Source organism: Pelodiscus sinensis, chromosome 8 (genome assembly GCF_052426305.1).
Source record: "Pelodiscus sinensis isolate ZL-2025 chromosome 8, ASM5242630v1, whole genome shotgun sequence".
In the NCBI taxonomy this organism is placed as follows: domain Eukaryota; kingdom Metazoa; phylum Chordata; order Testudines; family Trionychidae; genus Pelodiscus; species Pelodiscus sinensis.
In genome coordinates this window covers 38,683,867-38,744,814 of record NC_143059.1, presented here as the reverse complement: position 1 = coordinate 38,744,814, position 60,948 = coordinate 38,683,867, and the positions used below count along the sequence as shown (strand labels likewise).

At 43.4% G+C, this 60,948-nt stretch overlaps 2 protein-coding genes across 2 annotated transcripts; both read left to right on the top strand.

Moving 5' to 3' along the window:
- The first annotated feature begins 6,014 nt into the window (after positions 1-6,014).
- LOC102463073 (putative lysosomal acid lipase/cholesteryl ester hydrolase) lies at positions 6,015-38,112 on the top strand. The gene is made up of 10 exons (XM_075935105.2): positions 6,015-6,181; positions 11,795-11,906; positions 15,431-15,551; positions 18,702-18,900; positions 20,088-20,197; positions 20,693-20,829; positions 25,108-25,254; positions 29,423-29,494; positions 33,830-33,901; positions 35,467-38,112. The coding sequence occupies exons 2-10, from the start codon at positions 11,796-11,798 to the stop codon at positions 35,698-35,700; spliced, it is 1,203 nt and encodes a 400-aa protein (XP_075791220.2). The 5' UTR covers positions 6,015-6,181; position 11,795; the 3' UTR covers positions 35,701-38,112.
- Positions 38,113-50,658: 12,546 nt separating this feature from the next.
- CH25H (cholesterol 25-hydroxylase) lies at positions 50,659-52,320 on the top strand. Its single transcript, XM_006121446.5, has one exon. The coding sequence runs from the start codon at positions 50,691-50,693 to the stop codon at positions 51,516-51,518; it is 828 nt and encodes a 275-aa protein (XP_006121508.2). The 5' UTR covers positions 50,659-50,690; the 3' UTR covers positions 51,519-52,320.
- The last annotated feature ends 8,628 nt before the right edge of the window (positions 52,321-60,948 follow it).

Sequence of the window (60,948 nt, the reverse complement as noted above, 5' to 3'; positions counted from 1 at the left end):
CACTGTGTAGACGCTGTTATTTTTAAAGAAATCCCTTCTTTAGAAATAACTGTTAAGCCTCATTTTTGAGGAGTAAAGGAAAACAACTGAAGAGAGCTGGTAGGTAAGGTCCCATGGGAAGCAAGACTAAAAGGAAAAACAACTGAAGAGAGTTGGCAGTTTATTTAAAGAGGCATTATTAAGGGCCCAAAAGCAAACTATTCCACTATGTAGGAAAGATAGAAAGTATGGCAGGAGACCACCTTGTATCAACTGTGTGATCTTCTATGATCTAAAAATCAAAAAGGAGTCATATAAAAAATTGAAACTAGGTCAAATTACAAAGAATGAATATAAGCAAAAAACGCAAACATGCATGGGCAAGATTGGAAAGACAAAGGCACAAAGCTAGCTAAATTTAGCTAGAGGCATAAAGAGTAAGAAGAAGATGTTCTACAAGTATATTGTATATTAGGACCAAGAGGGAGACCAAGGACAGGGTAGGTCCATTGCTCTGTGAAGAGGAAGAAACAATAACAGAAAACTTAGAAATGGCAGCGGTGCTTAATGACTTCTTTGTTTTGGTTTTCACCAAGAAGATGGATGGTGACAGGATGCCTAACATAGTGAATGCCAGTGGAAATGGGGTAGGTTTAGAAGTTAAAATAAAAGAACAAGTTAAAAATGACTTAGAAAAGTTAAATGTCTACAAGTCACCAGGGCCTGATGAAATGCATCCTAGAATACTCAAGGAGCTGATAGAGGAGGTCTCTGAGCCTTTAGCTATCATATTTGAAAAATCTTGGAAGTCATGATTGATTCCAGAAGACTGGAAAAAGGCAAATATAGTGCCCATCTATAAAAAGAGAAATAAGAATAACTCAGGAAGCTACAGACTACTCAGTTTAACTTCTGTGCTGGGGAAGATAATGGAAGTTAAGGAATCCATCTGCAAACTTCTGGAAGATAATAAGGTGATAGGTAACAGCCAGCATGGATTTGTAAAGAACAAATCATGTCAACCAATATAATAGCTTTCTTTGATAGGATAACAAGTCTCGTGGATAAGGGAGAAGCAATATGGGCGTGGCATACTTGTACTTCAGTAAAGCATTTGATATGGTCTTGCATGACCTTCTTATCAATAAACTAGGAAAATACAACCTAGATGGGCTAGGGCTACTATAAGGTGGGTGCATAATTGGCTGGATAATCATTTTCAGAGAGTAGTTAACAGTTCACAATCATGTGGGAAGGGCATAACAAATGGAGTTCCACCGGGGTCTATTTTGGGTCGGGTTTTGTTCAATATCTTCATCAATGTTTTAGATGATGCAAGTGCTTTGGAGGATAGGATCATAATTCAAAATGATCTGGACAAACTCGAGAAATAGTCTGAGGTAAATAGGATGAAGTTTAATAAGGACAAATGCAAAGTACTCCACTTAGGAAGGAACAATCAGTTTCACACAAAGGCTTTGTCTGCACTGCAGGGTTTCTGTGCAAGAAGACTTTTGTGGAAGAGTTCTTGCGCAAAAACCTCTTGCACAAAAGCATGTCCAGACTTCAAAGTGCATTGCAAAAACGATATGCTTTTGTACAAGAGAGCGTCCACACTGCATGGACATTCTTGTGCAAGAAAGCTCTGATGGCCATTCAGAGAATGGCCATCAGAGCACCTGTGCTTTTGCCGATAGGGGTTTCTTGTGCAAAAACCCCTCCAGAGCGTCCACTCCTGCCTCTTTGTGCAAGAGCTTTAGTGCAAAAAGGAGTTATTCCTCATGGGGAGAGGAATAACTCTACCAGCAAAAGCCCTCAGTTCTGTTGATTTACTTGTACAAAAACACACTTGTGGTGTGGACGCTCCATTGTTTTTTGCACAAAAATGGTGGGTTTTGCACAAAAACTTTGTAGTGTAGACATAGCCATATAGAATAGGAAGTGATTGTTTACAAAGGAGTATTGCTGAAAGAGATCTTGGGATCATAATGGACAAGTTAAACACGAGTCCACAGTATGACACTTGCAAAAAAAGCAAACATGATTTTAGGATGCGCTAACAGGAGTGTTATGAGCAAGACACGAGAAGTCATTCTTCTGCTCTACTCTGCACAGACTATGCCTCAATTGGAATATTGTGTCAGGTTCTGGGCACCACATTTCAAGAAAGATGTGGAGAAATTGGAGACGGTCCAGAGAAGAGCAACAAAAATGATTAAAGGTCTAGAAAACATGACCTATGAGGGCAGACTGAAAGAACTAGGCTTGTTTAGTTTAGAAAAGAGAAGACTGAGAGAGGACATGATAGCGGTTTTCAAGTACCTAAAAGGGTGTTTGTTACAAGGAGGAGTGAGAAAAATTGTTCTCCTTGGCATCTGAGGACAGAACAAGAAGCAATGGGCTTAAACTGCAACAAGGGAGATTTAGGCTGGACGTTAGGAAAAACTTCCAGTCAGGCTGGTTAAACACTGGAATAAATTGCCTAGGGGAGTTGTGGAATCTCCATCACTGGAGATATTTAAGAGCAGGTTAGACAGACCCTGTCAGGGATGATCTAGACAGTTCCTGGTCCTGCTGTGAAGTCAGGGGACAGGACTCGATAACTTCGAGGTCCCTTCCAGTTCTGTGATTCTAAGGTATTTTGGAATATTTCTTCCAAAATTGCTTATTCCGAAATAAATGTGCAGTGTAGATGTAACCTAAGTGTGAAAGTCAGCAGGACTTAGGCAATGTCTACATTTGCACTTGATTGACACAACTTTTGTTGTTCATGGGTTTTTAACCCTCCTCTCCCCCAGGAATGACAAAGATGTGCCGAGGCAAGTACAGAATTGAACACTGCTTTTTTTGTCAGCAGGAGCACTCACGTTGGGGGTAGAAATATTTTGTCAGAAAATGTGCCGACAAACAGCATTCACACGCGCTTGCTTTAAGTGATAAGGCTGTATTGACACAGCTTTGTCACTAAAAACTTTGTAATGTAGACATAGCCACTTAGAAGTCCAAGGTTATGTCATGTTTGGAAAGGGGACTTAGCTGTCTATATCATTCTGCTCCTTGCAATGCTGAGCAGAGCAATGCCTAAATACCTTCAGAAAGCTGGGCCTTCCTGGTGCCTCAGTGAACTCCTCAAAGAAATTATCCCTACTGATATTGCAAACTACATTGGGTGCTGTGAGATTTGTAGTATTTAAAACACAAGGGGCCAGACTACTCCACCTATCCAAATAACCAGTATAGGTGGCACAGGAAATGTGATTTTTGTGTTCCCTCTATGCCTTTCCTAATGATTCACAATATCCGGATGCTGCAGAACTGCTTCCCTCCCACCCGATCTCTATTTCCAGAACCTAAGGCAGTGGTTCTCAAAATTTTTGGTCCATGGCCCATCTGGCTCAACACAACCTTTCCACAGACCACCAGCTGCTAATGGAAACTTGCTATTACTTATATAATTATGCCCGAGCCATTTTGCTAGTGCTGTAGCTGAAAGAACAGTTTAATTTAACTACTAAGAAAGGAAATATTAATTGAAATTATTAAACAGATTAAGCACTTTAACTTTCTCATGTTAGTTTACCAAACTTCATTTTAAATAAAGTAAAATATTACTTTATGTCCAACGTAAAATGTTTCAAAGTTTTCTTTAGTTATGGCAGGGGTGGGGAACCTTTTTTGGGTCAGGAGCTACTGACCCACAGAAAACTCAATCAGGGACCACAAAAGTGAGAAGCAAAAAACCAACAAAAACCCTCAAACCCTCACTGATGTGGCCCCCAACTGAGACACTTCAGTCCCCTGGTGTTCCAGCCCCATGTGCAGGGGGACAGGGAGGACTGAGATCAGGGCTTCTCATACACCAGATTAACTCCTCTGGGGTTCCTGGGTTAGTGGATTTTGTAGACACCCCCTGGGCTCTGGGGTGAGGCCAAAATGAGGGGTTCAGTGTCTGGGACAGGGATGCCAGTGGGTGGGACGAGGGTGCAGGATCTGGGTGGGAGGTAGGGTACAGAAGCAGGCTGAGGGGTAGGGACTCTGGCCGGGGGGGGGGGGGGAGGCAGAAACAGGCTGGGTGTAGGGTCTCTGGCTGGGGAGAAGGGGCAGGAGCGGGATGGGCGTGCAGGGTCTCTGTAGGTGTGCATGTAAGGGAAGTAGAGTGCAGGGCCTAGGCATGAGGGCAAGAGGAGACACTTATCTGCCTTCGTGCCCTGTGCTGCTTCCAGCCACCATGTAACATGGCCTTCCACTGCTCCCATTGGCCAGAATCTGGCCAAAGGGAGCAGCAGGAAAAACCTCCAGGCAGCCATCCGTGCACTGCTGTTCCCCAGCCGGGGGAGGGGAGCAACAGTGCATGGAGCCATTTCTTCCCTCCAGCCAGATTACATAGCGAGGCTCAGGGCTTTCTCTCCCACTCCTCCAGCAGGAAACCCACGCTGCTGCTCCAATCTTACCAGAGGGAGACATGAGGCTGGAGCACTAGTGTGGGCTTGAGCTTGAGCCGTGGACCACCTGCAAGGTATTCATGGACCACTAGTGATCTGTAGACCCCACTTTGAGAACCACTGACCTATGGCTTTGGACTTAACTATTTTTGAGTAATTTTGTATTGTTTGCAAATTTTTTTCATTATTTACCCTTTTCCAGATTTATATATGTAAACGTTTACAGCCTTTGTGCATCTATCTGTGAGTTCACCTGTGAGTCTGTTTGTTCAAGAATTCCTCCTAAATTGTAAGAACTAGGGCCACCAAATTTAGTAAGCAGCTTCCTTTTATCCTTAACATGGCCAGGGTTTAGCTGTGCCAGGAAAATGGGCTGTGCTGGGAATTTGATTGTTTTCCATAACATGAACAAGGAGAGGGCTGACAGGAGGGAGAATTCTGCTCTGTAATGACCACGGGGGCAGCGAGCATTGGGGACAGTTACACTGCAGAACCATGGGGGGCAAGGGGAAGATACCTGCTGGCCAGCACCCTGCTGTTCTCCAAGTAAGGTGCCACTGGGCATCTGAGTCCCCCCTCGTCTGCTACTGGCCTGCTTGACAGGTAGGGTTACCAGGTAGGTTTAAAAAAATACTGGACACACTTGATGGGGGTGAGGGGAAACCAGCTGGGAGGGGGGCAGGGGCAGCGTGGCTGGCCGCGGGAGATGTGGGGGACCGGGGGCGCCGCGGCTGGCTGGAGGAGATGGAGGGCGGGGGTCAGGGCAGTGCGGCTGGCTGGGCGAGATGGGGGGGGGCAGCGTGGCTGGCCTGGGGAGATGGGGGAGAGGAGGGGCAGCACAGCTGGCCCGGGGAGATGCGGGAGGGGCCGGGGGCAGTGTGGCTGGCCTGGGGAGATCAGGGAGACGAACAGAGGGCAGGAAGCAGGGGTGGCTGGGAGGGGGATGGGGGCATTGGAGCTGGTTGGGGGAAGTAGGAGGGGCGCGGCTGCCCAGGCACATGCAGATCCCGGGGCACTGTCAGTCCCGTGCACAGTCCAGAGACACGCGAGTGAGTCCAGCTGCGGCTCCAGGACGTGCTCAGGAGCAGGGACCCGGCTTCTCCTCCCCCAGGCCTCAGACGCAGCCAGAGCCCCCAGCGCCGATCGCGTCCGCCTCCCAGCTACTGCCCCAGCCCCCACCAGGCTTCGTCCAGCGCCCAGCCAGAGATGCAGGAAATGGGCAATGTCCGCTATTCTCTGGATGCTTTTACCGGACAGAGGGCCCCAAAACCGGACCCTGGCAACCCCGTGACAGCCCAGCGCCTGCCCCCAGGAGCAGCCCAACCCCGCCCCCCAGCGAGGAGCCGCGAGGAGCTGCGGGGATCCGGGCAGCCCAACTCCGACTGCCCCCGCCCCCCGAAGCTGCCCGCGGAGCCCCGGCCCGGTCACTCCCCAGCGGGAGCGCGCTGGTTCCAGCCTCCGAGTCCCGCAGCGACCCTTCGGGACAAGCCCCTTGTCAGCGCCGCCCCGCAGCTTCCAAGCCGCCGCCCTGCGCGCAAGGCCAGGCGGGCGCACGGGGGGGGGGGGGGGGGGGCTGGGATCGCTGCAGAAATCCCTCCCCCGCCAGCCCGCGCCGGGCGGGGCGACCCCTGCGCTGGAAGCGCCGATTGGCGCCGCGGCGTGGCCTGAGGGGGCGGGGCGGGTCTGGCTCCTTCCTCCTCGCTGCACGGAGAGCGGCGCCTGGCTCCTGAGCAGCAGCAGCGGCCTCCGCCTCCCCTCAGGTCAGTGCGGCCCCCCCGGCACGTCCCCCGCGCGCCGCCGGCCTCGGGCACCGCTCAGCCCCGCGGCGGCTGGGGCCCGGCCCTGAGCGGGGCCCGACGGAGCTTGCCCGCACCGTGGTCTGGGCGCGGGCGCTGCTCTGGAGCGGATTCCCCCGTGGGCACCAGAGCTCTTCCCTGCCGCCCTTTGCGTGCCTCGCCCTGGCTGTGCCCCGCTTCCCTAGCGCAGCGGCGGCTCCTCCTCCTCCTCCGGCCGCTGCGGTCCGCTAGTTGCTCCAAGTGCGACTGAATGTGAACAGCTGACCGCTTGCCTCCGCTTCGGTCACGGCACTGAGCTCTGCGCCCCTTCCCCTTTTCCCTAAAGCACGTACATGCTTCATCATAGGCATTTGTCCCCATTCTGTAGCTGGGGAAACTGAGGCACAGCATGGGGTGTGTGAAAGTGGGAGTTAATGATATAGCCCTAGGGTTGCCAGGTGTCCACTTCTGAACCAGACGGTCTGGTATGTTACCAGATTTGCCCAATACTCTGGGGTATGCTCATTTATCAGGGTTACCCTGATGGGACTGGGGGAAGGTTAACAATTCTATCAGTGTGCTTACTTGTGCTCTCATATGGAGCTGAATTCTCCCTGCTGCCAATTCCCCTTCCCACTGGAGCTCTCCTGCAGGAACTAGGTTCCTCAGGATGGGGTTCTTACCACCTTGGCAACACACACAGACACTCACACCCACTAATCAGAGCACGTCTGAGAGGACTGGGTACTCAGCACTCACAAGCTGACCCCCTCATATGTCCCTGGATTCAGCTGGCTGGGTTTCACAGCAATGCCACACTGCACCCTCATGTGCCTTTGGACTCCGTGGGCTGGATTAAACGGCACTTTAAGCTGCCATCCTCATGAACCTGGGGGCTTATGAGGATGGCAGCTTAAGCACCCCCATCCCCACTTTCACACCACAGTCATTCACTGGTAAACCACACGATGAGCAAACCCCACAGGATTTTGGGCACTACAGGGATCTTTTGCTTGGGTACAAGAAGTGTTGTTGCAGAGCGAATGGGGAAGCCAAAACAACACCCCTTAAGGAAGAGTGAGCAAAAGAGAAAGAAAGAAAGAGAAAGAAAGAGAAGCAACCAGCTTAACAATGAAAGTGATTTATTTCTGAGTAGTGAATAGATATAAAAAATTTACAATATTAAATCTAACAATTACAATATTAAATCTAAATTGAAACTGATTACAAATGTTAGGTAACCATATAACAGTTTACACAGGGCAGGGTCAGGAGGCTATGCTTAGAGAGATAGTTGAGAGAGAGAAAGAGAGAGAGACCTCACCACTCCACAGAGCTTGCACTGATTGGGGTTCCCAGATGAAGATGGTAGCCGGGGGTCCAGAGGGCAGGAGAAAAGCAGGACAGAGCCCCCAGCACGATCAGACAGGAGATGAAGAAGTCTCAATGGAACTGATGCAGTTTAAGTCCAGGTATCAGAACAGTTTTCTTGGGGCAAGAATAGGAGTTTTTATAGGGATAGTTCAAAGAGAAAGAGGAGAGACAATAGAGACTGATCACCCCTGGTTATGGGTAATGTTCCTTGAACGAACTCACAATGCAACTAGGCAGTTTCAGTATTTTAGATGTCAATAGGATCGTTACTAGAATTGGTCTGATAATGACTGATTTGGGTGTGAGCAGGCCTAGGTTCATTAGCATCTGGAGCAGGGATTTCCCATCAGGCAGTGCTTCTCTGCTTTCGGTGTCCCATAGTTCACTGCGGTTCCTGCCTTGGAAGAGCTGCTCTCTATTCTGTATGCTAATGAGATGTCCCTCTGTTCCATCTTTAATGCAAATGAGGCTGGGGTGTTTCCTTAATTATATCACCCTGGTCTGAAGCAGTTTAGGTGTGTCTTCCCCGGCCTTTTCATTGCTTTGTCTTTGATTCTAGCAGAGGCCTGAGGGAGGGGAATGGTTTTCCATGAATGTCACTCCCTGGCTCCCCAAGAGCACAAGGCTGATAGGTGACTATGTTCTGGTTTCCCCAGAATCACAGAGCTGGTGGGTAACAGGTATTTGAGCTTTCTGCCTGGGAAACAAATTGAGAAAATACCGGACATATAAATGTCTGGTATTTTCTAATTAGTGAGTTTTATTATTATCATGAGTATCAGTACGTAGTTGTGTACTGCCTGGCTGGTACACACACTCACACTGGGTGAGTGTGTCTACCAGCCAGGCAGTAGGCAACTACCCAGTGATGGTGGGGGGGAGGGGACTGGACTCGATGACCTCTCAAGGTTCCTTCCAGTCCTAGTATTCTATGAATGGCCACCCTTCTTTTTTAATAATAAAATTATCCAGTCATATCCTATGGTCTCTAAGCCTTTTAGACATTTACTTACTCCGAGCAGTGCTTACGACAGGTGGCCAATACTTTTTGAAGAGGGCCATTTCCTGAATTTTGGAAGTGGTCAGGGGCTGCCCCCGAAAGGGCGGGGCCACGGTTGGAAGGAGCAGGACTTTGGGCGGAAGAGGGTTGTTCCCTCTAAGTGTAGCCCACCCCAGGCGGGGGAGGAGACTTTGCATGCTCCCCATTTCCAGACCCTGATTGGCAGGGCTTGACAAATTCACTCACTTGCGGCGAGTAGATTTTACCATCTGGTAAGTGCAGGGGCGGACTGGCCCGGTGGGCCATTGTGAAGGGCTGGCCAAAGGGCTGGCCAAAGAGGGCTGCCAGGAAGGGGTAAGTGCGGCGATTCTTGCCACGGGGCTGCCTGTGTGCAGCTCCAGTGTGAGAAGGAGGGGTGCAAGCCAGAGGGCGGGATGCTGGCAGACGTCAGGACGCTGGTGTGATGTGGCCCCGCCGATTTTAAAGGGCCGTGGCAGCTTGGCTCTGGCTGCATGTCCCTGGGAGCTGGCTGCGGCGCGCGGCGCAGCCAGGCCCCACCTCACTCCGCCGGCTCTAGTCCTGTCACAGCCCCAGCCCCCTAGCTGGCAAGAGACTGCTCCCTGTCGACTGCCCGGCTTGCTGTGCCCGCCCCTTTGTCTCTGCGCTGCCCGTTTCCCATGCCGCCTCTGCTCCCCTGCACCCGAACCCTCTGCTCTCCCTCTTCCCTGTGACTCTCTGGCTCTGTGCCGACCTTGCACCCCGCCCCCCCAGCTCTGTGCTGCCTGTTTCCTGCAGTGCCCCTAGACCCCGATCCCTCTGCCCCTCCCGTTCCCTGCGTCCCATTCCCCATGCCTCCACCGCACCCTGCTCCCCCCGATCCCTGCACCCCTCTCGCTCTGAGCTGTCCCTGCACCCTGCTCCCCCAGTGGGTCGGGAGTGAGGGGTGCATGTCCATAGGGAGGTGCTTGACATGGCAAGGAAAAGGCTGCTGTGACCCAGCAGCGAGTGAAACGGATAGTTCACTTGAAGTGCCTTTGCCTTTATGGAAAAAAATGAATGAAAATACTATTTGCTATTTATAGGGCTAAAATGCCAGGACAAAAATGAAAAACAAACAAAAAAAAACCCATTGCAAAATGCAAACGTGTAAAAGACAACAAAAAAAAGCGGGGTGGGGGGAATGTTTTGCTTGGGGCAGCAAAAAACCTAGAGCTGGCCAGCGCCAGGTGCCCCAGAGAGGGTTGACCGAAGACAATGATTAAGCGATTTGTCTTGTGCCATCCGTCCCCAGCCTGTGACAAACAGGCCGGGGACACCATTTCTATCCCCTGGCTAATAGCCTTTTGTAGACCTAACCTCCATGAAATTATCTAGCTTCTCTTTAAACTCTGATCTAGTCCTAGCCTTCACAGCCTCCTCTGGCAAGGAGTTCCACAGATTGACTACACACTGTGTGAAGAAGAACTTTCTTTTATTAGTTTTAAACCTGCTACCCATTAACTTCATTTGGTGTCCTCTAGTTCTTCTATTGTGGGAACTAATAAATAACTTTTCTTTATTCGCCCTCTCCACATCACTTATGATTTTATATACCTCTATCATATCCCCCCTCAGTCTCCTCTTTTCTAAGCTGAAAAGTACCAGTTGCTTTAGCCTCTCTTCATATGGGGCCTGTTCCAAACCCCTAATCATTTTAGTTGCCCTTTTCTGAACCCTTTCCAAGGCAAAATATCTTTTTTGAGGTGAGGAGACCACGTCTGTACATAGTATTCAAGATGTGGGCGTACCATAGTTTTATACAGGGGCATTAAGATATTCTGTCTCTTATTTTCTATCTCTTTCTTAATAATTCCTAATATTCCATTTGCCTTTTTGACCGCCGCAGCACAGTGTGTGGACGTATTTGGAGAACTATCCACGATAACTCCAAGATCTCTTTCCTGATTTGTCATAGGCAAAATTAGCCCCCATCATACTATATGTATAGTTGGGGTTATTTTTTCCAACCTGCATTACTTTACACTTATCCACATTAAACTTCATTTGCCATTTTGTTGCCCCACTTAGTTTTGTGAGATCTTTTTGAAGTTCTTCACATTCTGTTTCTGTCTTGACTATCTTGAACTGTTTAATATCATCCGCAAACTTTACCACCTCACTGCTTTCCCCTTTCTCTAGATCATTTATGAATAAGTTAAATAGGATTGGTCCTAGGACTGACCCTTGGGGGACACCACTAGTTACCCCTCTCCATTCTGAAAATTTACCATTTATTCCTACCCTTTGTTTCCTGTCTTTTAACCAGTTCTCAATCCATGAAAGGACCTTTCCTCTTATTCCATGACAATGTAATTTACACAAGAGCCTTTGGTGAAGGACTTTGTCAAAGGCTTTCTGAAAATCTAAGTATACTGTATCTACTGGATCCCCCTTGTCTGCATGTTTGTTAACCCCTTCAAAGAACTTTAATAGATTAGTAAGACATGATTTCCCTTTACAGAAACCATGTTGACTTTTGCCCAACAAATTATCTTCTTCTATGTGCCTAACATTTTTATTCTTAACTATTGTTTCAACTAATTTGCCCGGTGCCGACATTAGACTTACCAGTCTGTAATTGCCAGGATCACCTCTAAAGCCCTTTTTAAATATTGGTGTCATGTTAGCTATCTAGTCATTAGGTACGGAAGCCAATTTAAAGGATAGAGTACAAACCACAGTTAACAGTTCTGCAATTTCCCATTTGAGTTCTTTTAGAACCCTTGGGTGAGTGCCGTCCGGTTCCACTTTTATGGCCAGTTTGCAAGAGAAAACTAGGATTTTCATAATTATTTTTAAGAGCAAATCTAGGGAGGCACATACACAGCTTAATACAGGTGGCCAAGTTTTCACCATTCTTTGTTTAAAATTGATGTGCTCTTGTAAGTGTTTTGTTTCTGGTCTGCTACATCATCATTGGTTTTTTGGAAGGAAAGGATATTAAATTTTACTTCAATTTTAAACCCATTTGAAATCTTCATGAAAAGAAATATTAGAGAAAAGTAGACTCTTTGTATATCCTCCCCCCTCCATCCCATCTATTTATTTTTCCTGTAGAAGAAGCCATATATAACAACCTCAGGATCTCACATTCTTTTACAGCATAAATCTTTCTCTTATACTGTGTAGTTTTAACCAAGCCTCATTTAATTGTGTAAGAAAATAAATAAATGTATTCTCTACAGAATGAAGATGTGTCTCTTTATAATTGTGGCATGTTTGATCCAAGGAATTGTAAGTTCAGAAACATTCATCAGAAGAATAAGAGATGTGGATCCTGAAGCAACTATGAATGTTGTAAGTTATGCATTGTAAAATTCATTCACTAGCTGCCATTTAAAAACATTGATGTTAATATCCTATACAATAACAGGTGATAGATATCATTCCCTTGTAGGACAGGAAATAGCTCTCTCAGATATTGTAGTCTCATTACTATGGGAAATGGCTGCCTTTTAAAAAATGATTACTTTAACTGTGAAATGGTGTTTTGCCTAGTAAATTTGAATTAATAATGCTCTTGTAGCAGGTTGGATGAAAGAATAGAGGGAAATTGTCTAACCTAGTTTCTTAAATTGCCTAACTTGTTTACACACCTGACAGTAAGCAGGAATCTTGTCAGTGACATTCTGTATCCATCTCCTTCCTTTCTTCCAAATAGAGGAAAAAGCTGTGGGTTAATTGTGTGCGTGTGTAAGAGATGCAGAGGAAATAGCATATAAATGTCTTTTATTTGCATTTTCTCTTCCTGTCCCTCAGTTTCTCTTTGTTTATTTCCCCCATCTATCTTTCTTTAACCTCCCCCTGCCACTAACTAGAACAGGGTTGGACCTAATTGGGCAGCTGCCCAGAGCACCTTTTTTCTTCTTCAGATGGGGTGACCAGTATTCAAGCTGTGGACATACCATGGATTTATATCTGGGTGGGCAGTACTTTTTGATGGGGGGAGGAGTCACTTCAAGAATTTGATAAGTGATCATGGACTGCACTCTTTCATGCTATTAATGGAAGAGCTGTGGAGTCTGGGATAGAAGTTGGGTGAAGATGGAGGCTCAAGGTAGGGAATTGGGGTGCAGGAGGGGGTGTGGGGTTTGCGAGGGAGTTTGGATGAAAAAAGAGGTTGTGACCCGGAACAGAGGATTGAGGTGTAGGAGAAGGTTGTTGTGACCTGGGGTAGGGGATAGGATGCAGGGTCGAGGAGGGGGTATGGGTGCAGGAGAGGATTCTGACCTGGAGGAGGGGATGTAGGAGGGGGTTGTGACCTGGGGCAGGAATGCAGGAAGGGGTGCAGAAGTTTGGATTGTGACTTATGGCAGGAGAGGGTTATGACCTATAGCAGGGGATTGAGGTGCAGGGTCTGGGGGGGGGGGAGATGGGTACAGGAGCAGGGGTGCTGAAATTTTGAGTTACATGTGGTAGGGATACAGGAGGGGGGACAGAGGACTGGGGGTAGTAAGAGAGAGTGTGCCAGAGGCAGGGTGCTTACCTAGATTGCTTCTGGCTGGCAATTCATCTGGTCCCCCTCCCGCAATGTCATTCAGAGTGTTCGGCTGTGGGGACCATTGTGAGCTGAGGAGAGCTACTTCACACACTGCACCTGCAAACATGGCCCAAGCAGCTCCCATTGGCTGGTTCCCAGCTAATGGGAGTTGTGAGATGTGTGTGGGGGAGGGGGATAGAGACAGCACGTGGCTTCTCTGAGTGGCGTGTAGGGCTGAGGCAGACAGAGAGCCTGTGTGAGGCTCATGATATGGCAGCTTGGTGGACTTAATCTGGCCCAAAAGCCATATTTTGCCTGTCCCTGATTTATATAGTGGCATTATGATAATATTATGTCGTCTTATCTGTATCTTTCCTTTATTATTATTTATTTGCTGCTGCTGCACATTGAGCAGTTGTTTTCAGAGAACTATCCATAATGACTCCAAGATCTTTGTTGAGTGGTAACTACGAATTTTATTAACATAATTTTGTATGTATAGTTAGGAATATATTTTCTATTGTGCATTACTTTGCATTGAATTTCATCTGCCATTTTCTTACCCAGTTACCCAGTTTTGTGAAATTTTGTAACTCTTAGTAGTTAGGTTCAAGCTATCTTGAGTAGTTTTGTATCATCTGCAAACTTTGCTACCCCTCTGTTTATGCCTTCACTCTAGTTAACATCTCTAGTTGTTAAAACAACTAAAAGTAAAACCACTTGTTGCTAGCAAGGTTTTAGTAAGTTTTTCCTGGCAATTGCTTTTCTCCCCATTGGTGTTGGCTCTTGTCACTTTTCCCTCTTTTTCTTATAATAGCCATGTCTGTACTCTCATTGAGTAAAGACTTTGTGTTAGTTACTGGTGATCTTATCAGCACATTTGCCCTTCCTCTCATTTTCCCCACCCTTTTTGTTACCTTGACTTGTGGCATCATGTCTGAAACATTTGGGGCCAAAGGGCATTTTTTTGCCATTCCCGTACAATGCCTTGCATGTTTTAAAAATGTTTATTGCCAACAAGATCATGCAATTGTACTGATAAGGCATTTGTATACCTTCATAGTTCTGCTAATTTTTTAAAGGTTTGAATTAACTCACTTGTGGGTGATAAACAGAAGTGAATGTTTAGAAAAGATCGTATTTAATAGCCCTATTTCATTGTAGGATATGTGGCATTAAAAGCCATCACCCAAGCAAGTGAACAGTGTGTAAAACTTTCCTATTCTTACTGTGATGATTACGTCATAATATAAATGACTTTATTGAAGCCAGTGTTACACAACATTTTGTGTCAAACCCTCTGTGTTGTGGGCATTTAGATTATTTATTTAAATGGGATTGAGTTCCATGTGTGATAAATAGGGATGAGGATCGTGATTCTAATATTTGAAAGGTTTTAAAAATCTCCCCCATTAGAAGAGAGATGTATCTCCCTGTCTGCCATGGAAGCTCAATTTTTGGTGATATCACTAGTCTGCTGTTGACAGATGTGCTGTTTCCACTTACATTAGGCATTGTCTGTCAGTTCTTCACTCTTTCACTTCAGTCTTTTCCTCCTTTACCCTGTTGTTTCTGAGCTTCTTTCCCCTGCCTCCTTTTTCAACACTCTAATTTCTCCTGGTTAGTGGCAGATGAGAGAACTGATGTGTCTTCTTTAGAGTGAAAACACAGACTACCAGCTTTAGCCTGAAATACATATTAGAACTTTAGAGCTCCCTCTTTGTAGAGGTTGATCATTGAGACAGATAAAGAGAGTTTTCTAAGGCAGTGTTTCTCAACCGTTTTTTATAAAGTACCCCTTTAAAAAAAGTATCCCCAGTACCTACAGTTTTCAGACACAATTTTTTTTCTTCTATTGTAACACATTTGTTTAAACAATTTAATTGTAGCTGGGTTGTGATTACTTTTTTGGGTGTAAAAAGTACAAAAATAATAGAGTTGTAAAACTTAAATAAAAAATTCAGTTTTCTCCAGTTGTGTTGACGTACCCCCCAGACTCCTCTCGAGTACCCCTAAGGGAGCTTGTACCACTGGTTGAGAAACACTGTTCTAAGACACCAAGATTTGTTAGGTGTCCAACTCCTATAGAAAGTCAATGGGAGTTGGGTGCCTAATTCTCATTTGTTTCTCTGAAACACAGGTAGTAGAAAATGCATCACTGCCAAGTAACAAACCTTTTTCCTACTTGTGTGTCTCTAACGCTTACCAGACATGGAAGTGTGGTGTCTCCATATATTGTCTGTGGAGGGACCTCCAAGCACTTTACAGACATTAATGAATTAAAAATGTCAACAGTTTCAACCAAAAGCTTCCCCCCCCCTCCCTTTTTTTTTTTTTGCAGAGTGAAATTATCATCTACAGAGGCTACCCTAGTGAGGAATATGAAGTGGTGACTGAAGATGGGTATATCCTTAGCATTAACAGAATTCCCCATGGGAAGAAAAACCATGGGAGTAATAAGGGTAAGATTTACTTCTGCTTGAAGAAAAAGAAGTCTTGGGGGGAAAAAATCACTTCAATTTAGAGAGGTGACTTTTATAATAATCCTGACTAGGAAAAAATGTTGGTAACCTATGTGGAAAACAATAATTAGAATATGGGTAGATTATGTGGGTGAAATATTCTCTCTCCCCCCCCCCCCCAATCAAAATTTTGAAGTAGTTTGTGTTTTATAGGCTCTAAAACAGACTCTTCCTTTTATGTTGAAATTTTACACTTACTGAAAACCTCATTTTTTTGATAAATGGTAATATTTTTTTCTTTTTAAAAAAAAAAAGTAAGAATGTGTTTAATTCTGTTTTGTTGCAAAATATTTCTATTTTTATATAAAGTTTGTTTTAAAAATTTGACCAACACTAAAGGTAGGGGCAGGTCTTGTTCCTCTACTGTTGAAAACAAACTAGAAAGATACTTCTCCTCCCTAAAAACAAACAAACAAAACACCCTACTGCTCTTTTGATTTCTGTATGGCAGGAGTGGGCACTAATTTTTGATGGGTGAGGGCATTCCAAGATTTTGGAAAATGGTTGAGGGCTGCACTCTTCCATGATCTGAATGGAGGAGATGTGGGGTCTAGGATGGAGGTTGGGTGTGGAAGGGAGCTTGAGGTAAGGGATTAGGATGCGGGAGGGAGTTTGCGTGAAGGAGGCAGTTGTAAGCTGGAGCACTGGACTGGGGTGCAGGAGTTTGGGTTAGGACCTACGGCAGGAGGGGGTTGGATCCTGGGGCAGAGTACTGGGGTGCAGGTTCTGAGAGGGTGTTTGGATGCTGGAAGGGGGCAGAGGGTTTGGGTTATGCAGGGTAAGGGAGCAGGAGTATGGGGGAAGAGGGTTGGAGGAGAGAGGGGCTAGGGTTCCAGACGCAGCCTCTGACCAGGGGATTTACCTGGGTGACTCCCAGTCAGCAACCTAGCAAGTTTCTGAGGCTGCCCTGCCCCCGCACAGGGTGCAATGGCCATGTGTGTATGTGAATAAGTAGGAGCCTGTGAAGAGTGGTGCTTCATGTACTGCCTGTTATTCAAATGGGCAGTTCCCATGTACCAGAAACTGGCCAATGGGATTGTGCTTGGGTAGGAACAGCTCATGAAGCCTCTCCCTCCTCCCCTGGCTCACAGCTGAGAAACTCAAACAGCGTGGCAGCTACTTTTCTGAGTGGTGGGTGGGTGAGGCGAGGTAAGCAAGGAGCCTGCCTGGGGCTCCCCCCGTGTCTGTGGGCCAGACCTGGTGGCTTGGTGGGCTGGCTCTGGCCCGCTGTATGGAAATGAGAATTAGACTAACACTTAATTTCAGTTTTTAACTAACTATTCTCCTTGTCTTTGTTTTAAACTATAAAGCAAAGTAATTAAAATAGCACCATATTGTGCATAGCTATTTACCATATATAAAATGCTGTAATAATAAAAAATATCTTGTTCCAAGACAAATGAGTGCAATTCAGCTTGAAATAACCAACTCCAAGATGGAGGGCCAAGTCGCTGTTGTTGCATGTTTCCTCAACAGAAGTTGTTTGACAGGGAAGGAGAGTGATTGCCATATACTAAACAGGAGGATGTCCACAGTATAAGAAGTGGCATGAAAGAAGGCATAACTTTAGGAGCGGGGAAATCAAAAGAGGAGACCAGGGAATTTTCAAAATAGAAGATTTGGAGAAGTGTAAAGGGTGAGAGAGTGTATAGGAGGGAATGAGGACAAAGGTACTGGCAAGGACTAAGCTCTGAAATGTTTTGAAAATAAGATTAAAATGTATGTGGAAGAAGAGAAACATTTGCAGGAAAAAGTCTTAGATCTGCTGTACTAATACACTTGTAAATCTGAACAACAAAGGATGAATTCAGCCAGGATATATGTTTACTGTCTCTTGTGGTAAATTCTGTCCCCTAAGGCATGCATGCATCTGTTTATTTCAAAGGGAATTGTACACTTATATTGTGTAGAGTTTAGAGTCTGAATCAATTGAACTTAAAAAGCTGAAGATGTGTGATGCATACATATGTATCTTATGGAGGGGTAAAATGCAAGTATCCTATAATGGCAGGTGTGAACACATACTATGCCAAAAGACACTTTTCTGCCAAAGGCAAAAAATCTGTCTGTCCTTAATGTTTGATTTGATCTCTCTTAATCATGTTTGCTCTAACGACTATTTCAAAGAGCATAGGGACAGACAGTTTGGTACGTGATGCAAGCTAGTCAGATTAGTTAGATTTCATATTTGTGCTTAAAAAATCTTGAGAAATCCACAAGAGAAGATAGGTGATGCATCTGTAGGTTTTTTAGTGAATCTTTCATCAGTAATAATAAGCAAATTGAGACAGGAAATATTATTCTTAGGAGTGTTGTGGTGGAGGAGGAAGCAATGTCAAAGTTAATGTTTTGTAAAACACTTTTAATTTTTAAAATCAAGGATTACTAGCAATATTTCTCTCTATAAGATTGCGGATTTTAAAGTTCATATTGACTTCAAGCTGTTACAGATCTGGTATAACTTCCCAAACAGTGTTTATTTACTGCTGTGTCAGAATTCATAGTACATATATTTCATAATGGTTTTTTTGCAATATCTGATTAATGTGAATAGAATTAATTGCAGTTGTGTATGACATGTTTATTATTGTCATAGTGTACAAAGTCTAATTCCTTAAGTCCACCTATGGGAATGCTTAGGGGAAGGGGAGCAAGGGCAGTGAAGAAAATCTAGCATACCTCTAGGATCTGTCCTCTTATCTTGCAGAAATTATAAACACTGGGTACAAATAGCTCTCTTCTAACTGTAGTTCCTGTTTTTCTTGGGTTTGCTTGATGCAAGCCTGCTTTTGTGTGTGTGTGAAATACTAGTTGCCTTTTGCTCTAGATAAGTACCTAATGTTTTAAAATCCATAGCTGCAATAAAATAACGCTTTTAAAAACCTGCTATTGTGGAAGATTACAGTGCATGAATTTAAGACTTTCTGAGTATCATAAAGACTGCTAATCATACAGCTCATAGGTTGATAACCTCTCAAATATAGATATGAAGGAAATATTGACTATTCAGTAGAATTTGTCAGGTATTCAGTGTTCAAAGGAGAATATGAATCTTTGAGTTTTAACTATGTAAAGTGCTTTATTTTTCAGGTCCCAAGCCTGTTGTTTTTCTGCAACATGGTTTACTTGCAGATGCTAGTAACTGGATCACCAATTTGGAATACAACAGCCTAGGCTTTATGCTGGCAGATGCTGGATATGATGTTTGGATGGGAAACAGCAGGGGGAATACTTGGTGCAGAAAGCATAAACGCTTTACAGAAAAGCAAGAGGAATTCTGGATTTTCAGGTAGCCGGATCTCATTTTTGAGGAGTGATGTTATTACGTGTCATATATGCTGTCACCAGAACCTCTCTTCTCCTTCCCCATCTCCTCTGTGATGCCATGCCTCCAGTACTAGCTCTGTGCTGATCACTGATTTTTTTTTGGGGGGGGGGGGGGTGGAGGGGGGTTGCTGACTATTCTGAGAGGCAGGAGGGTGCAGGTTGGTTTGGGTCTAACTAAAACAAAATTTGGAATTTTTGATGAATTGAAAAAGTAGGAAAAATATCCTTTTGGATTGAATGAAACATTTTGTTTACAGACATTTAAAAAATAAAATCAAAAGGAAATGAAGGACTTTTATTCACAGCTGAGGCAGTAGGGTTTTCCCTCCTTAGCCCGGTGGTCAGGGTATTCACTTGGAATATGGGAGACTCAGGTTTGAATTCCTGCTGTGGAGCAGGGGTTGAAACCCAGGGCTGCTTCCCCCTCCCTATGCCGCCAGGAGAGTGCTCTGACCACTGGGATATAGTCAATCTCTCTCCTGCTTGTCTGGCCCAATGGCTATATATGTGCTTTTATATAAACTGGGAAAGCATCAGGAGGCGAAATTGAGAGACCTGCCACAGTAGTTCATAATGGGGTGGTCGTGTAATCTCCTGGGATGTGAAGGAAGCTAATGGTTCCAGTTGCTGTTCCAAAGCAGAGGTTTGAAGCTGAGTCCCTCATGTCTTGGGACAATGCCCTAGCTGCTGAGATAAAGCCTGTGAAGGAGGATTCTCCCATTCCTCCTGAAGTTCCTTTGGTCATTTTTAAAAAATCAAATATGAAAAATTTTACCCTGCTTTATCTACTACCCCTCTTCAGTAATAGATTTAAACAAATGTGTGCCACAATAATTTTTTATCTTGGTTATATATGTGCTAATATGTTAACAATATGGGGAACTATCAATTTGCCATAATGACCTGACCGTACCTTCATTGAAATCAACGAGAAAATTCCCGTTGACTTCAGTGGTGCAGGATCAAGACCTAAGTTAATCTTGGTCAGAGTCTGGTTGTTCAGAAACATCCTTTGGAAGTTGAGTACATTGAAGATAGGTCAGCTGTGAATGAATATAAAGTTCCATTCATCAGTTCTACATTGTATACATTGATGCAGAAATTTTATAACTTTATTTATACAATTGCCTTTTTGTCTTTGTACTGTAGTTTTGATGAAATGGCTAAATATGACCTTCCTGCCACTATAAACTTCATTGTGAATAAAACTGGCCAGGAGAAAATCTGTTATGTTGGCCATTCACAGGGTACTACTATAGGTATGTGAAGAGATTTAAATACTTTGTTTTAAAAGATATAGATTATCACACTTTTGGTTAAATAATGATAAAATATAAATTTGAATACATTTTGTTTTGCATTCTCATTAGAGCTAAAATGTAGAGAATTTATTTTCACGTATTCATTTGAAATGAAAAGCTGTAAAAAAGTATGCTAAGCTAGTAGACTACATTATTCATTTCGTTTATATAAACAGATGTTTTAGAGAGTTTTAAAAATGTACATGGAAAAATATAATTAATCATTTCATAAAAAAAATCTAAGTGTTGCTCAGGTGAACCATTAATTAACCAAACCTGCATTTAAAGAATATAGGACTGATGCTAATTCAAATTCTTCTTTAAACACCTATATAAGTTCCAAATTCAGAACTTAAAACATGCTAAATTTTATAATGAAAACATGCTTAGCTAAAATTCTGATGTGAATTTCTGTCAAATGTTGTCTTATTAACCAGTCTAATTTTTTTATAGGTTTCATTGCATTTTCAACTATGCCAGAGCTGGCTAAAAAAATAAAAATGTTTTTTGCATTGGCACCTGTAGCTACAATCAAGTTCTCCACTAGCCCACTGACAAAACTTGGAGTGCTTCCAGAACTGTTGCTTAAAGTATGTATTTCAGTCAAGATATTTGTTTTAAACCCAAGTAAGATTATTTCTTTTCCATTTAAATTGGGCTTTAGTGGAGAATATAAATGAGATTGAATGCAGGCTTAATTCATATGAATGTGCTTCTCTTGCTGTGTAAACATTTGTACATAAGGTACACACATGCAACAAGAGTTCTAAGCCAAATTTTGATATTGTATCAGTTTATGTCCATAGTTGCTCTAATGGTTTTCATATTGATAACTGAGTAATTATAGCGAGGAGTTCTGTGGCACCTTATAGACTAACTGAAGCGTAGGAGCATAAGATTTCGTGGGCAAAGACCCACTTCGTCAAATGTATGTCATACATGCATCTGACGAAGTGGGTCTTTGCCCACGAAATCTTATGTTCCTACGCTTCAGTTAGTCTATAAGGTGCCACAGGACTCCTCGCCACTTTTGCAGATTCAGACTAACACGGCTACCCTTCTGACACTTGAGTAATTATGAGGAGAATTAGGCTCAGTCACTACAAAATGCATTTGATGCTGCCCAGTTGCACCTCATGTTCCCCACTGGAAAAAAGTGAATAAGAATGTGAAAAAAACATTTGTTTTTATGTTGCTGCATCATGTGCTATCTAAAAAACTTAAATGTTTATCTTTTTTGTACCATCCACAAGTGTCTAGAGAGCCTTAAAAATGGAAGATTTGAACCAAGAAGCTGAGAAATCTAAATACGTGACAGGAGAAGCTAGGGGGAATTTAGAACTTAAAATGTACCATATTAAATAGGGCTTGACCTGACCTGAAAAAATCAGTGTGATATTTACTCATTTGCACATGATTCTAGCGCTCGTGTTGCCAAAAAAGTCATGATTAACTTACAGGCTGGTCAATTTTAGCAGAATCATGCGGTATCCTTTCTGCCTTTATATAGAATATTTTTCATCTGTCATCAGTTTCTTTAGACTTATTTAGCAATCATATCTGTGTACTTCAGTCTTCATATAGATTTTTTTCCATTGGAAAAAAATGCTTTTTCAGACTTGAAATTCTAAATTCTTATTTTTCACACAAATTGTCAAACAAAGTGAGAGGAAACAAGTAGGATACAATGAAGATGTTTACTAGATGTTAAAAAGTGCTCTGTATGGGAGCAGTGCTGTTCATATCCTTCCATCTAGCTATCCTTTGGTAAGAGAAGGAAGGGGAGCTATGTGAGTTATGGGAGACTAGATTTTAAATGTTGGAAGTGTGTCTCTGATAGGTATAATGTACCTTTTCTAGCCACATGACATACCTTGAATAGATACTTTTATGCAGGACGGCAACTCCAGTCAGAGCTCAACAACTTTTCCCCTGGAGTACTGGCACCTCTTTTTGTACAAAAAAAGCACTGCTTTTATGTATCATAACTGCTGCTGGCTCCCCTCAGGCAGATAAAGATGAGATTGAATAACACCTGCCTGGCTGCCCCTCTTCTCATAGTGAGAATGGCTGCTTAGTTAGAATAATAGACAGTATCCCCCCAGTTAAGAAGTTTTTATTTATAGAAGAATGCACCTGTTTACATCATACTGTGAAACTTGATCCAGTCATGGTGACTTGCACAATAAGCTATTGTGGAACCACCCAGTTAACCACAAACTAGTGGATGTGTCATAGACTTTGTGCTGTGTCAGTGAGAGTAAAATGCACTATCCCTAGATCATATTCAAACTCTTGAACTGTTTAAAAATAATGTCTTGCAAGAGGAAGCTGCCACCACAATGCAAGCTTGGTTTTATTCAAATAGTTTGAATTGAGGAAGCTGCAGATATCAAACCTCTCAACCTAAACAAAAATCAGTTTAAAATATTTAGCTTTTAGCAGAAATCTGACATGCCCATGGATACAAAACTGATAAGATCAATTAAAAGTTGGAATTGTCATGGATTTTCTTTGGGTAACCATGAATATTGTATAGGGTTGTTGATTAATTGCAGTTAACTCATGGGATTAACTCAAAATTAACTGTGATATAAAAATTGCAGTTAATCAAAGTTTTAAATCATACTGTTAAACAATAGAATACCAATTAACATTTATTTGATGTTTTTTACATTTTTCATTTACAACACAGAATACAGTGTCTACAGCGCTCACATTATATTATTTTTATTACAAATATTTGAACTGTGAAAATGATAAATAGTATTTTTCAGTTGACCTCATACAGGTACTATAATGCAATCTCTGTATCGTGAAAGTGCTTCTTACAAATATAGATTGTTACATAACTGCACTCAAAACCAAAACACTATAAAACTTTAAAGCTTGTAAGTCATCCATTTCTGTTTCTTCAGCTAATTAAGAGAATTTTGTTTACATTTGCAGGAGATAATGCTGCCTGCTTATTTACAAAGTCACCTGAGAGTGAGAATAGGCCTTCCCTTAGCACTTTTATAGCTGGCCTTGCAAGGTGCCAGATATGCTAAACATTCATATGCCATTTGTACTTTAGCTACCGTCCCAGAGGACATCCTTTCATTCTGATAATGCTCATTTAAAAAAAAAAAAGTGTTTACATTTGTGACTCAACTTTTTGAGGGAGAATTGTATGGGTCCTGCTCTGTTTCACCCACTATTCTGCCTTACATCTGAAATCTTGGATGATGACCCTGCACATGTTCATTTTAAGAACACTTTCCCTGCAGATTTGAGAAAACACAAGAAAGGTGCCAAAATGAGATTTCTAAAGATAGCAGTAGCACTTGACCTAAAATTTTAGAATCTGAAGTGCCTTCCAAACTCTGAGGGACAAGATGTGGTACATGATTTCAGTACTCTTCAAAGATCATACTCTGATGCAGAAACTACAGAATCTGAACCAACAAAAAAGAAAAGCAACCTTCTGCAGCTGGCACCTGACTCAGATGATGAAAATAAACATGGTTGGCCTGCCCAACTTTGGTAGAACTTGTTAGCAGAGCTGATGCATGTCCTCTGGAATGGCTGAAGTGTGACGGGACATATGAATCTTCAGCACATCTGGAACTGGGATATTTTGCATTGCTGGCTACAACAAAGCCATACGAACACATGTTCATTTTCACATGGCATTGTAAACAAGAAGTGGGCAGCAATATGTCCTGCAAATGTAAAAAAAATCTTGTTTGTATGGACAAGAAGTCAGACTGAATGGTCTTGTAGGCCTAAAGTTTTACGTTTTTATTTTTGAATGCAGGGGATTTTTTTGTACATAGTTCTTTTGTAAGTTCAGCTTTCGTGATAAAGAGATTGCTCTATAGTACTTGTAATGGGAGAATTGAAAATACTATTTTGGTTTTTACAGTGCAACTGTTTGTAAAAAAAAAAATAAAGTGAGTACTGTATACTGTAATCTCTGGTGTAATTGAAATAAAAGCATTTGAAAAGGTAGAAAACATTCAAAATATTTAAATGGTATTTTGTTAGTGTTTAATCAGGAATTTTTAATAGCATGTTTAATAGCTATTTTTTTAATTGCTTGACAGCCCATAATATTTTTAACTTGATACCAAAGTTCCTGATTTATATATTTTATTTCAGATTAACGATCTAGGCCAGTAATTCTCAAAGTGTGTTCCATGGACCCGTAGTGGTCTGCAACAGTCTTTCAGGAGGGCCCTGGGCTCGGAGCTCCCCCCTCTGCAGTGGAGAAGCCTTTGCTGGCGCTCCAACCCCTCACCTCCCGTGCATGGTTGGAATGCTAGCACCGGCTTTCTGCTGGGGTGGGGTGGGGAGGAGTCCCAAACCTTACAGGCTGGATCTGGCCAGTCGGGGAGAGGAAGCAGCTCCGAGTACTGCTGCAGCCCCTCCTCCCTTCTCCCACCCCAGCTGGGAGAATGACAGTACAGGAAACCACTCCCCAGGAGGCTTCCCCCTTCGCTTCCACTAACCAGAATCGTGGTCAATGGCAGCAATGGGAGAATGGAGCCTGGGAGCAGTGGGAGGCATGGGAGGTAAGTGCCCTTCATGCCCAGATCCCACGCCCTCCCTCCTGGATAAACCTCCTCCCCACCCTCAGCCTGCTCCAGCACCCATTTTGTTATTTTGGGTGGTTGTCTGGCGATCTGCAAAAAGGCTTGTGTTGAGTGGCGTGGGCCGCAGGCCAAAAAGTTTGAGAACCACTGATCTAGGCGAAACACTAAAAGCATGTGAGCATTACATTATCCTTATTTTCTGAATTGAAGTAAACTATCTGAAGAAGGCTACTGTATGAGCAAAAGCAAATAGCCTTCTGTTTTTACATGTGTGGGCTTATTCTTTTGCAGGACATGTTTGGAAAGAAGCAATTCCTTCCTCAGAATTCATTGCTGAAGTGGCTTGCCATGCATGTTTGTACCCACAGATTACTCGATGACCTTTGTGGCAATTTCTTCTTTCTTATATGTGGCTTTGATGAGAAAAACTTAAACATGGTATGTTCTGTATACACTTAGCAATTAGCATCTTGTGAATTTTAAAGCATATAGACTACAATAGAAATGTAGTTGTATACATATGTGAGTTTAAAAAAGTTTAATTCCTTCTAGTTCAGGGGTGGGCAATAATTTTTGACTGGGGCCACTTCAGAAATTTTTGAAGTGGCCCCAGGCCACCCCTGAAGAGGCATGGCCTCAGGTGGGGTGGTGTTGGGGGGACCAGAACACGTGCATGCTACCCTGCCCACAGACTCTGATTGATCTATGGGTGGGGGTGCACGTGAAATCTTCACCCCTGTCTCCCACAGGAGAACTGGCAGCGCAATCAGGGCCCAGGGGTGGGAGGACCACATTAAGTCTTCTGAAAAGCAACTGCAAGATGATTCTAAGTGCCAAGCCCTTTGCAAGGTGGGAAGAGAATTTGCCCACTTCCCTTCCCCCCCCCCCCAGGTGGGGGAGCACAAAGTGGGTATGTCTAGACTACATAGCTCCGTTGACAAGCCATGTAGATGAGTTTACTAGACATAGGAAAATGAAGCAGCGATTTAAATAATCGCCACTTCATTTGCGTCAAAATGGCCCCTGCGCTGTGCCGATCAGCTGTTTGGCGGCACAGCGGGACAGTCTGGACGTGCCGCGGTTGACAAGGGAAGCCTTTGTCGATTGCTCCGATAAACCAAGGTATACCGGAGCGGTCGACAGAGGCTTCCCTTGTCAACCGTGGCACGTCCAGACTGCCCGCTGTGCTGCCAAACAGCCGATCGGCACAGCGCAGCGGCCATTTTGATGTAAATGAGGCGGCGATTATTTAAATCGCTGCTTCAGTTTCCTATGTCTGGTAAACTCATCTACATGGCTCCATCGACAGAGCCATGTAATCTAGGCATTCCCAGTATCTCGCTCCCTGCCCTCCAGGATGTGACAGGTTGACTCCAGTGTTCCTGCTAAGATTTTCCACCCATGAACGGAGTGAGTTTTGTCTAGTGCACCAGTATTGAGTCCACGTGCACTTGTTTGGATGTGCCACTGTGGCACCCAAGTTATTAATAAATATCTTATAAACCTTTACCTTTTCCCTCTGTTGCCAAGTCTCCTACCCTTCCCTTGCCCCATCTACTTCCTTGGTGCCTCATGCTCCCCACTCTTCACCCTCCTCTGCTGTCCTGGCTCCTGCTTTTTCACTCCCCTCAGTCCTTTGTGGACCTGCTCTCACCCCCCACCAGTTGACCCCTGCACCAGCCCCTCTCTTGTGTCCACTCCTCCTCTAGCCCCACTCTGATCATCTGTAGCTACCCCTCCCCATCTCCTCTCCTAACTCCTCCCTCTACCCACTTGCCCTGCCTCTGTCCTCTGGTGCCCGTCCCTTCCTTCCACGTGTCTGTCCTTCTGCTTCATCCCCATGATACCCCTCTCACCTGCACCTTCTTTTACCCCTGCACCTTCCTGGTTTCTCCCCCTTCCCTCACTACCCTTGCCCTCTTTCTCCCTGGTGCCCATCCCCTCACCACCCACTGCCCCAGTTCTCCTCATGGCCCCTCTGGAGCCTCACATATGACTTACTCCATCCACTGCCTTCCTCATGCCCATCCTTTCTTTCAACCTCTCGTCTCCTCGTACTCATGTCTCCCCTCTTCTCTTGCCCCCATTGTTCCTCCCCTTTCCTCTCCTAACATCACCCTGTCCCTTCCCTTCTCCCATCCCCACTGATACCTTTCCTCCACTCCTGCCCTTTTCCTCATTGTCTCCTCTTGGTCCCCTGGCATTTGTCTCTTCTCTACCCTGTCCCTTAGTGCCTGCCCCGGCCCACCTCCCCTCAGCACAAGCCCCTTCCTCTCCTCTCCCCCACTTCCTCCTGTTCTTTCCCTCACCTTCTGCCTCCAGCATGGAAAGCAGTTTGTGGGGGTTGGAGCTTTGGCTGAAGTACTATTTTTAGTACTGCAGTTCCGGCCCCAGAAGCCCCCGCAGCCCTGGCCCAGCTGCTCCAGCGACAGGACCGCGTGCCAGGACTGGAGCAGAAGCTGCCTGCGGTGCTATTTTTAGTACTGCGGTCTTGGTCCCCATGGGACCTCAGTACTAAAAATAGTACCGCGGGTCACCCTGGCCTCAGCTGGAATAAAGCGGCAACTGCATGAGGCTTGTTCCACCTGGGGCAGTCTTATAGGAAGATCCTCACCTCACACGCCATTGCTCTTAGCGGAGCAGAAGGGCAGCTGCCGTCTGCCAGGATTCCACCAAACCACTAGCTGCTGTCGCCACCACTCACCTTCTGTTCTAGCTGCTGCACGGCTCTTAAAATGACATGGGTGGACCTAACATTTTTAGCATGCAACCGCATAGGCGTGCAGCTTAGTGGGAACACTGGTTGACTCTAAGCACCACATGCTCCCCCATCCCTAAGCCCTGATTGGCCTGGGGGCGGGGGAGTGGCAGGACCTCTGTGGGCTGGATCAACCCATTTTGCAAGCCAGATCCAGCCTGCAGAGGCCCTTTTTCCCACCCCGTTCTAGTTCTTGAAAGATTGAATAAGTATCTTTTCTTCTTCTACATATGAGTCCAACTTCACAGACTCTAGTTGATGATACATGGAACTAAATTTTAAAAACGGATTGAAAATATTTTTGTACTCAGTGGGCAGAACATGAGCAAGATGAATAGTGATAAAGTCTCAGAAAGAAATAACCCAGCGTGAAATTTCTAGTCTCAGGGTTTGAGTTCCCAGAGCTGGGTTTTTGTTTAAACAACAAACACACAGAAACACCAAATAGCAGAACATCTCTCTGTTACTGTGGACATCTGTGACAGAAAATGATGTGGGATTCTATGCTTGACTCTTTTTAGAGTCTGTTTGTGGCGTTAACTCAGTAAGCTGGGTGCAGTAATCAGGACATAATTGTCTACTAAATCCTAGAATATGGAGCTTTGGGTTTAGGGAGAGAGGATTCAAATTCGATGGGCCATTCTGTTGGGTCAAGCCACCTAAAGGAGCAATGAAATAGGGACATTCTCATATGGGAAAGATTACAAAATATTCACAACAAAACTTTTATTGATGGGTTTTTGCTTTTCCATGCAACTTCACTAAAATATAGTGGAAAAACCTGCAAAATTATTTCTTCTTCCTAAAGGTTTGGACAAATCTTCCTGGTGAAACTTGGCCCAATTGACTTCTTATCATTAACTTCAGAAGGGCCAGAATTTCACCTGAAAATTTGAAGTTGGCATAATTTATATGAAATAGGAAAAAATGCTGATTTTTATAGGCAGAATTTTCCTCTCCCTGCACACAATATTCCATTGTTCTAGATATGGATGATATGTTAACCTGCCTGAGGATTCAGCTTTCAGAAGAAATTCAGGTTGTGGGTTTTTTTTTTAACTGAATGTACATGATGCTTATTTGGAGCAAAAGCCTACATAGCAAAAATAGCTGAATTATTGGTTAAAACTAGCATACTGTAGGGAGGCATTTTTAACCTAGAAATACTTGGCATACTTTTGTTAACAATAGGACTTTTGAACTTGTGCATTAATATAAAACTGATTCATGCATAACAATATCAAGTTTAAAGTCAGTTATGAAAAAAATCACAGTATTAAGGACACCATGGAATATTAAATCTGAAGCGTTTTTTCTAAATTTAGTTTACTTTTCAACATCTATGCTTTATTTTATTTTTGCATTTCATTCAGAAGGGAAACAAAGTTAGAGTAGCTAGTTTCACTTTTGCATCTAGTAGTTTTAATTAACTTGAGTAACATTGTTTTCTTGTTTTTTCTCAATATATTTGGAGAAAGCTTACGTCCCTTCCTCCTCCCCCCCTCCCCCACCCTTGGAAAAAACTCAGCGCAAAACACTGAAATATTCCTAGTCAGATTTAGTATGTTTTTTTTAAAGAAAAGGCAATGTTATAGTAAAATATGAACTTTAGTTTAAACTAAACTAAGTACACAGTGATAATTAATGTCAAATATTCTCCATGACTTAAGCATTTTACCTAGTTTGTTTATACTAGTCTACTCTGAAACTTTCTGAAAGGAACTTTTTATTTCTTAAACTTACTGTTTTGTTATGCAAAAAAAAAAAAAAAAAAAAAAAAAACCAGTAAAGAATGGAGCAGATACACATTAATAGATGAAAATTGTAATTACTATGTTGCTGTTTCAGAGCCGAGTAGACGTGTATTCAACACACTGCCCTGCTGGGACATCTGTACAAAATATGCTCCACTGGAGTCAGGTAGAACTTTTGAAATCTAAAGTGCCTGTTAACCTAATTTATGTTTATAAAATACTGCTGTCACTGAAATGGGGTGAAATGTCAAAACAATCTTATGTTAGCACAACTTGGATAAGACTTTGGGACTACTAGGGAGAAAGAACAACATATGTTAATCTCTACTATTTTAATTTTAAAAATACCCCTCCCTTAGATGCAGCATGTTTTTGCATAAGTGCAAAATAATAGGTGATCCAGATCAGTAGACAGTAATCCTGTCTGCATTTAAAACTAGCATGTCAGAGATAGTGTTGCTACAATAAACATTTGTTTCTCCTTCATTAACCTTGGTTTCTGACCATGAGCTCTAACTACATACTGTAGCAGAACCAATGGACAAATTGTGCATATTTAGGCTTTTTTTAACACTTTGCAATCTATATACTTTCAGTTCTTTTAAGTGGTTGTGGTGCTGTTGTATCTCAGTGCTAGAAAGCAAGTACCATATCCCTATGCTGAGGGAGAGAGATTTTTCATGGAATCCGCAGCTGCTGCTCTCTGCATAGGTGACTGAGATACAGTCTTAGAGTCAACCTGGTTGTCCACACAAAGCGCATGTTGGTCTAGAAATTTAAGTTGAGCTTCCATGGGTTAGATATGGGACATGGAATGAAGCGGAAAGAGGCTCATAAAGAAAGCTGGCTTTAAAAATTCATATTTCTTAGACAAGTTTTAAAAGAAAACTTCATTGTTTTGTTTATCAGAGCAGGGCTGCTGTACCTGTATTTATCAGCAAGGGCACTCCTTCTAGGTTTCCAGCTTCTTAGCTGGCCACCTCTCTTGGGCAGAAACCCACATCTTTCCCTTCAGAATAGGGTATTTCAATGCTGTAGCTCCCTGCTACACTGAGTTCCCCTGCAAGCCAGACTGCCTTAACAGGTCTGCATGTGTGCTTTGCTATCTCTCCAATGGCTTTGAACAGGTTAATTTCCCCAGCTATAAGTTACCACATAGCCCTGTATAAACAAACACATTTACTTTTAAGGTGAAAGCATTAGGTAAAACATACAGAAAACAACTAAAAGAACCTATACACTTGCTAATAATCTTAACAGAGATTATCTCTCCCCTCCCCCACATCCTAGAAGGGCTCTGTCCTTTAACATTTTAAAAGATTTGGGTCTCCACCCTTGGATCAGTTATGTCTATTTGATAGACTAGAAAGAATCATGGAATCGTAGAACACTAGAACTGGAAGGGACCTTGAGAGGCCATCAAGTCCAGTCTCCTGCCCTCGCAGCAGGACCAAGAGCCAGATAATCCCTGATAGATGCCTATCTAACCTGCTCTTAAATATCTCCAGTGATGGAGAGTCCATAACGCCTACCCCCCCAAGCAATTTATTCCAGGGTTTAATCACCCTGACAGTTAGGAAGTTTTTCCTAATGTCCAACCTAAACCTCCCTTGATGCAACTTAAGGATATAAGAAGACTTGGTATCAAGTCAGTCATTTTATCCCAGATTCCTTTCTTTGGCTACCTCTAAGACTGCATTGCTTTTCTGGGATACTAGAGGTATCCCAGAAAAGCAATGCTGTGTCCAAGGAATGCATCCGTTTTTTTCAAAACATTCTTTTAAAAAGCGGGCACACTCTTTGGCCATCCCTGTAAACCTTGTTCTACAAGACAGCAGGGATGTGTCGAAAGAGCATTTTTTTTCCTGACATTTGGCACCTTGTAGAAGCGCCAAATTTTGGAAAAGCCTCTTTCAAAAGTAAATCGGAAAAAGATACACAATTTGCGCATTGCAAATTGCATATCTTCTTCTGATTTAACACTTAAGTCTAGACGTAGCCTTTATCTGCTAGTCTCTGGAGAGCCTGGTTTGAACCAGTATATGCTAGTCTTTCTAGTAATATACAGTCTAATGTGCATGCAGAACCCCCAATGAATGAATGAATTCTTTGCTTCAGTCTTCACGGCTGAGGATGTTAGGGAGATTCCCAAACCTGAGCCGGCCTTTGTAGGTGACAAATCTGAAGAATTATCACAGATTGAAGTGTCATTAGAGGAGGTTTTGGAATTAATTGATAAACTTGAACAAGACACCAGGACCAGATGGTGTTTACCCAAGAGTTCTGAAAGAACTCAAATGTGAAATTGCGGAACAGTTAACTATGGTTTGTAACCTATCCTTTAAAACAGCTTCTGTACCCAATGACTGGAAGATAGCTAATGTAATAACAATATTTAAAAGGGGTCTAGAGGCGATCCTGGGAATTACAGACCAGTCAGTCTAACGTCGATACCGGGCAAATTAGTTGAAACAATAGTAAAGAATAAAATTTTCACACCTAGAAGAACATAATTTGTTGGGCAAAAGTCAACTTGCTTTCTGCAAAGGGAAATCATGAGTTCTTTGAAGCGGTCAACAAAATATGGACAAGGGGGATCCAGTACATATAATGTACTTAGATTTCCAAAAAGCCTTTGACAAGGTCCCTCACCAAAGGCTCTTACGTAAATTAAGTTGTCATGGGATAAAAGAGAAGACCTTTCATGGACTGAGAATTGGTTAAAAGACAGGAAACAAAGGATAAGAATAAATGGTAAATTTTCAGAATGGAGAGGGGTAACTAGTGGTATTCCCCAAGGGTCAATCCTATTCAACTTATTCATAAATGATCTGGAGAAAGGGGTAAACAGTGAGGTGGCAAAGTTTGCAGATGATACTAAACTGCTCAAGGTAGTTAAGACCAAAGCAGACTGTGAAGAACTTCAAAAAGATCTCACAAAATTAAGTGATTGGGCAACAAAATGGCAAATGAAATTGAATGTGGATAAATATGAACTAATGCACATTGGAAAAAATAACCCCAACTATACACACAATCTGATGGGGTCTAATTTAACTACAGCTAGTGAGGAAAGAGATCTTGGAGTCATTGTGGATAGTTCTCTGAAGAAGTCCATGCAGTGTGCAGCAACAGTCAAAAAAGCAAACAGGATGTTAGGAATCATTAAAAAAGGGATAGAGAATAAGATTTATATATTGCCCTTATATAAATCCATGGTATCCCCACATCTTGAATACTGTGTACAGATGTGGTCTCCTCATCTCAAAAAAGATGTACTGGCATTAGAAAAAGTTCAGAGAAGGGCAACTAAAATGATTAGGGGTTTGGAACAGGTCCCATCTGAGGAGAGATTAAAGAGACTAGGACTTTTTGTCTTGGAAAAGAGAAGACTAAGGGGGTGATATGATAGAGGTATGTAAAATCATGAGTGGTGTGGAGAAAGTGAATAAGGAAAAGCTATTTACTTGTTCCCATAATATAAGAAGTAGGGGCCATCAAGTGAGATTAATGGGTAGCAGGTTTAAAACTAATAAGCGAAAGTTCTTCTTCACAAGGCTAGGACTATAAAATAATAGAACTAGATAAATTCATGGAGGTTAAGTCCATTAATGGCTATTAGCCAGTATGGGTAAGGAATGGTGTCCCTAGCCTCTGTTTGTCAGAGGGTAGAGATGGATGGCATTGATCATTACCTGTTCGGTTCACTCCCTCTGGAGCACCTGGCCTTGGCCACTGTCAGGAGACAGGATACTGGGCTGGATGGATTTTTGGTCTGACCCAGTATGGCCGGTCTTCGGTTCTTAATTTGTAATAAATCCAGCACACTTGGATGTTTACCTTTAGAAAATCTGGCAAACTGTATATTCCATTCCAGGATATGGTGTCTGCTCCTGCCTTGTGGACTCTGAGTGCCCATAGTCTATAGGTAAAAATGTGAGACCTAAGACACCTTGTGGAAACAAAATGTTCTTTTAAAATATTCATTCTACCATTCCCATGCCCAAAAGTTACTATTAGTTGGGCTTTCCTTTGTTCCAGGTATTTTTGGCTAGGTCTACACTGCAATGGTAAGTCGAAAAAGAAACACAAATTGCATATCTTTTTCCGCTTTACTGTCAAAAGAAGCTTTTCAGAAATTTGATGTGTCTACACAGTGCCAAATTTCAGAAAAAAAGTGATCTTTCGATCCATCCCTTATTCCTCATAAAATGAGGTTTACAGGGATGGCGAAATAATGTGTTTGCTTTTTCAAAAAATTTTCCGAAAAAGTGGACACATTCTTTGGATGTGGCATTGCTTGATCATTGCACGAGCAGTGCAGTTTAGATGTAGCCTCAGTCACATTGTATAGGTAAAACATCTCCTCTTCCTGGTGTGTGTTCTTTTTTAGTTTAATTACATAGGATTAAGATGCTTCTCTAGCTAACCTTCATTTTTTGTATTTACAGTTTGAGTGCAAACACTGACCTTCATGTTGTTGTGTGACTATATGTTTCAGGCTGTTAAATCTGGGGAACTCAAAGCTTTTGACTGGGGAAACAAGGCTGCAAATATTTTTCACTATAACCAGGTAAAGAACTTTTAATGAAAGTCTTACTATCCCTGAGAGATACAACATGTAAAACTGCCAGGAGACCATGTCAGGCCTCGCAAATTAAGCAGAAACCTGCTTCTGTAATGCAAGCATATAGGCATTAGGAAATTATTAGACATAAGGTAGCACTGTTGTCTGAATCAGTACAGATTTAGTGCTTCCGTATGATACGGGGTGTTTTGTTGCAAGAGATGCAGTAAATAGGTCTTAACCAAGGTTCTGATTGGAGTTGTCTGCAGATGTTTCAGTGAATAGTAAATTCATCCTCCTCTTCCCCCCTCCCCAAAAAAAGCATTTAAGAGATGTTGAAAATATTTACAAATTTGGCAAGTTGAAGACAAAAGTGAGAGAATTTATTTTTAAAATGTCGCCATTTTTTCCATTTTGACCATTCTGAAGTGCTTTAACTTTTCATTTTGAAATATAGCTACATATTTTTAAAAATTGATTAAATGAAAATACACATTTATTTTTTGGTTTAGGACATATTTTCAGCTGAAACAATTTTGTTTTTAAATTTATTTTTCACTTTAGAGAGAACCTGAAAAAAAATCTTTAGAAACAAACCATTTTTAAATTTTTGGTGTGGTTGTCCAGCTGAAAAATCACTTGTTTGCTCAGCTCTTGGCCTGACTTTTTTGATCATTAATGATCTCTCTGCATTTCTCACTAGAGTTGTATATGGTTAATTAAGGTGTCCTGGCCAAACTTCAACCTCCTTAAATCCACCTGCATCTTCATATGACTACCAAATTATTTTCTCGATCCCTTTTGCATAGCATTAAAAATGTACTCCTCTTGCTTTATTGTGAGAGTAATATCTTACGGGGGCAGGGAACCTTTTTTAGGCTGGAGGGCCACTGGTACACAGAAAAATCAGTCAGGGGCTGCACACAAGTGAGAAGTGGGGGGAAAAAACCCTCACTGTGGTCTCCAACTAAAAAGGAGGACGACACTCCCCACATATTCCCCTCACACACCAGAGATTAGGGGGGCCCAGTTTAGTAGATTGTGTGAGTTTCAGCCTCCAGGGGGATGGCAGGGGGCTGGAGCACCAGCACAAGCTCTGCAATGCTGGGGGGCGGAGGGGAGGGCTGAGCCTCGGGGACCAGATCCAGGCAAGCTGAGGGCTGAGGTTCCCCACTCCTGCCTTACAGTAATTCTAGCTTGAGCAATGCAATGGAGATTAGCTATCTGAATGCTTGTTGGTAGGTAGGTAGGTATTTCACCTTTGGGGTAATAGTGACACACAAAAGTAGGTTTGAGATTTAAATTTTACATGGTAGATTCTTTGCATACATCAATGAGCTAGCATTATCTTGTATTACCCAAAAACCTCATTTTCTCTACTGAGGAAGCTTTAACATGAAGTTAGTCACAGCTTCTCTTGAATTGACTGCTGCTCCAGAGCAAAGACTGGAAAGACTAGGATTCTGACTTCTACTATTCTCTTACACTTGTGATATTCTCTCTCTCTCTCTCTCTCTCACACGTACGTACGTTCATTTTTTAAAAGTTTGTGATCTTTTCCCCTACTATAGTCTACCCCTCCATTCTACAAAGTAAAAGATATGACCGTGCCAACTGCACTTTGGACTGGAGGACAGGACTGGCTTGCAGACGTGAATGATATTGCCATGCTGCTCACTCAAGTCACTAATCTAGTTTACCACAAACACATTCCTGAATGGGAACATCTGGATTTCATCTGGGGTCTCGACGCACCTTATCGCATGTATAAAGAAATCATAAACGAGATGAGCACATACTTGTAAAACTGCCTGATGTGTGGGTTAAAAGTTTACTAATTGCCTATTTCGGAATGTGTAGTGTTGTCATGGCACTAGTAATATATCCTTATTTATAATGTCTTTAAAATGCCAATAATGACTACTGGTTTGGATTACTATCTACTGTTGATGTAAACAGTGTTATTTCTTTTATCTGTATAGTTCCTTTCTTATTTTACTGGTAATACTATCAGAAAACAGTGTGCCTTTGTTCAGAGAATACATTTTAAATCCATGTAGGTTTAATAAGATGTTTAAAAGACAAATTATCCCACTTTGCATGTCAGCAGCCTGAAAGTAAAAAAGATGAGCATGTGCCCTGGAATAAAATATTGGCATGGATTTGAAGTTTCTACTACAGTAAAACCTGTGTTATCCAGCATGCTCGGGGATTAGGGCATTCCGGTTATCTAAAAATTCCGGTTATCTGAGGATCCCATCAACCCAGGAAAAACCAATGGACAATAATAGTAAAACTCAAGTTTTTAATATTGGTAGTTTTATACTGTGAGGCAGTTGGTCTCACATTTCCATTTTGAGTTAAAGATGATTAGTACTTCTTAAATAAAAAATTGTTAAGCCAATCATGATAAACCAAGCCAGGCCTGTGCGCCTGAAGATGTGACAGTATTGTGGCTGGGGGCAGTGCTGGTTAACAAAGTTTTCTGGTTAACAGAGTGCCGGATAACAAAGGTTTCACTGTATATTTGATTTCAGAGTTACAAACACCTTGGGATTGGAGATTGTTCGTAATTGAAACATATTCAACGCTGAACAAAATGTTATGGTTGTTCTTTCAAAACTTTACAACTGAAAATTGACTTAATACAGCTTTGAAACTTTACAATATGCAGAAGAAAAATCCTGCTTTCCTTTTTTATAGTTGTTTAACACAATTCATATTTGCTTTTTTGGGGCTGGGGGTGGGGAGGGATGAATAGGGTGGTTTTTGCTGCTGCCTGATTGTGTACTTCCATTTCCAAATAAGGTGTGTGCTTGATTTATCAGCTCTTACACTCTGATATTTGTAACTCTGAGGTTCTACTGCAGACATTTCTAAACCTTTTATTGGTGCTTTTGCTAATACAGTGACATTCTAACTCTAGCAGCACAGAAACCAAAGATGCCTTGCCATTTTCTCTTGTGCTTTAATTTTAAGTTAGCCATATTTTAAGAATTAACATGTCAGTTTAATTTCTGCCTAATGTTCTCTAAGGGTGTGTCTAGACTACTGAGTTTTGTCGACAAAAGTGGACTTTTGTTGACAAAACTATACCTGCGTCTACACTACCGCTGAGTTCTGTCGACATAACGTCGACAGAGCTCAGCAGTTTTGTCGACGCTGGTAAACCTCATTTTATGAGGCATAACACCTTCTGTCGACAGAGTTCTGTTGACAGAAGGTGTTATTGCCTGTAGGGTTGCGTCTAGACTTACAGGGTTCTGTCGACAAAGCAGCTTGCTTTGTCGACAGAACTGAATGTGTCTAGACGCTCTATGTCGACAGAAGTTTTGTCGACAGATACTGTCGACAAAACTTCTGTCGACAAAACCCTGTAGTCTAGACGTACTCTAAGAAGAAGCAAGCCAACACTGCATGCTTTCAGTGCCATTTGGAGTCATATATATTCTGGGTTTGATTCACTACTGCATTGTATTGGAGTTCACTTGAGTTACACAAAGGTAAAACTAGATAAGGCCTTGTATGCCAAAAATCAAAGTACTGATGAGAATTATTACTTATTGTTTGATTTTAAAGATTGCTGGGAGAAGCAAATGGAATAAAAGAAAACACTGCTTTCTGTAACGGTTACTTGTTTTAAGCTGCAATGAAAAAGGTGGAAGTATGTAATGGTAATGACTAGAAAACAAGGCTCAAATGTTTAGTACGGGCAGAGGAGGGGCCAAGGTAACAGTTTTGTAGTTCAAGTGCACTTCCATTTTCATTCAGACTCGAGCTGTAATTGGCAGCTGCAGTGAAGGTCTAGGAGACCGTAGGGTTTCTGTGGCCAGAGTCCCAATCTATAAGCCTAACCATGAAGCCATCCGTTCTCCTTTTGGCTTCTGCCTCTGTATGGTACAGAAAATATTAGCAGTTAAGCTCTTGAGAGAGAATTCTTTTGTAAATAAGCTAGAAAAAAAGCAATACTTTCGGGAGGTTTTACTCCTTATCGAGGCTCAGGGAGTTTCTTGCATTTATAAGTTCTGGTACTTTCATTTTTAAAAAATTGCTCTTCATTAATATCCTGATTGTAGCTCCTTATGGGGCCCTGTGCTGTGTATTGCTGGTTTTGGCATTTGCTTTAAATTACTTAAAAAGGAAATCTCTGAAAGTGTCTGAAGTGGCCTGGATAGAATAGTCACAGTTTTTCAATAAATCAAAATGATCGACCATAACTTGAAATGGTGTGTTCTGTTATGTTGCATGCTGTTTCACATATGCATTTATGATGTTTGTCAAAGATATTTCATGGACATAGGTATCCAGGATACATACAACATCGGTATATGGTAAAAGCCTGAAAGCCTAGGGCACATTTCACTCTAGACCTGAAAGACACTCTCTCAGCTGTCTACGTAGTCCTGTTTTTTGTTTCAGCTACACCAGACTAACACAGCTACATTTCTATCATTATTCAACAGTCCTGAAATCCTTCAGCTTTTTGCCCTTTAGGCTATTGCTCTTCTATGTCTTTGCTAAATGCTCTTTTGTGCTATTTGCTGGCTTACATTATTCTGATCCCCTGTCCCCCCTTAAAAGGATGCATTCCTGCATCTTGCTGAAGCTCTTTCAAATGGTCCTGAAGCCATCTGGTCAGTCTGCACACCCACTGTGATCTGCTCTTAAGTTGAGACAGGGTCCAGCCTGAATTTAGGGAATACTGTCCTGCTGAACCCTGCTCTGATTCCATGCTGAGCATTTACTGATCCTCACTATCCCCGTCTTCATTGGACCAGGTTAATGTGAGGCTTTATAACTGAGGAACATTGTGCAGTGGTTGTGAAATGGAACGCGTCAAAACTATAATACAGGGCAGTATTCCTGTCCTGTGGTGGTAACCCCGGGTTCCTGTGTAGGCTCAGCATCCCTGCACTGGGGATGCACGGAAGGCTTCTGCCAGTAGTAATGTATCACAAAAGATTGTCCATCCAGCTTTGGAGATAGCTCAAATAGCACCTAATGTAGTTTTACAATAGCTGAAAGGACATCGTTAATTTTTTCCCTCCCTTCTAGTCTGGTCTTGTACCCACACAACTCTCCTGACTACCACCCCTGTTTGGTGTACCTGAGGTCAGGTATGCTGTTTGTCATGTGGCCTTTGCCTGCTGCCTTGGACATCTTGGTTCATAAAACTCAAGTTCCTTGTTACCTGTAGGACATATTCAGATGGATTGCTGAACTCTTCTCATACTTCAACTCCAGATGTAAGTTCAAGGGCTAGGCAAATCTGCCTCCATAACACTGTATAGGATGCATATCCCATAGGTGACTGGACAGTGCTCCGATAGGCCATTATAATGTAGGTGAGTAACATTGTCCCTCACTTTGGTTATTTGAGCAATTCAACAGCATGCTTATTAGTACGCTGTTCTCCCTGTGTCAAGACAATGAATCAGATTTAGGGTGATAACCATACTGTGGGCACTCCAAAAGTTCACACTCCTGCTGGAAAAATAGGGATTCAAAATTTCTTCTCTGAGTACAAGAACCTAAGTATCCCAAGGTAGCACCCAAACCTCTTGACAAATACCAGATTATGAGTAGTGGTAACCCTATTTGGTGGCGAATATGATCCTCTAACTAGGGCTATCCCATCCTTCCCATCATGTATTTGCTTCCCTTCCAATGTCTTAACAGCTAACAAAAACCCACAAATTTCTACAATTAACAAAGCAGTTTATCTTTGCCTCTGGTCTGAACCTGACCGTCCCTTGCCTAACCTGTGGGGTACTCCCCCACCCTGTGCACAATCCCACTTCTCTAACATCAGTTTGTGTCAACCTCTCCACTCGTCTGTGTTGGCCAGTGTTCTAAGGCAGGGGTTCCCAAGCTGATGGACTGCAGCCCAAAAGTGAGATGTGAAGTAGTCTGAGGTGGTCTGCCAGCAGGGACAGAGATTGGGAGAGGCATGAATGGGCATTGCTCCCCAAAACTGCATCTTTCCACTCCTCTCTCCACCCTAGCAGTTCAACATAGCCCCTAAGTAGGCCCAGGAAGGTCAAAGTGTTCACTGCCGGCCCCAGACTTGCAGCATTCATCATAATCAGGCCCATTGTCGGGGTGTGGGGGGGGGGAGGGGCAACCTGGGACCCAGTGATACAAAAAGGCCTGGGGCTCCTGGATGCCAGTGCTACTGTGGCAGTGGCCAGAGCCCAGGGCTCTTTAAATCACTGAGGAAACTCCACACATTACACTCTGGGCTGGCTGGGGGAGAGGGGTGGGGGCAGTAAAGGGGCATGACGTGGTCTGGGCAGCACTGAGGGCTGGGCTCCTTCCACCTGGGGCTCCCTCCTTCCAGGAATGCAGCTCCCAACCCCTACACCTTGCTTAGGGACCCAGAAATTCTTTCAGCCCCCCGATCACAGTCCTGGGCCTTGGGTTCATACACACTCACAGTCAGTGCAGCACTGTCCTGCCTCCTTCCACCAACCTCCTCCTCCACACACATTTCTGCCAGAAAAGGGCTCCTCCAGCTATTGATTCTGCAGGACGTAGCTGCCATCTGCTGGCTTATTATACTTCCTTCTTATCGCTTGCAGCTGAAGTCAGGTTAATGTCCTATCCATAGACAATCACTTGGAACACTGTGAAAATGCATTAGTGTGGGAGCAAAGGATTATTTTCAGGAATAACGGCATTGCGCAAGAGCGTTTTTCTTGCGCAAGAAGGGGCAGTGTAGACAGCTTAGCCTCATTTGCATATTTCTTGTGCAAGAAGCCACGAGTATAGACATGGCCAACTGGTATAACTGCATCCACATTAGGGCTTGAATCAATGTATCTGTTTTAGTCAACTTTTCTCCTGCAACTGAAATAGTTACTCTGTAAAACTTTAAGGCTACGTCTAGACTGGCATGATTTTCCAGAAATGCTTTTAACGGAAAAGTTTTCCGTTAAAAGCATTTTCAGAAAAGAGTGTCTAGATTGGCACGGATGCTTTTCCGCAAAAGCACTTTTTGCGGAAAAGTGTCCGTGGCCAATCTAGACGCATTTTTGTGAAAAAAAGCCCCGATCGCCATTTTCGCGATTGGGGCTTTTTGCGCAAAACAAATCTCAGCTGTCTACACTGGCCCTTTTGCGCAAAACTTTTTTTCCCAAACGGGAGCAGCATAGTATTTCCGCAAAAAACACTGATTTCTTACAGTAGGAAGTCAGTGCTTTTGCGGAAATTCAAGCGGCTGATTTTCCGGAAAAATGGGCCAGTCTAGGCACAGCCTAAGTGTAGACCAGGTCTGAGTTAGGCTTATAGTCTAATGAGGTGATGAAGATCAAGAAAGCAAGAGACTAGAGACCTCCTGTACAGCTAATCAATCAATAGACACCCAGGCCTACATTTAAAATATAGACATGCAACACATGAAGAGTATACACTAAATTCAGTATTTGCAGACTACAACCTGTGCACACATCAAGTGTTTTGTGCATACAAAAAAAGGATGTGTGCTTTGTCCACATACTTTAAAACATCTTGGCCACAAAGTTTCTGATTAGAATATTGGGCTAGAGCTGTCAGTGAAGCTGTCTGCAAGATGAATTCAGACTTATTTTCTTCCCCTAGTCTTCTGAAAGCAAATAGGCATTTTTTTTCTTAAAAAACAAAAAAACAAACCAGAAATAAAAAAGCATTTTGTAAAACACAAATCTTCTTTGAGTGATGTTTCCGTGGGTGCTCCACTATAGGTGCTGGGCTTGTACTGGTGCTGCAGATCGGAGACTTTTCCATAGCAGTATTCAGCTGGTCCACACATAGACAGTGTTCGCGCTCTTTTGCACAGGTGCGTGGTCCAGCTCCCACCAGTTCCTCTCAACTGTTTCAGGCTGCAGATGGAGTAAACAAATCTCTGGCACCAATAAATAAGGATTTGCGTACTACCTTGCACACTTTGGGGATGTACACCCCACCTATAGGAGACGGCGTTATACCCCTTACCAAAGACATTATGATTACGGTTATAACAGACAACATTGGCAACACCAACAATGGGGCTTTGACCAGTCATGCACCCAACAGAGGCCTCAGAGATGCCATAATCAGAATAACTGTACACAACCCCAGCCTGCCAACAAGCAGCAGCTTTGACTCCTCAGTCTAGAGCATCCAAACCGTCACCGAGCAGGATCACGGTACCACCCATATATTTCACCATCGTTTCCGACTTTTTACCATCAATGGGTAGCCATCACTACCGACAAATGGGTTTTGGAGATAATTTGATTCAGCTACACAATACCTTTTCTCTCCATCCACTCCCCACCCCACCTACCCTGTCCCTCTTCAGGGACCCTTCCCATGAGAAGTTGCTGTGCATCGAGGTCAACCATCTACTCTCCATAGGTGCAGTAGAAAGAGTTCCAGACGAGTTCAAAGGGAGAGGGTTTTACTCCCACTATTTCCTCACACAAAAGAAGACAGGTGGATGGAGACCAATACTGGATCTCAGAAAGCTAAACAGATATCTCCAGAAACGGTCATAGGGACTCTACCGTGTCAGTGCAAGTGTTTATTGTTAACAATGCAAAAAGGACAATTTGTGGCATAAACAAACTGAGCAATCTTTTCATCTGACAGTGTTTCTCAAACTGTGCTCCTCAGAGCCCCAGGGCTCCGCGAGACATCTCCAGGGGCTCTGCGAGGTTGACAAACTGGAAGCATCGATAGGTACAACACACACAATCAGTGGACCGCTGGGATGCCGCATACATTTTTACGCATGTAAAGGGCTCCGGAGCCCAAAAAGTTTGAGAACCGCTGATCTATGATACCTTGTTAGTATTTGTTGGTCCTTATTACGAAACAATCCATGGTGTGAGTTGCATTGGATTATTGAAATGTTTTGACTACTACTGATATTTTATCTGAAATAAGTTTAGTTGCAGCTCTGCTGCTAAAAATACCCATGGATGACTCTGACGTTGCTGCAGATAGACCAAGTCTCTTCCACTTACATGTGATCCTGAAACAAAATTCAAAAGATATTGAATAGTCATTCTTCTCAGTTCTTGCTACATTATTCAGTTAATTATTTACATTTTTCCAGCAAGGATGCAGAGCCAATTGCAAGTTATCAAAAAAGTTAACATTTAATATGCTTCGATTGCACTTAATTTTGGAGCAAACCCAGCTGAACTCACTAGCACTTGAGTTTTTCGAGAAAACAAGTATAGGATGGGGTTCCCTTGGAAAAGCTGAGTTATGCTGAGGTAAAATAGGAAATAGACCTGTTAGGGCATCACCATTATGATCTGTGGCCATGATATTTCAAAATAAGGGGTATATGTTATGTAATATAAAATAAAATGATAGTGCCAATTGGAAACTCTAGATTTCTCTTATTGCAGCTTTCTGTTAGGGATGTGGAAGGTTAACCTGTTAATCACCGAACCAGTAAGTACTTCCACAACCATATTCACAATATGTCAGTCAAGATTCTCACAGACAACATTGAGGCAGTGTACTATATCAACTGTCAGGGCGGAGCACGTTCTCGCTCCCTATGTGTAGAAGCAATCTGTCTTTGGAATTGGTGCATTCAAAACAACAACACACTTGTGGCGTCTTACTTACCTGGAGTCAGCAACCTTACTGCAGACTTCCTGAGCAGGCACTTTGCACCAGATCACAAATGGGAGCTCCATGACGGAATCCTTCAATTCCTCTTCCAAAGTTGGGGGATGCCCCTCATCGATCTTTTTGCAACTTATTACAACAAAAAGTGCAGCTATTACTGCTCCAGAGCGAGAGAAGGTCAAGGAACCCAGGGCAACGCATTCTTACTCAATTGGAACGGGCCTCTTCTGTACGCCTTTCTTCCCACAGTCCTCATCCCCAAAGTCCTGAAGAAGGTCAAAGTGGACAAGACCACCTTGATATTAGTGGCACCCGCATGGGCATGCCAACATTGGTTTCCCTTCTTCCAGAGAATGTCACCATGCAGTCCTTACCCCCTTCCGATTCTCCCTGACCTCCTCACCCAGAACCGGAGGTCCTTGCTTCATCCCCAAGTGCACACCCTACAACTCACAGCATGGCTTGTTGTTGGCTAAGTGCATCTGAAGACCTCTGTTCCACACAGGTCAAGGACATACTGATTCACAGTAGAAGGCAGAACACCCGAAATACTTACCTTTCCAAATGGCATAGGTTCACTTCCAGGTGCTCTGCACACGATATGGAACCTCATTCAACTCCTCTCCATTTCATCCTTGACTATATTCTACACCTGAAACAGACAGGTTTGTCTTTATCTTCTCTAAAAGTGCATCCCGTGGTGATCTCTGCCTTCAGACAACCCATCGATAATACCTCTGTGTTTGCCCATTCCATGTCCAAGAGGTTCATCAAAGTCCTTACAAATTTAAGCCCTTCTAGAAAACCTGTCCCCACACCATGGAACCTGGACATAGTACGTGGGGCCTTAACCTCACCACCTTTTGAACCGCTAGCTACAGATTCCTTACAAATAATGATTATGAAGGTGGTCTTTTTCCTCGCCATCACATCGACCCGCAGGGTCAGTGAGATATCAGCTCTCATGGCAGTGCCTCAATATATGATCTTTAATAAGGACAGTTTTGAGTAGTAGTTTTGAGACACCATCCAGCCTTCATTCCCAAAATCTGCTCAGAATTCCATATCAACAAGCCAATTATCTTACCATCTTTTTACCCTATACCACACACCTCACTACATGAAGCGGCACTCCACACCCTGGATGTCCGTAGGGCACTTGCTTTTTATATGGAATGGACTAAACCATTTAGAAAAACGGACCGACTGATATTCTCACTTGCTGAGCGATCTAAGGGTGAGCCAATATCATCTCAATGTGTGTCCAAAATCATAACTTCATGAATAGATGAATGTTCCTCTGCGCGACGTGTACCTCTTCCAGCACAACTTAGAGTTCACTCTACCAGAGCCATAGCAACCTCAGCAGTCTTCTTCCAGGGCATCTCCTTTAGGAACATCTGCAGAGCAGCCACCTGGTCATCCCACGACACATTTGTTAAACACTACGCTATTCAGCGTCGGTGGCTTTCATATACTTCAGTAGCATCTGCAGTACTCTCAACAACAACCAAGTAGGGACTCCGAGTCCCACCTTTCTGTAAGCTAAGGGTACTGCTACTCAGTCACCTACAATGGAACACCCACGGGGACATCACTCAAAGAAGAAAGTGAAGTTACTCACCTTGATGCAGTAACTGTTGTTCTTCGAGATGTGTGTCCCCATGGGTGCTCCACTACCCACTCTCCTCCCCGCTTTGGAGTCTCTTATATCTTTCAGATTCCAAAGCGAATTCGAGGAACTGGCGAGAGCTGAATCGCGCGCCTGTGCAAAAGAGTGTGAACGCTGCAAGACGCCCTCTGTGTATGCGCAGTCCACCTGAATACTGCTATGGAAAAGTCTCCAATCTGTGGCATGGGGACAAACCCAGTACCTACAGTGGAGCAGCCACAGGGACACACATCTCGAAGAATGACAGTTACTGCACCAAGGTGAGTAACTTTGCTTTTCTCTAATATTAAAGCTACGTTAATTTCAGCCATTGATAGCACAAACAATTTTATCATTATGAATTGAAGGACTAAGTAAATATTGGATTGTGATCAAAGTTACATTGATGTTTATTTTTTAGATAGATATTGGCGCTAAGTTAAACTTTGAGGAAACAATTTATGTTGCTGTCAGCTTTCAGTCCTAGTGACTCATGAAAATTCATCTGATTTAGAAACGACTTTTAATGCTTTATAATTCACCTATAAAAGCATAAAGAAAATCTTTACTTCCAAAATAGCCATTACAATAGTCTCATACAAGCTTTTATCTTAAAACCACCTTATCTTATACCATTGATAAAGCTATTTGAAATCTGATAGAAATGTAGCCGTGTTAGTCTGGGGTAGTTGAAGCAAAATGCAGGACAATGTAGCACTTTAAAGATAACAAGATGGTTTATTAGATGATGAGCTTTCGTGACCCACTTCCTCAGATCAAATAGTGGAAGAAAGTAGTCACAACCATATATATTTGAAATCTGGTTTTGGCCACAAGGAGGTGCAAATGGACTTGTAAATAATATTCTGTAGTCTAGTTCCTGTTATGCAGAATCCATCAGCTGTTGTTAGCATCTGCTATTTTTACAGACCTCAAGTACAGGAATTATGTAACTTGTTTCACACAGCTTCTTGGGAGTGAAGACCTAAGGACCCAGTTATCTTCCCTTTTTGCATCATGCATAGCAATTTGTTCTAAAATAAGATGAGAAAGCCTTTTGACTTCATTGCTGTGGTATCTGTTCAGCTTAGGCAAACCCTGAATGACTCTCCCCTCTCTAGCTGCTGTCTTGGGGTATATTGTTTCAGAATAACTGAAGTTATTTCAAAATAACATAGTGCGCCTCTACACAGCAAGCCATTATTTTGAAATAATGTTGAGATGGAGGGCATCTTACTCTGACTCCTGTAACCCTCATTTCACAAGGAATAAGGGAAGTTGAAGGAAGAGTGTTCTTCCTTCGACTTCATACTGCGTAGACAGCGTCAAAAGCAAAATTAAGTTATTTTGACTTCCGCTACGCAATTGAAGTAGCTCAAGTTGCGTTGCTTAATTCAGCTTTTGCTCTGCTATGTAGATGTGCCTTTCTAGAGCTTCACAACTCCCTTTTCTGGTAAGGGGCTTAACATGCCTTAGGACCTACCCTCTGATCTGTCACCAAAACTGTGGACAATAAGAGGAAATTTTTACACCCTGTGCCCACTTGGAGCACTGGAGCACTGATCTTGGGTCTGTATCAAAACAGTCTGGGAAAACAAATCTTCTTCCTTGTTATTGTTTTGTTCTTGATGGCAGTGGACCATTAAGGGTCTGAATTTCCCTCATCAAGTACAGATGAGATTTATATTGTGATTCTCACCCTTGGCAGCTAGGATCTAACTGGGACAGAATTCAAAGGGAGAGGGTTTTACTCCCACTATTTCCTCACACAAAAGAAGACAGGTGGATGGAGACCAATACTGGATCTCAGAAAGCTAAACAGATATCTCCAGAAACAACAGTCATAGGGACTCTACCCTGTCAGTGCAAGTGTTTATTGTTAACAATGCAAAAAGGACAATTTGTGGCATAAACAAACTGAGCAATCTTTTCATCTATGACAGTGTTTCTCAAACTGTACTCCTCAGAGCCCCAGGGCTCCGCGAGACATCTCCAGGGGCTCTGCGAGGTTGACAAACTGGAAGCATCGATAGATACAACACATACAATCAGTGGACCGCTGGGGTGCCGCATACATTTTTACGCATGTAAAGGGCTCCGGAGCCCAAAAAGTTTGAGAACCACTGATCTATGATACCTTGTTAGTATTTGCTGGTCCTTATTACAAAACAATCCATGGTGTTAGTTGCATTGGATTATTGAAATTTTTTGACTACTACTGATATTTTATCTGAAATAAGTTTAGTTGCTGCTCTGTTGCTAAAAATACCCATGGATGACTCTGACGTTGCTGCAGATAGACCAAGTCTCTTCCACTTACATGTGATCCTGAAACAAAATTCAAAAGATATTGAATAGTCATTCTTCTCAGTTCTTGCTACATTATTCAGTTAATTATTTACATTTTTCCAGCAAGGATGCAGAGCCAATTGCAAGTTATCAAAAAAGTTAACATTTAATATGCTTCGAGTGCACTTAATTTTGGAGCAAACCCAACTGAACTCACTAGCACTTGAATTTTTCGAGAAAACAAGTACGGGCAGTCCTCAGGTTACATGGATCTGACTTACATCGGATCCCTACTTACAAACGGGGTGAGGAAACCCCGCACTAGCTGCTTCCCCCCAGCAGACCAGGGAGACGCGAAGCTAGCGCTCCCCCGCAGCAAACCAAGGAGACGCAGAGCAGCTTTTCTCAGCAGACACCTCAGCTTGAGAATAAAGGACTGAGGGAAGTGAGGTGTGGGAGAATAAAACTGAGCTCTGGAGAAATGTTTGGCTAGAGTTTCCCCTACATTATGTACCAGTTCTGACTTACATACAAATTCAACTTAAGAACAAACCTCCAGTCCCTATCTTGTACGTAACCTGGGGACTGCCTATATAGGATGGGGTTCCCTTGGAAAAGCTGAGTTATGCTGAGGTAAAATAGGAAATAGACCTGTTAGGGCATCACCATTATGATCTGTGGCCATGATATTTCAAAATAAATGTTATGTAATATAAAATAAAATGATAGTGCCAATTGGAAACTCTAGATTTCTCTTACTGCAGCTTTCTGTTAGGGATGTGGAAGGTTAACCTGTTAATCACTGAACCAGTAAGTACTTCCACAACCATATTCACAATATGTCAGTCAAGATTCTCACAGACAACATTGAGGCAGTGTACTATATCAACTGTCAGGGCAGAGCACGTTCTCGCTCCCTATGTGTAGAAGCAATCTGTCTTTGGAATTGGTGCATTCAAAACAACATCACACTTGTGGCATCTTACTTACCTGGAGTCAGCAACCTTACTGCAGACTTCCTGAGCAGGCACTTTGCACCAGATCTCAAATGGGAGCTCCATGATGGAATCCTTCAATTCCTCTTCCAAAGTTGGGGGATGCCCCTCATCGATCTTTTTGCAACTTATTACAACAAAAAGTGCAGCTATTACTGCTCCAGAGCGAGAGAAGGTCAAGGAACCCAGGGCAACGCATTCTTACTCAATTGGAACGGGCCTCTTCTGTACGCCTTTCTTCCCACAGTCCTCAACCCCAAAGTCCTGAAGAAGGTCAAAGTGGACAAGACCACCTTGATATTAGTGGCACCCGCATGGGCATGCCAACATTGGTTTCCCTTCTTCCAGAGAATGTCACCATGCAGTCCTTACCCCCTTCCGATTCTCCCTGACCTCCTCACCCAGAACCAGAGGTCCTTGCTTCATCCCCAAGTGCACACCCTACAACTCACAGCATGGCTTCTAGTTGGCTAAGTGCATCTGAAGACCTCTGCTCCACACAGGTCAAGGACATACTGATTCACAGTAGAAGGCAGAACACCCGAAATACTTACCTTTCTTACTTACGAAGTGAAAAGAGCTAGGTGTATAACTTTGAGTTAAATATAGAGAGGATAAGCAAGTACTTTATTTAAATGGTGTACTCAATACCTGAAATGTTTTCCAGTTTGCTTTACAATGACACAAAAACCTAGGGACTTGTACGCATGGTGTGTTAGTCTGTACCAGAAGAATGTAAATTCTAGTGTGCACTAATGTGTTGTGTGGTAACTGGCTCGGGTGGACTCTGCTGGTGTGCACTAAAAGTTCTCTAGTGTGCACTAATCTTGTCCAATTTGATGTGCATGGACACCGACACTTCAGTTTCTTGTGTGATGATGTATTTAAATAAAATAACTAACAGCTCAATTTTGCATCCAGCCTAAGTCAATGTCTCTTACTTTCGTGAGTGCAGGATCAAACCTGAATGTGTAATGAACTAGACACATGTGGGCTAAAGGCACAAGTGCAGCTCCACAGTTTGATGGTTTTCTGATTTTGGAGATTGATTGTACTCATTATGCAGATGAGGGGCTTGTAACAGGATCTGAGTAGCCTAATCAGCCTTATTACTTTGTACACTTTCTAAATGTTCCCACATGGGGGCAAACTGACAAGCAAATTGAGCACAAGGTGATTAACCAATTAGAGAGATTCATCTTGTCAATAAAGTACAGTGAAAAGACAGAGATAGGAGTGAAGGAGAGAAGGCTGGAGGGAAACCAGGAAAACTGAGCCCTGTGTCTGGGCAGAAAGTAAAAGCCTTATGTGGAGTGGTACAACCACTTGTATAACATATGGTAAATAAATACAAACATGGTGTTGTGCTTGGCAGGAGAATGTGTAAGGTCTGTTTACAGAGATCAGAGTCAGGGAACTCTGTCCTTTATAGGGGTTTTTGCAAAATGTATGTGGACCGATTTCTCCCCTTCTCCCCTCAAAAGAGTTTTTTTTGGGGGGGGGGGGGGGGGGGGGGGGTCATATCTGGGATTTAGGTTCAAGTAAATCTTTAATAGGAATCATAGAAAAATGTAATTCTTTGATGGTATGGTTCATTCCTCAGCATTGAGGCAGAGCTGTCACTGCTTTGATTTACTAAAAGGTAAAATGACAGTTCTCTAAAATGTATGGGGCGAAGTGGCACAGAAAATCCTGCTGCAACCTTTTCTCCTGTCTCTCATGTTCAGGGATATCACACTGGTTTATTTCTGAAACAAAAAACAGGACTATGTAGCACTTTAAAGAGTAACAAGATGGTTTATTAGGTGATGAGCTTTCGTGGGCCAGACCCACTTCCTATTTGACCTGAGGAAGTGGATCTGGCCCACGAAAGCTCATCACCTAATAAACCATCTTCTTAGTCTTTAAAGTGCTACATAGTCCTGTATTTTGTTTCAGCTACACCAGAGTAACACGGCTACATTTCTATCACTATTCTTGGTTTATTTCTAGTTACCATTCATATCTTATAGTGAAAGGGGTTTGGAATGATATTAATGATTTTCTTGACCTGTCACTATAAATCAATTTACAGAATTAGTCTCTGCCTTGTGGGTGGGCTAATCTGCCCACTCTGACGCTGTAGTGCTCTAGATGGAGAGAGATTTCCTCCTGGAGTTCCTGTGACAACGTAGTGTGTGATGTCATTAAATGGGAGGGGTAACGCCTAACAAAAGCAGCACATTCAGCAGCAGCCTCAGACAGCATCAGCATGAACGGCAGCGTGCAGAGCAGAGTGCTGCTAAGTGACAGAATGGATAAACAGCTGGACCAAGTCACTCTGCAGCCCTTCTGGGACTTTGTCAAATCAAAGGAGCCATTCATCACATCACCTTACTTTCCAGTGCTGTTTTCGTTTACAGCTTACATGACTTTCTGTTTTCCTTACATTGCACTGGACTGCCTAAGCACTAAAGTACCAGCCTTGAGAAAATACAAAATCCAGCCTATGGTTTATCCAACTCTGGGAATGATGATACCTTGTATGATTCAATGTGTCTATCACCACGTTGTCTTTATCTTCCCAGTGACAATTGTTCATTGGTACTGGAGACCAGTGGAATTTCCAGTAATGGCTCCAGAGCTTCCGAAAGTCCTGCTGGATGTATCTGTTTGCCTGCTTCTCTTTGACTTCCAGTATTTTCTGTGGCATTTGCTTCATCATAAAGTGCCTTGGCTCTACAAGACTTTTCACAAGGTTCATCACAAGCATGTATCTACATTTGCTCTTAGCACACAGTACTCAAGTGTTTGGGAGTTACTTTCGCTGGGATTTTTTGCTGCCATAAATCCAAAGTTGCTGAAGTGCCATCCTTTGACAGAAACTATTTTCTTCCTTGTTAATATCTGGCTGTCAGTGGAGGATCATTCAGGCTATGAACTTCCGTGGTCAACAAACAGACTGGTGCCATTTGGTTTGTATGGAGGAGCTCCGCATCATGATCTCCATCACCTGAAGTTCAAATGTAATTATGCACCTTACTTCACCCACTGGGACAGACTCTTTGGAACACTTGCTCCTACACGGTCACAACAGTAACAAGGAATTTGTCTGTTACCTAGCATATGTGTGTGTATATATATTTATGGAATTGCATATGCAATGTCTATTTCTACTTGTTTAGAAACAATGATACATTACAAGGAAAACACTAAGAGATTCTCTCTGCCTTCTTTCCTTTGAATATGCCAGCTTTTATAAAGCATATTGTGTTACTGTGTTTTCAACATAGAGAGACAAATATTTTCTTGCTGTTATAAGATGACTTGTGAAATGAATAGAAACAATGAACAGATTTTCTTAGAATTCTTAATGTGCGTACATGTTATTTAAAAAAAATTGCTGCTGGATGGCACTACTTGTATAATCTGGTTCTGTGTTTCTTTGCAAAAAAATTGGATCTTTATATTTCATACCTGAATATATTTTTAATTTTTGAATGGGAAATAAACATTTATATTTGTTTAAAACTATGTTTTGTTTCCTTATATTTGGTCCTCAATTCTCCCACAATGTACATTTCTGTCTACATGCAGTATTGTTGTTAGAAAGACAAGAGAGGGTGAGGTTAATATAATTTATTGGACTATGGTCCTATTGAAGAGCTTGGAAACATGTCTCTCACCAATGGAAACTTCAGAAAATATATTACCTCACCCATGTTGTCTCTCTGGCTATGTCTACACTGCGGGGTTTCCCGGAAAAACTGCCACATCCAAGGAACACGTTTGCTCTTGCGCAAAAAAAGCGGAAGAGCAAACGTGCTCTTTGGGGAACTCTATATCCCTTGCTCTATGATGGATAAGGGCTTTGCCAAAAGAGGACAATCTAGACAGGGCCAAATGGTGGATAAAACTCTTCCGGAAAAGCGATTGGAAAAAGCAACACAAATTATTTCAACAAAGGACTGTAGTATAGACCTAGCCTCTGTTTCTGTCTGCACAAATTTGAAATAATTTGCACTACATTATGGTATAAGAGAGAATAGACAGACTCCTTCATCATTCCTTTAGCACTCCTCCAACCAACTAATTTATTATTGACTTGCAAAACTGACTAGGAATCTGGCTGGAATTTCCACAAAATTTAAGTTTAAAAAAAATTGATTTTCATGAATCTTGGAGGGCATTGGTTGAAAAACAACAAGTTTAAGGCTACTAATAGCATAATTATCAATAACATTGCCAGGGTACTTCAGAAATAAAAGGCTTATAGAAGAATGTAAAGATACAAGCCTAAGGATAGGTCCCGTGTTCCTCTTTTAGCAAAGTAACTTCACTGGGAGTTCTATAAGGGTGTGTCTACACTGCACCCGTAGCTCGCAATAAGCTACACAATTTGAGCTACGCACATTGCATAGCTTATTTCAAAATAGCTTATTTCAAAATTTGGCATTGTCTACACAGCACTTATTTTGAAATAAACCGCTATCCCGAAACATCCCTTACTCCTCATAGAATGATGTTTACAGGGACGTTGGAATAGGGATCTGTTATATTTTTAAATAGCGGGTGCACTCAAAAAATGTGGAATAGCTATTTCGGGATAGTGTAGACTGCAGTGTAAATGTAGCCTTAGTGAAGTAACACAGTATGCGTCCTCTGACTGAAAATCCTGAAAAGCTCCTGCCTTGGATTTCTAGTAAACCATACACAGACACAAGTGAAAGTCTGAGTCTATGGGTTGGATGACAATTATATACGTATTGCACCATCCCCAAATGCACTTGTATTTAATTTTCCTTAGAAGAATTGCACAGACTGTTAAGAGGCTGAGTATCCCAGAATAAAGGCCCTTGTTTCTCTTGGAGACTGTCAGGTTGTATGGTAAAGGTAGCAGCCACACAGAGCAGTGGCTCTGTTTAGCACCAGGGTGAGGGGGTTGAGTTTGAGGGAAAGCCATACAACATTCTTAGCTGCTTAGGATGTCTGTTTTGCTAATGAAATATCTCCATACAAAAATCTGTGAAACACTACAATTTTGTTTACTCTGAAAATATGTTAATTACATAAAATCAGATTTTATTTTTAAAAGAGGACTATGGCAACTTAGATGTATTTAAAAGAATATAACCAGCTGATGCTTCCACTAAGCAGAAATAAAGGCTCATCTAATCTGCTTGATTATATTAATCTTAAATATTTTTGGCTGCAATGCAAGGAAAGGAAAGATTCTCTTTTATGGCAAATGGGAGGCAAATTACAAACTCCGATTTCTCTTTAACCAATATACAGGCAGTCCCCGGGTTACGTATAAGATAGGGACTGTAGGTTTGTTCTTAAGTTGAATTTGTATGTAAGTCGGAACTGGTACATATTGTAGGGGAAACTCTAGCCAAACATTTCTCCAGAGCTCAGTTTTATTCTCCCACACCTCACTTCCCTCAGTCCTTTATTCTCAAGCTGAGGTGTCTGCTGAGAAAAGCCGCTCCGCGTCTCGCTGGTCTGCTGGGGGGGGGGGGGAGAGGCGCTAGCTTCGCGTCTCCCTGGTCTGCTGGGGGGAAGCAGCTAGTACGAGGTTGCCTCACCCTGTTTGTAAGTAGGGATCCGATGTAAGTTGGATCCATGTAACCCGGGGACTGCCTGTACCAGCTTTGAAGCAAGTCAAGACTCAAAGCTGTACTCTTAAACTCAGGAAAAATTTCCACTGTCTTCAGATGGCCAAATTCTTAACTTCTGATGATGATTAACAGTGGTTTCAGTGGGCATTTGCTATTATACTGGATATGTGATGCTGTGATGTTGTCCAATTTCCATGTCAAGCCAATGTGTGGAGAGTATCTCTGTTTAAAAATAAAAAACAGAAGTCCATGAACAGATGCTATATGAAACGAAACTGATCATTCAGTAAGTGCTCTCTTTGAGTTGATACTGAGTTAATGCTAGAATAGAGCATGGTCTCTGCTACTGAAAGTGCTGTATTTTGGGCACCTCTCTACTAAGTTAGCATTGCCAAGTGTCCAGACCGGAACATCTGGTCAAAAAGGGAACTTGGCAGCATCTGGTTAGCATACCTAACTGGAGTCTAAAAGTCTGGTTACTTGCAGTGCTGGTCTCAGAAGTGAGCGAGGGAGAGGGACAAGCAGGAAGAGCAGCCTGGAGGAGTGGCTCTGTTTAGCAGCTGTTGACCTTCCCAGCCCCCGCTCCCAGCTGATGGAGAGAACAGTCTGGCTCTTGAATCAGGCTGCAAAGTAGATGTAAGTGCCATCTTGGGAGTGACCAGATTTCCCCACTCTAGCTCCTTGCTCTGGGGATTGATCCTTTCTGTGCCCTCGTTGGGCAGATAGGCAGGATTCACGTCAGCTCCTGCTAGCCAAGCTCTTCAGGTCCCAGGGGATGGAGAAGTGAGTGATGGGGGCAAGGGTGGAGAGTAAGTGATGGAGGGGCATGGAAATCCTGTTGGGGCAGGAGGCAGGGCCTTCAGGGATAGGCGTGTTTGGTTTTCAGGAGTAGAAATTTTGCAATGTTATTAATGAGCTGCAAGTGTGGGGGTGTTTGGCCAAGACTTTGCTTGGATGGGGATGTGGGTTCCATCTATGGGTGTGTCTAGACTTCATCCCTCTGTCAACAGAGAGATGTAGATTAGGCACATTGAAATTGCTAATGAAGTAGGGATTTAAATATCCCTCATTAGCATAAACATGGCCACTGCTTTTTTTCCAAAACGGAGTTTTAAAAAAAACAACAACCAGCAGTCTAGACACGGTTCTGTCAAAAATAAAGCCTTTTTCGACAGATCCTGTAAACCTCATTTTTTGAGGAATACAGGATCTGTCAAAAAAGGCTTTATTTTTAACAGATTCACGTCTAGACTGCCATTTTTTTCGAAAAAACTCTGTTTAGAAAAAAAGTGGTGGCCATGTTTATGCTAATGAGGTGTGGGATAGTTAAATCCCTGCTTCATTAGCAATTTTGATGTGCCTAATCTACATCTCTCTGTCGACAGAGGGATGCAGTCTAGACATAGCCTAGGGCTCCAGCACAGTTTGGGAACCCCAGGGTGGCCATGATTGGGTCCAGGTTTCCCAGGCAGATAATCCTCCACAGCAGGATGGAATTGATGGCCCTCACCACCTGCAGAAGGAGACAAACAAACACACAATACAGAAAACGAGAGAGGGAGTGCCTGAACCCTGGGGAGGTGCCCATCCCCTTTTCCTCCCCTCCCCCAAACACCCCAGAAGCCACTCCCTATGAGGAACCCCCTTCCCCCAGCAGCAGGGCTGTGTGAGGACAGGAAGGCACAACCCCCTGAGAATGGGACTTCCTCCCACCGCCACACTTCTCAAGGCCCCCTTTCCTGAGGGTCCCCCTTTTCCAGGATTCCCCCCCACCATGCAGGGACTATATCCTGAGAGTGCCCTACCTCCATGAGGAGGGCCCTGACGGTGGACTTCCCCATGCCAAATTGATTGCCCACCAAATGGTAGCTGTCTAGGGTGGCAAAATTCCAGATGGCGATGGTGACTCGCTTCTCCAGGGAGATGGTGGGCTGCAGGTGGGTGTCACATCTCTGGAAAGCAGGGGCGAGCCAGGCACACCTCCAAAAAAGTGGCCTTCCTCATGCAGAAGTTTTGCTGCCACTGCTGGTCATTCTATCGCTTCATGACCAGCCAGTCCCACCAGTCTGAACTGGTGTCCAGCCTCCAGAAATGCCTCTCCACAGTGGGTTGCAGTTGCCAGAGTGTAGCTCCTGCACCCAGAGAGAGGGTGCCCAGAATGAGCTTGGGGTCGAGCTCGGTCAGGACCAGGAAGGCAGCTGGCACAAAATGCTGCAGACCTGCAGCATGGCCGCGTGGGACCATCACATGCAACGGGGCAGCTCTGGCTCCATGTCTCAAAGGAAAAAGCTGTGGCATCCAAAAACAAAAGGGCAACCACAGCAGGCACTAGAAGAGCTTTGCTGTCCCTCAAAGAGGTATTAAGCATGCAGCAGAAGCAGAGAAACGGCTGTCCGGGGGTCCCTTTAAGCGCGTGTCTCTGCAAGGCTCCGGCACCAGCACTCAGAAACAACTGGTGACCTAAAGCCCTGCCTGAAGTGGCTCTAGGTGGCCTTTTATGCAAGAGAGCATCCAATCAGTCTGGACACTCTCTTTCAAAAAAGCCCATTGATTTTTTGATGCGCTTTTGAGTGTGGACGCTCTCTTTCGGAAGAAGTTTTTCATAAGATCTCTTGCAAAAAAAGGTTCTTCTGAAAGAAGCCAGCAGTCTAGACAGAGCCAAACAGGAATCACTCTCTCCCTCCCCCTCAAGAACCAGTCAGCTACCGGGCAGCATTACATAGCAGTGCAACCCAAGCAGTAAAGAAGATGCATACCACTAAAATTAAAGGAGGAATTTTGTGTAATCCAAATTGTTACTTCAACTGAAATGTATCGGATAATCATGGATGATGAGGTCAACCCTCCGAACACTGGCAAAAAATAATATTGTGATAATGTAGCCATGGAATATTTAATGGCTACAGGTGATCAGGCTTTTAAGTCTCTCTCTTCCCCTAAAGAGAACACTGTATTTCTGAAGTTGCCTTCAGCACTATGCAAAGGCATTGTCACTTACTCAAAGTATGTCTACATCAGGGGTCTTAAATGCCTGGCCCATGGGCCATCCTGGCCTGGAGAGTTGTGCAATCCAGCCTTGAAGTTTCTGCCGGTGCTGGGGGGAGAGCCTGTCCATTCTTTCCCCCCACCTCAGGGATTATCAGGGCGCTCTGGTGCAGGGCAACAGCAGTGGTCCCTCCTGCTCCCTGTGGTGGTGCCTGCTGAGTGTGCTCAACATTGCTGCAGGTCTTGCTGCTGTGGGGAGTCTGGACTGGTGCCTCCCTAACCCACTGAGACTCTGGATCTAGATTGCTCAATTGCTCTGGTTGGAGGTGACCTGCATGCTGGAAGTTTGAGACCCTGGTCTACACAAGTAGACAAGGGGTACATCTAGACAACAGGCTTTTGTCAACAGAAGTTTTGTCGACAGATACTGTTGACAAAGCTTCTGTCGACAAAGAGCATCTAGACTGCATCCAGTTTCATCGACAAAGCACACCCAAGATGTGGGACTGCAGTGCATGCTGACTCTTCAGGATTTTGGACTTTTCCCTCTTTGGTCTACAGTGCAACCAAAGCTTGCTGCTCCTTAAGCACACTGCAGACTACTTGAAGCTAGTTAGATCAAAGCTAGTCCTAGGCAGGGTTGGTTGTCACCCACTAAGCTCCCCCATACAAATTCTGCCCAGGGCCTGGTCTATATAGTTGGAATATTAGCCCATGCTGTTGCCTTGTTCTCATAGCTATACTGCAGTCACTCATGTTAGCTTTGATCTAGCTAATCAAAGCTGTCTTTGGAGTGTCTAGGGAGCAGTAATCACACCTCTTGATTGTATTGCAAACATACCCAGAGAATGGGGTTGTCAACTTCCTATTGGCACAAAACCTATCACCTTAACCCTGCTCTTTCTGTGAGGCCCCACCCTGTCCCGCCCTTTCAATAAGGGCCCGCCCCTCACTCACTATATTCCCTCTCCCTCAGTGAGTTGATCTCCATGGGGCTGGGGTCAGAGCTCTAAATTGGCATTTGGCTCTATATGGGGACTCCAGGCTGGGTCCGGTAGCTGGGGTGGGGGAAAGGAGTGAGGACTCCAGCTGGGGGCCATGGACTCTGAGGAGGGGCTGGATGAGCAGTTTGAGGTGCAGGAGGGGCCTCCAGCCTTGCATGGTAGTGCTGAAGGATTTGGATTACTGAAGGAGAGGGGTGTGGGTTGTGGCAGGGGCTTGGGGTGTAGGAGGGGATGAGGTTCTGGTGTGGTCTCAGAGATCGGGGCTTGGGATTCAAGAGGGGGCTTCAGGTTTGGGAAGGGGCTCAGGCCCCACAGGAATGAGAGGATGAGGTGCAGGAGGGGATACAGGCTCTGGGCTGGGACTGGTGTGGAAGAAGGGATACAGGCTCTATTCTGGAGGTACGCTTTGGGGTGGGACTGGGGAGGAGTGGTTTGGAGTGAGGAGCTGATGCTCTCAGTCTGGGGGGAAGGACCAGGGCTGGGGCAGGGGGTTGAGGCTGAGGCTCAGGCTGAGGCTCAGGCTCGGGCTTACCTTAACTCATGGTCAGCACCATTAAGGCAGGATGCTTGATGCCTGCCTGACTTGGGGCATTGTGTTTCCTGTTTGCTGTTTTTACAGTGGCCAGTGCTTTTCACAAATTGTTTCTATGTTTTTCAACCTGCTCTATTATTGTATATTGTCTAAATCTTAGACTGGAGGCAGTCTTTGTGTTGTTTATCTGTATGGTGCCTATTAAAATAGGTCCCGACCCTACTGCATATCTAAAGTCCCTTATGGTGCTATCAGAACACAAATAATACATAAACAATAGCTTCAGGGGGTAGCTGAATTAGTCTAACTGGAAAAACTTTTAAAAAAACAACAAATAGTCTAGCAGCACTTTAAAGACTAACAAAACATGTAGATGGTAACGTGAGCTTTCATGTGTACAGTCCACTTCTTTAGATGAATCAATAGGTAAACAACAGTTTAAACATAAACAATAGTTAAGTAATATGTCCATTTTTTTCAGCTTTGGAAGGAATTGTTAATTCTGCCAATTAGGAGGTTGCACTATTGTTGAGTTCTGAAAGTTCTCCTTGGTCTCTGAGGATAGGATAAGAAGCAATGGGCTTAAACTGCAGCAAGGGAGGGTTAGGTTGGACATTAGGAAAAACTTCCTACCTGCCAGGGTGGTTAAACACTGGAATAAGTTGCCTAGGGAGGTTGTGGAATCTCCATCAGTGGAGATATTTAAGAGCAGGTTAGATAGACATCTCTCAGGGATGGTCTAGAGCTGTGGTCACCAACCAGTAGATCGCGATCTACCGGTAGATCTCAGGGGCTCTAAGAGTAGCTTTTGAGCCCTCTCTGAACTGCGCACCTAATTTACATTAGATTTCCTCATGTAATGTAGGTGGGGCTTCAAGGAATGGATGGGGCAGTAGATCTTTGCCTGTTCTGAGACTTAAAAAGTGAACTTGGGTGCAAAAAGGTTGGAGACCACTGATCTAGAGAATGGTGCTGGGTCCTGCCGTAAGGGCAGGGGACTGGACTCAATGACTTCTCGAGGTCCCTTCCAGTTCTAGAATTCTATGAATCTACATGCTGATCTACAGAGCTGGATCATGATTTCTATAGCATTTACTTTATAATCCTATGTGGTATTGTGATAAAGGGAGTATTTGCTACTATTGTTGATACAGGAGGAAAAATTTCTTATCCTTTCTTAGGAGGGGAATTAACCCTTTCTGTACTGTAAGTATTGTTTTTGGCTTTCCTGTGCTATTTCACTGTAGCACTGCAGGATTTCTAGTGGCATATTCTGGTGATGGTGGTTATTGAAGTATGAACTTATATCTCTCCCCGGTATAGTAAAGTGAAATGAATTATACTGTCAAATAGTGTTAACAGTGCTTTTATTTAAGTTTAGCTATATTGTGGAGATACAGCTTTACTGAAGTTTCTTTCTGGCAGCAGAGCCTTTTAATATTTTTATAGCCAACCTGAAACACATTTAATGTGTTCTTATTCAGCCCAAGAATTTGTTATTTAGGATACGGCAAATTTCCTTGTCTTTATAACAGTGCTAAACTTGATCTAGTACCAAATTTAATGACTTGTTTCTTCCTCTTTAGAGGGCCAAAAACTTGATCTGAACAGATGTGCATTTTAGGAGTTCAAAATCTGAAATTTGCTGCTTAGGTACATCTCTGCAAGGCTGTGTCTACATTGGCACCCCTTTCCGGAAAAGGGATGCTAATGAGACCAGTCGGAATTGCAAATTCCGCGGAGGATTTAAATATCCCCCGCGCATTTGCATGAACATGGCTCCCGCTTTTTTCTGGCTCGGGGCTTTGCCGGAGAAAAGCGCCAGTCTAGACGGGATCTTGCGGAAAATAAGCCCTTTTCCGCAAGATCCCTTATTCCTACTTGCAGGGGAGCATGTGAAGCTCTGCCAGGAGTATGTGGTGCTTTGAAGAGCCATGTGCTGCTCGCAGGGTGGGGGGGAAAGCGGAGGAGGTTTCGCACATTCCCCCACCCCCAGACCAATCAGGGCCTGGGGGCGGGGGAGCTGCGTGAAACTTCCTTCGCCCTGCCCTGGACTAGCGAGCAGCCTGCGGTCCTTCAAAATGCCAAGTGCTTCTCGGAGGGCGGGAGGAGGTTTCCCACCCTCCTCCGCCCCTCAGGCCCTGATTGGTCTGGGGGTGAAGGAACATGCCAAGCCTCTTCCAGGGCATGGGTGCCTAGTGGGAAGGGGGGGGAAAGAGGCCCCCCCCCAAGACCAGTCATGGTCCCTCCTCTTCCTTTTTAGGCCCTGCCCCTTCCGGGGTGGTCTAGGGCTGCTTCAAAAAAATTTTAAGTGGCATCCTGGAAAAAATTATTGCCCACCCCAATCTAAATTCTGTTTTAAAAAGTGTCTTAGACTTAGGAGTTTAT

Coding starts and splice junctions, on each gene's coding strand:
- LOC102463073 (XM_075935105.2), top strand. CDS start 11,796: ATGAAGATGTGTCTCTTTATAATTGTGGCATGTTTGATCCAAGGAATT. Junction 15,552..18,701: donor AAACCATGGGAGTAATAAGG/GTAAGATTTACT, acceptor TTTATTTTTCAG/GTCCCAAGCCTGTTGTTTTT. Junction 33,902..35,466: donor ATATTTTTCACTATAACCAG/GTAAAGAACTTT, acceptor CCCCTACTATAG/TCTACCCCTCCATTCTACAA.
- CH25H (XM_006121446.5), top strand. CDS start 50,691: ATGAACGGCAGCGTGCAGAGCAGAGTGCTGCTAAGTGACAGAATGGAT.